Here is a 72,089-nt window from a genome sequence, read left to right as displayed (position 1 = left end):
GATCCTATATATCCAGATATATGTGAGACCAGTATATAGATCCTATATACAGTATATATATATGTGAGAACAGTCTATAGATCCTATATACAGTATATATATATATATGTGAGAACAGTATATAGATCCTATATATATATATATGTGAGAACAGTCTATAGATCCTATATATACAGATATATGTGAGACCAGTATATAGATCCTATATACAGTATATATATATATATATATATATGTGAGACCAGTATATAGATCCTATATACAGTATATATATATATATATATATATATATATATATATATATATATATAGATAGATAGATATATGTGAGAACAGTATATAGATCCTATATATCCAGATATATGTGAGACCAGTATATAGATCCTATATACAGTATATATATATGTGAGAACAGTCTATAGATCCTATATACAGTATATATATAGATATATGTGAGAACAGTATATAGATCCTATATATATATATATATATATATGTGAGAACAGTATATAGATCCTATATATATATATAGATATATGTGAGAACAGTATATAGATCCTATATATATATATATATATGTGAGAACAGTCTATAGATCCTATATACAGTATATATATATATATATGTGAGAACAGTATATAGATCCTATATACAGTATATATATATGTGAGAACAGTCTATAGATCCTATATACAGTATATATATAGATATATGTGAGAACAGTATATAGATCCTATATATATATATATATGTGAGAACAGTATATAGATCCTATATATATAGATATATGTGAGAACAGTATATAGATCCTATATACAGTATATATATATATATATATATATAGATATATGTGAGAACAGTATATAGATCCTATATATCCAGATATATGTGAGACCAGTATATAGATCCTATATACAGTATATATATATATATATGTGAGAACAGTCTATAGATCCTATATATATATATATATATATATATATATATATGTGAGAACAGTATATAGATCCTATATACAGTATATATATATATATGTGAGAACAGTCTATAGATCCTATATATATATATATATATATATATATATATGTGAGAACAGTATATAGATCCTATATACAGTATATATATATATGTGAGAACAGTATATAGATCCTATATACAGTATATATATATATGTGAGACCAGTATATAGATCCTATAACATTCACCAGAATACACTGGACAGAAGCTTTTTATTAACCAATGATTCCTTTATTAAGTAAATATTTATAGACATCACAATCCTTAAAGTGACCCTGTCGCCCCTATTTGCAGTCGGACGGCTCTGCACAGGTGTAAAGGGTTAATGTTGCAGCTTTCATTACTTATTTTATATCACACCTCATGGTGCTTGTTCTGGGAAAAGGGCGTTTTTATCACCTGTGGTTCGGCAGGCTCGGACTGGGCCACCGGGGGGCTGGGGAAACCCCCGGTGGGCCCCGAGCTGGAGTGGGCCCCCTGCTCCTAGGGGGGCCGGGGGCCGCGCCTCCCTTTTTAACTGGAAGCGATCGCAACAATCGCTTCCAGTTAAATGTAAGGAAGTGTTCTGATTGACAAAGCGGGAAGCCGTAGGCTTCCGGTTCATGGAGCGAATAACGGAAGTCCCAGCCACCGCGGCGCACACTGAGGTCAGTGATGGCGCTGGCGGCACTTCGCAACGGAGCTGCTCACCTGTCAGGAGAAGAGAGAAGAGGAGTCCGGCGACCGACGGGGGATCGTGTGGTTAGGTGAGTAGTCTTGTGTTTTTTGTTTTTTTTCATCAGAGGGGGTAAGATAAGGGGGGGGGCTGTATACAGGGGAGGACAACATAGGGGGGGGGGTATATACAGGGGGAGGACAACATAGGGGGGGGGGGTATATACAGGGGGAGGACAACATAGGGGGGGGGTATATACAGGGGGAGGACAACATAGGGGGGGGGTATATACAGGGGGAGGACAACATAGGGGGGGGGGTATATACAGGGGGAGGACAACATAGGGGGGGGGGGTATATACAGGGGGAGGACAACATAAGGGGGGCTATATACAGGGGGAGGACAACATAAGGGGGTATATACAGGGAAGGACAACATAAGGGGGGCTGTATACAGGGGAAGGACAACAGAAGGGGGGCTATATACAGGAAAGGACAACATAAGGGGGGCTATATACAGGGGAAGGACAACATAAGGGGGGCTATATACAGGGAAGGACAACATAAGGGGGGCTATATACAGGGGGAGGACAACATAAGGGGGGCTATATACAGGGGAAGGACAACATAAGGGGGGCTGTATACAGGGGGAGGACAACATAAGGGGGGCTGTATACAGGGGGAGGACAACATAAGGGGGGCTATATACAGGGGAAGGACAACATAAGGGGGGCTATATACAGGGGAAGGACAACATAAGGGGGGCTGTATACAGGGGGAGGACAACATAAGGGGGTATATACAGGGGGAGGACAACATAAGGGGGGCTGTATACAGGGGGAGGACAACATAAGGGGCTATATACAGGGGGAGGACAACATAAGGGGGGCTGTATACAGGGGGAGGACAACATAAGGGGCTATATACAGGGGGAGGACAACATAAGGGGGGCTGTATACAGGGGGAGGACAACATAAGGGGCTATATGGAGCAAGGACAATCTAAGGGGGGCTGTATACAGGGGGAGGACAACATAAGGGGGGCTATATACAGGGGAAGGACAACATAAGGGGGGCTATATACAGGGGGAGGACAACATAAGGGGGTCTGTATACAGGGGGAGGACAACATAGGGGGGCTATATACAGGGGGAGGACAACATAAGGGGCTGTATACAGGGGGAGGACAACATAAGGGGGTCTGTATACAGGGGGAGGACAACATAAGGGGCTATATGGGGCAAGGACAAGCTAAGGGGGCTATATGGGGGAATAGACAACATAAGGAGCTATATGGGGGGTAGGGATGGCCAACATAAGGGGGGCTATATACAGGGGAAGGACAACATAAGGGGCTATATTCAGGAAAGGACAATATAAGGGGGGCTGTATACAGGAAAGGACAACATAAGGGGGGCTGTATACAGGGGAAGGACAACATAAGGGGCTATACGGGGGAATAGACAACATAAGGAGCTATATGGGGGGTAGGGATGGCCAACATAAGGGGGCTATCTATATGGGGGGATGGATAACACAAGCGGGCCAGTTATAAGGGGGATAACACAGGGAGACATCTATAAGGGACACTGGTTGGGGGCAATTTATAAGGAGGACAACACTGAGGAGGCATCTATAAAGGGCACTACACAGAGGGGGACAACAATGTATAAGGGTAACTATACTGGGTGCGGTGTGTATACAGAGAGGGGCATCTACTTTAGTGGACTACACAGAGGGGTCATCTATAAGGGGCACTACACAGAGGGGGCTATATACTATAGGGCAGGAATAGGGAACCTTGGCTCTCCAGCTGTTGCAAAACTACAGCTTTAGCTGTGGCTGTCCAGGCATGATGGGAGTTGTAGTTTTGCAACAGCTGGAGAAGTTCCCTACCCCTGATATAGGGAATGCACAGAGGTTGTCATCTACTGTAAGGGGATTACACAGAGGGGGATCTCTACTATAGTAGAGGCACACAGGGCCATCTATATGGAGAACTGAACAAGGGGCCATCTACAAGGTGTGTACACTATATATATATATATATATATATATATATATATATATATATATATATATACACACACACACATACACACGCTACAAATAGTCAGGGCTAATCACTGAGAGAAGGTGTAAAGGGGCCAGTACAGATGTGCAGTGTGTAGAGAGATGAGGATGGTGACAGAGTGAGGAGCCTAATATATTTCTCTGGCAGATTCTGTGGATTCGTGGCTCGGAGAAGTTCTCATAAGGGCCCAGGGCAGATGGAGAAGAAGAAGAAGAGGGAAGAACTCCGATCAGAGAAGACTTCCCCTGTGAGTCACTAAATCTATGTGCACTGTAATGTATATAGTGTAGAGCTGGGGCTACCTCTATATGACTGTATGAGGGGATATTGATCTTTTGTTCAGAGGATTTTATTCAGTAGCAGCGGTGGTGTTAGTCAGTATTTGGTGGTGTTAGTCAGTATGTGGTGGTGTTAGTCAGTATGTGGTGCTGTTAGTCAGTATTTGGTGGTGTTAGTCAGTATGTGGTGGTGTTAGTCAGTATGTGGTGGTGTTAGTCAGTATGTGGGGGTATTATTTGTTACTTGTAATCTGGTGTGGTGTTCATTGGTCTTAGTATACCAGATTTGGTCAGTAACAATATGGTAGCAATGGTTGTGGTGTTGCGGTAATATTTCCCCCTTGTGTACTGGTAATATTGGTCTCAGTATACAGGATTTGGTCAGTAACAGTATAGCGGTAATATGTATGGTGATACTATTTCCCTCCTGTATACTGGTTTATTGGTAATATCGGTCTTGATAGACAGGATTTGGTCAGTTACTATATAGCGGTAATATGTGTGGGGATATTTGCTCTTTGTATACTGGTGTTATTGGTAGCTGTATGACTTGTATCTAAGTATACAGCGTTATCATACAAAGGAAATTGTCTTATAGCCCAATTACACCGGCCAATAATCGGTAACAAGTGCTCCTAGGAAGTCTATTCAGCCGATGATCGGCCCATGTAAAAGTGCCAGAGATTGGCTGACATGCCAGCAAATGTCCCATAGTCGGCTGATTTGATCTTTTGTGCGGCTAAGATCATTGCTGTCGGCTGCACATTTCTATATATTCCTGCCCTGCTGATTAGCAATCATTTGCAGCCCTACACTGCCCCATATCACGCCGTGTTAATGTACCTTTATTAATGTTACCATAGATAAGTGCGGTGGCAGAAGGGTGGGCCCCAAGAATGATTTCCCCTGGTGGGCCAAGGCACTCCAGTCCGACACTGTGGTTCGGTATATGTAGGCGGGGCCTCACGGCCTTTCTGCCACATCGCTCCGCCCCTAGGGCCACTTAGCCCCTGCCCCATCTGTGACATCATTGCCACATAGGCCCCGCCCCCTTAGCAGCCATTGGAAAGGCCAGCCTAAAGCTCTAGGCCCCCCCCTAGATTGTCCCACACCAATGGTCGCTGAGGTACCTGGGCCTATGCGGTGATGACGCCACGGATGGGGCGGGGCTAAGTAGCGCTAGGGGCGTAGCGATGTGGCACATAGGCTGTGAGGCCCCGCCCACATATACCGATCCACAGGTGATAAAAACGCCCTTTTCCCAGAACAAGCACCATGAGGTGTGATATAAAATAAGTAATGAAAGCTGCAACATTAACCCTTTACACCTGTGCAGAGCCGTCCGACTGCAAATAGGGGCGACAGGGGCACTTTAAAGAAATGTGAATAAAGCCCAGACTACACCTGGGCGTATAGAATGTAAGGGAGCCTATAGGCGGCATGGGGGCAATCTATACAGTAATACCATGACATAAACTGCTAGGCCTCCAACACTGTCCGGGGGTCTATGGAGGGAGCTCCCAATGCGAGAACAGGCAGGAGACCCCACTGCTCCCCCCCATCACAGGAGATCCCACTGCTCCCCCCCATCACAGGAGATCCCACTGCTCCCCCCCATCACAGGAGATCCCACTGCTCCCCCCCATCACAGGAGATCCCACTGCTCCCCCCCATCACAGGAGATCCCACTGCTCCCCCCCATCACAGGAGACCCCACTGCTCCCCCCCATCACAGGAGATCCCACTGCTCCCCCCCATCACAGGAGATCCCACTGCTCCCCCCCATCACAGGAGACCCCACTGCTCCCCCCCATCACAGGAGATCCCACTGACCCCCCATCACAGGAGACCCAACTGCTCCCCCCCATCCCAGGAGACCCCACTGCACCCCCCATCACAGGAGATCCCACTGACCCCCCATCACAGGAGACCCCACTGCTCCCCCCCATCCCAGGAGACCCCACTGACCCCCCCATCACAGGAGACCCCACTGCACCCCCCATCACAGGAGACCCCACTGCACCCCCCATCACAGGAGACCCCACTGCTCCCCCCATCACAGGAGACCCCACTGCACCCCCCCCATCCCAGGAGACCCCACTGCTCCCCCCCATCACAGGAGACCCCACTGCTCAGGAGACCCCACTGTTCCCCCCCATCACAGGAGACCCCCCTGTCCCCCCATCACAGGAGACCCCACTGTCCCCCCATCACAGGAGACCCCACTGCTCCCCCCATCACAGGAGACCCCACTGCTCCCCCCCATCACAGGAGACCCCACTGCTCCCCCCCATCACAGGAGATCCCACTGCTCCCCCCCATCACAGGAGATCCCACTGCTCCCCCCCATTACAGGAGACCCCACTGTCCCCCCCATCACAGGAGACCCCACTGCTCCCCCCCCATCACAGGAGACCCCACTGTCCCCCCCATCACAGGAGATCCCACTGTCCCCCCCATCACAGGAGACCCCACTGCTCCCCCCCATCACAGGAGATCCCACTGCTCCCCCCCATCACAGGAGACCCCACTGTCCCCCCCATCACAGGAGACCCCACTGCTCCCCCCCCATCACAGGAGATCCCACTGCTCCCCCCCATCACAGGAGATCCCACTGCTCCCCCCCCATCACAGGAGACCCCACTGTCCCCCCCATCACAGGAGACCCCACTGCTCCCCCCCCATCACAGGAGACCCCACTGCTCCCCCCCCATCACAGGAGATCCCACTGCTCCCCCCCATCACAGGAGATCCCACTGTCCCCCCATCACAGGAGACCCCACTGCTCCCCCCCATCACAGGAGATCCCACTGTCCCCCCATCACAGGAGACCCCACTGCTCCCCCCCCCCATCACAGGAGACCCCACTGCTCCCCCCCATCACAGGAGATCCCACTGCTCCCCCCCATCACAGGAGATCCCACTGCACCCCCCCATCACAGAAGACCCCACTACCCCCCCCCCCCCCATCACAGGAGACCCCACTGCTCAGGAGACCCCACTGTTCCCCCCCATCACAGGAGACCCCACTGTCCCCCCATCACAGAAGACCCCACTGTCCCCCCATCACAGGAGACCCCACTGCTCCCCCCCATCACAGGAGACCCCACTGCACCCCCCCATCACAGGAGACCCCACTGCACCCCCATCACAGGAGACCCCACTTCACCTCCCATCACAGAAGACCCCACTACCCCCCCCCCATCACAGGAGACCCCACTGCACCCCCCCATCACAGGAGACCCCACTGCACCCCCCATCACAGGAGGCCCCACTGCACCCCCCCATCACAGGAGACCCCACTGCTCCCCCCCCATCACAGGAGACCCCACTTCACCCCCCATCACAGGAGACCCCACTGCTCCCCCCATCACAGGAGACCCCACTGCTCCCCCCCATCACAGGAGACCCCACTGCTCCCCCCCCATCACAGGAGACCCCACTGCTCCCCCCATCACAGGAGACCCCACTTCCCCCCCCATCACAGGAGACCCCACTGCCCCCCCCCATCCCCTGTATTACACCCCTCCCCCCCTCACTCTACCTGTAGGGTCACCAGCCCCTGGTGGTTGTTGGCTTTGTTCAGCTCCAGGTGTTGGCCGGAGAACTTGTGCTTCTTGTCGGGATAACTGAGCAGGGAGATCCGGATGGCGAGAGGCTCCTCCTGTCCGAAGGCCTGAACCAGCACCGTCTCCTGCGCCCCGATCCGCCACAGCCGGGGGGCCAGCACCACATACCTGCCAAACACCGACAGGGCCGTCACTACCTTCTGCCAAACACCGACACTGCCGTCACACCCCCAGCCAGACACCGACACTGCCGTCACCACCCCCAGCCAGACACCGACACTGCCGTCACCACCCCCTGCCAGACACCGACACTGCCGTCACTACCTCCTGCCAGACACCGACACTGCCGTCACCACCCCCTGCCAGACACCGACACTGCCGTCACCACCCCCTGCCAGACACCGACACTGCCGTCACCACCCCCTGCCAGACACCGACACTGCCGTCACCACCCCCTGCCAGACACCGACACTGCCGTCACCACCCCCTGCCAGACACCGACACTGCCGTCACACCCCCTGCCAGACACCGACACTGCCGTCACACCCCCAGCCAGACACCGACACTGCCGTCACACCCCCTGCCAGACACCGACACTGCCGTCACACCCCCTGCCAGACACCGACACTGCCGTCACCACCCCCTGCCAGACACCGACACTGCCGTCACACCCCCTGCCAGACACCGACACTGCCGTCACACCCCCTGCCAGACACCGACACTGCCGTCACACCCCCTGCCAGACACCGACACTGCCGTCACACCCCCAGCCAGACACCGACACTGCCGTCACACCCCCTGCCAGACACCGACACTGCCGTCACACCCCCTGCCAGACACCGACACTGCCGTCACCACCCCCTGCCAGACACCGACACTGCCGTCACCACCCCCTGCCAGACACCGACACTGCCGTCACCACCCCCTGCCAGACACCGACACTGCCGTCACCACCCCCAGCCAAACACCGACACTGCCGTCACTACCCCCTGCCAGACACCGACACTGCCGTCACCACCCCCAGCCAGACACCGACACTGCCGTCACCACCCCCTGCCAGACACCGACACTGCCGTCACCACCCCCAGCCAAACACCGACACTGCCGTCACTACCCCCAGCCAAACACCGACACTGCCGTCACTACCCCTCCGCTCCCGACTCTCCTTCCCCCCACTCGCCTCCGCTCCCGGCTCTCTCCACCTCACTCGCCTCCGCTCCCGGCTCTCTCCCCCTCACTCCCTTCCTCTCCCGGCTCTCTCCCCCTCACTCGCCTCCGCTCCCGACTCTCTCCCCCTCACTCGCCTCCGCTCCCGGCTCTCTCCCCCTCACTCGCCTCCTCTCCCGGCTCTCTCCCCCTCACTCGCCTCCTCTCCCGGCTCTCTCCCCCTCACTCGCCTCCGCTCCCGGCTCTCTCCCCCTCACTCGCCTCCGCTCCCGGCTCTCTCCCCCTCACTCGCCTCCGCTCCCGGCTCTCTCCCCCTCACTCGCCTCCGCTCCCGTCTCTCTCCCCCTCACTCGCCTCCGCTCCCGGCTCTCTCCCCCTCACTCGCCTCCGCTCCCGGCTCTCTCCCCCTCACTCGCCTCCGCTCCCGGCTCTCTCCCCCTCACTCGCCTCCGCTCCCGGCTCTCTCCCCCTTACTCGCCTCCGCTCCCGGCTCTCTCCCCCCTCACTCGCCTCCGCTCCCGGCTCTCTCCCCCTCACTCGCCTCCGCTCCCGGCTCTCTCCCCCTCACTCGCCTCCGCTCCCGGCTCTCTCCCCCTCACTCGCCTCCGCTCCCGGCTCTCTCCCCCTCACTCGCCTCCGCTCCCGGCTCTCTCCCCCTCACTCGCCTCCGCTCCCGGCTCTCTCCCCCTCACTCGCCTCCGCTCCCGGCTCTCTCCCCCTCACTCGCCTCCGCTCCCGGCTCTCTCCCCCTCACTCGCCTCCGCTCCCGGCTCTCTCCCCCTCACTCGCCTCCGCTCCCGTCTCTCTCCCCCTCACTCGCCTCCGCTCCCGGCTCTCTCCCCCTCACTCGCCTCCGCTCCCGGCTCTCTCCCCCTCACTCGCCTCCGCTCCCGGCTCTCTCCCCCTCACTCGCCTCCGCTCCCGGCTCTCTCCCCCTCACTCGCCTCCGCTCCCGGCTCTCTCCCCCTCACTCGCCTCCGCTCCCGGCTCTCTCCCCCTCACTCGCCTCCGCTCCCGGCTCTCTCCCCCTCACTCACCTCCGCTCCCGGCTCTCTCCCCCTCACTCGCCTCCGCTCCCGGCTCTCTCCCCCTCACTCGCCTCCGCTCCCGGCTCTCTCCCCCTCACTCGCCTCCTCTCCCGGCTCTCTCCCCCTCACTCGCCTCCGCTCCCGGCTCTCTCCCCCTCACTCGCCTCCGCTCCCGGCTCTCTCCCCCTCACTCGCCTCCGCTCCCGGCTCTCTCCCCCTCACTCGCCTCCGCTCCCGGCTCTCTCCCCCTCACTCGCCTCCGCTCCCGGCTCTCTCCCCCTCACTCACTTCCTCTCCTGGCCTTCGCTCTGTCCGGGCAGTAGTAGCAGGACGGTCACACATAGGAGGTGCAGCAGCATCTTGCTTCTCCTTAGATGTCGCAGCCTCTGGCCGGGTCAGGACTTTGACACTTTGTCCCTCAGCTCAGGGGGTTTGTCTCCTGGGGTCACATGACCTACTTAGGGTTGTCACTGGGAGGTGACCAATCTGCTGTGGCCATGCTATATAGCAATCTACAGCGCCCCACATGGGTGACAGAATAGTGACATCCCCACCCCTATTAGTGCCAGCCCTGGTGCCCCCATAACAGTGACATCCCCACCCCTAGCAGTGCCAGCCCTGGTGCCCCCATAACAGTGACATCCCCACCCCTAGCAGTGCCAGCCCTGGTGCCCCCATAACAGTGACATCCCCACCCCTAGCAGTGCCAGCCCTGGTTTCCCCATAACAGTGACATCCCCACGCCTAGCAGTGCCAGCCCTGGTGCCCCCATAACAGTGACATCCCCACCCCTAGCAGTGCTCGTCCTGGTGCCCCAATAACAGTGACATCCCCACCCCTAGCAGTGCTTGTCCTGGTGCCCCCATAACAGTGACATCCCCACCCCTAGCAGTGCCAGCCCTGGTGCCCCAATAACAGTGACATCTCCACCCCTAGCAGTGCCAGCCCTGGTGCCCCCATAACAGTGACATCCCCACCCCTAGCAGTGCCAGCCCTGGTGTCCCCATAACAGTGACATCCCCACCCCTAGCAGTGCCAGCCCTGGTGCCCCCATAACAGTGACATCCCCACCCCTAGCAGTGCCAGCCCTGGTGCCCCCATTACAGTGACATCCCCACCCCTAGCAGTGCCAGCCCTGGTGCCCCCATAACAGTGACATCCCCACCCCTAGCAGTGCCAGCCCTGGTGCCCCCATAACAGTGACATCCCCACCGCTAGCAGTGCCAGCCCTGGTGTCCCCATAACAGTGACATCCCCACCCCTAGCAGTGCCAGCCCTGGTGCCCCCATAACAGTGACATCCCCACCCCTAGCAGTGCCAGCCCTGGTGCCCCAATAACAGTGACATCTCCACCCCTAGCAGTGCCAGCCCTGGTGTCCCCATAACAGTGACATCCCCACCCCTAGCAGTGCCAGCCCTGGTGCCCCAATAACAGTGACATCCCCACCCCTAGCAGTGCCAGCCCTGGTGCCCCCATAACAGTGACATCCCCACCCCTAGCAGTGCCAGCCCTGGTGCCCCCATAACAGTGACATCCCCACCCCTAGCAGTGCCAGCCCTGGTGCCCCCATAACAGTGACATCCCCACCGCTAGCAGTGCCAGCCCTGGTGTCCCCATAACAGTGACATCCCCACCCCTAGCAGTGCCAGCCCTGGTTTCCCCATAACAGTGACATCCCCACCCCTAGCAGTGCTTGTCCTGGTGCCCCCATAACAGTGACATCCCCACCCCTAGCAGTTCCAGCTCTGGTGTCCCCATAACAGTGACATCCCCACCCCTAGCAGTGCCAGCCCTGGTGCCCCCATAACAGTGACATCCCCACCCCTAGCAGTGCCAGCCCTGGTGCCCCCATAACAGTGACATCCCCACCCCTAGCAGTGCCAGCCCTGGTGCCCCCATAACAGTGACATCCCCACCCCTAGCAGTGCTTGTCCTGGTGCCCCCATAACAGTGACATCCCCACCCCTAGCAGTTCCAGCTCTGGTGTCCCCATAACAGTGACATCCCCACCCCTAGCAGTGCCAGCCCTGGTGCCCCCATAACAGTGACATCCCCACCCCTAGAAGTGCCAGCCCTGGTGAGTGCTATCATGGCGGCTTTGCCAGGTGTGCACAGATGATTAGCAGATACGGGGGGATATATGAGGGTATCAGGGGGTCAGCCGCTAATCTGCCTTCATACAGCCTGGCTCCTGGGGGCTGGAAAACATCCAGATTGTGCAACTGTGGCCAGAGTCCAAATCCTAAACCAAACAGCATCGCCTCCTTACTGGAAACCATCAGTGGGGAGTAACCCCTTCATTACTGACAGGAGCGGGGGCATCTATATACAGGGGAGGGGTCTGTATTACATGTGTGATATTACATGGAGGGGTCTGTATTACATGTGTGATATTACATGGATAGTGTCTGTATTACATGTGTGATATTACATGGATAGTGTCTGTATTACATGTGTGATATTACATGAGGGGTCTGTATTACATGTGTGATATTACATGAGGGGTCTGTATTACATGTGTGATATTACATGGATAGTGTCTGTATTACATGTGTGATATTACATGGAGGGGTCTGTATTACATGTGTGATATTACATGGATAGTGTCTGTATTACATGTGTGATATTACATGGAGGGGTCTGTATTACATGTGTGATATTACATGGAGGGGTCTGTATTACATGTGTGATATTACATGAGGGGTCTGTATTACATGTGTGATATTACATGGAGGGGTCTGTATTACATGTGTGATATTACATGGAGGGGTCTGTATTACATGTGTGATATTACATGGATAGTGTCTGTATTACATGTGTGATATTACATGGATAGTGTCTGTATTACATGTGTGATATTACATGGATAGTGTCTGTATTACATGTGTGATATTACATGGAGGGGTCTGTATTACATGTGTGATATTACATGGATAGTGTCTGTATTACATGTGTGATATTACATGAGGGGTCTGTATTACATGTGTGATATTACATAGAGGGGGTCTGTATTACATGTGTGATATTACATGGAGGAATCTGTATTACATGTGTGATATTACATGGAGGAATCTGTATTACATGTGTGATATTACATGGATAGTGACTGTATTACATGTGTGATATTACATGCAGAAATCTGTATTACATGTGTGATATTACATGGAGGAATCTGTATTACATGTGTGATATTACATGGATAGTGACTGTATTACATGTGTGATATTACATGGAGGAATCTGTATTACATGTGTGATATTACATGGATAGTGTCTGTATTACATGTGTGATATTACATGAGGGGTCTGGATTACATGTGTGATATAACATGAGGGGTCTGTATTACATGTGTGATATTACATGGAGGGGTCTGTATTACATGTGTGATATTACATGGAGGAATCTGTATTACATGTGTGATATTACATGGAGGAATCTGTATTACATGTGTGATATTACATGGATAGTGACTGTATTACATGTGTGATATTACATGCAGGAATCTGTATTACATGTGTGATATTACATGGAGGAATCTGTATTACATGTGTGATATTACATGGATAGTGTCTGTATTACATGTGTGATATTACATGGATAGTGTCTGTATTACATGTGTGATATTACATGGATAGTGTCTGTATTACATGTGTGATATTACATGGAAGAATCTGTATTACATGTGTGATATTACATGGATAGTGTCTGTATTACATGTGTGATATTACATGGATAGTGTCTGTATTACATGTGTGATATTACATGGAGGGGTCTGTATTACATGTGTGATATTACATGGATAGTGACTGTATTACATGTGTGATATTACATGGAGGTATCTGTATTACATGTGTGATAATACATGGATAGTGTCTGTATTACATGTGTGATATTACATTGAGGAATCTGTATTACATGCGTGATATTACATGGAGGAATCTGTATTACATGTGTGATATTACATGGAGGAATCTGTATTACATGTGTGATATTACATGGATAGTGTCTGTATTACATGTGTGATATTACATTGAGGGGTCTGTATTACATGTGTGATATTACATGGAGGTATCTGTATTACATGTGTGATATTACATGGATAGTGTCTGTATTATATGTGTAATATTACATGGAGGAATCTGTATTACATGTGTGATATTACATGGAGAAATCTGTATTACATGTGTGATATTACATGGATAGTGTCTGTATTACATGTGTGATATTACATGGAGGGGGTCTGTATTACATGTGTGATATTACATGGAGGAATCTGTATTACATGTGTGATATTACATGAAGGGGCCTGTATTACATGTGTGATATTACATGGATAGTGTCTGTATTACATGTGTGATATTACATGGAGGGGTCTGTATTACATGTGTGATATTACATGGAGGGGTCTGTATTACATGTGTAATATTACATGGATAGTGTCTGTATTACATGTGTGATATTACATGGATAGTGTCTGTATTACATGTGTGATATTACATGGAGGGGTCTGTATTACATGTGTGATATTACATGGAAGAATCTGTATTACATGAGTGATATTACATGGATAGTGTCTGTATTACATGTGTGATTTTACATGGATAGTGTCTGTATTACATTTGTGATATTACGTGGATAGTGTCTGTATTACATGTGTGATATTACATGGATAGTGTCTGTATTACATGTGTGATATTACATGGATAGTGTCTGTATTACATGTGTGATATTACATGGATAGTGTCTGTATTACATGTGTGATATTACATGGATAGTGTCTGTATTACATGTGTGATATTACATGAGGGGTCTGTATTACATGAGTGATATTACATGGAGGGGTCTGTATTACATGTGTGATATTACATGGATAGTGTCTGTATTACATGTGTGATATTACATGGAGGGGTCTGTATTACATGAGTGATATTACATGGAGGGGTCTGTATTACATGTGTGATATTACATGGATAGTGTCTGTATTACATGTGTGATATTACATGGATAGTGTCTGTATTACATGTGTGATATTACATGGATAGTGTCTGTATTACATGTGTGATATTACATGGATAGTGTCTGTATTACATGTGTGATATTACATGGATAGTGTCTGTATTACATGTGTGATATTACATGGATAGTGTCTGTATTACATGCGTGATATTACATGGAGGAATCTGTATTACATGTGTGATATTACATGGAGGAATCTGTATTACATGTGTGATATTACATGGATAGTGTCTGTATTACATGTGTGATATTACATTGAGGGGTCTGTATTACAAGTGTGATATTACATGGAGGTATCTGTATTACATGTGTGATATTACATGGATAGTGTCTGTATTATATGTGTGATATTACATGGAGGAATCTGTATTACATGTGTGATATTACATGGAGAAATCTGTATTACATGTGTGATATTACATGGATAGTGTCTGTATTACATGTGTGATATTACATGGAGGGGGTCTGTATTACATGTGTGATATTACATGGAGGAATCTGTATTACATGTGTGATATTACATGAAGGGGCCTGTATTACATGTGTGATATTACATGGATAGTGTCTGTATTACATGTGTGATATTACATGGAGGGGTCTGTATTACATGTGTGATATTACATGGAGGGGTCTGTATTACATGTGTAATATTACATGGATAGTGTCTGTATTACATGTGTGATATTACATGGATAGTGTCTGTATTACATGTGTGATATTACATGGAGGGGTCTGTATTACATGTGTGATATTACATGGAGGGGTCTGTATTACATGTGTGATATTACATGGAAGAATCTGTATTACATGAGTGATATTACATGGATAGTGTCTGTATTACATGTGTGATTTTACATGGATAGTGTCTGTATTACATTTGTGATATTACGTGGATAGTGTCTGTATTACATGTGTGATATTACATGGATAGTGTCTGTATTACATGTGTGATATTACATGGATAGTGTCTGTATTACATGTGTGATATTACATGGATAGTGTCTGTATTACATGTGTGATATTACATGAGGGGTCTGTATTACATGTGTGATATTACATGGATAGTGTCTGTATTACATGTGTGATATTACATGGAGGGGTCTGTATTACATGTGTAATATTACATGGATAGTGTCTGTATTACATGTGTGATATTACATGGATAGTGTCTGTATTACATGTGTGATATTACATGGAGGGGTCTGTATTACATGTGTGATATTACATGGAGGGGTCTGTATTACATGTGTGATATTACATGGAAGAATCTGTATTACATGAGTGATACTACATGGATAGTGTCTGTATTACATGTGTGATTTTACATGGATAGTGTCTGTATTACATTTGTGATATTACGTGGATAGTGTCTGTATTACATGTGTGATATTACATGGATAGTGTCTGTATTACATGTGTGATATTACATGGATAGTGTCTGTATTACATGTGTGATATTACATGGATAGTGTCTGTATTACATGCGTGATATTACATGGAGGAATCTGTATTACATGTGTGATATTACATGGAGGAATCTGTATTACATGTGTGATATTACATGGAGGAATCTGTATTACATGTGTGATATTACATGGATAGTGTCTGTATTACATGTGTGATATTACATTGAGGGGTCTGTATTACATGTGTGATATTACATGGAGGTATCTGTATTACATGTGTGATATTACATGGATAGTGTCTGTATTATATGTGTAATATTACATGGAGGAATCTGTATTACATGTGTGATATTACATGGAGAAATCTGTATTACATGTGTGATATTACATGGATAGTGTCTGTATTACATGTGTGATATTACATGGAGGGGGTCTGTATTACATGTGTGATATTACATGGAGGAATCTGTATTACATGTGTGATATTACATGAAGGGGCCTGTATTACATGTGTGATATTACATGGATAGTGTCTGTATTACATGTGTGATATTACATGGAGGGGTCTGTATTACATGTGTGATATTACATGGAGGGGTCTGTATTACATGTGTAATATTACATGGATAGTGTCTGTATTACATGTGTGATATTACATGGATAGTGTCTGTATTACATGTGTGATATTACATGGAGGGGTCTGTATTACATGTGTGATATTACATGGAGGGGTCTGTATTACATGTGTGATATTACATGGAAGAATCTGTATTACATGAGTGATATTACATGGATAGTGTCTGTATTACATGTGTGATTTTACATGGATAGTGTCTGTATTACATTTGTGATATTACATGGATAGTGTCTGTATTACATGTGTGATATTACATGGATAGTGTCTGTATTACATGTGTGATATTACATGGATAGTGTCTGTATTACATGTGTGATATTACATGGATAGTGTCTGTATTACATGCGTGATATTACATGGAGGAATCTGTATTACATGTGTGATATTACATGGAGGAATCTGTATTACATGTGTGATATTACATGGATAGTGTCTGTATTACATGTGTGATATTACATTGAGGGGTCTGTATTACAAGTGTGATATTACATGGAGGTATCTGTATTACATGTGTGATATTACATGGATAGTGTCTGTATTATATGTGTGATATTACATGGAGGAATCTGTATTACATGTGTGATATTACATGGAGAAATCTGTATTACATGTGTGATATTACATGGATAGTGTCTGTATTACATGTGTGATATTACATGGAGGGGGTCTGTATTACATGTGTGATATTACATGGAGGAATCTGTATTACATGTGTGATATTACATGAAGGGGCCTGTATTACATGTGTGATATAACATGGATAGTGTCTGTATTACATGTGTGATATTACATGGAGGGGTCTGTATTACATGTGTAATATTACATGGATAGTGTCTGTATTACATGTGTGATATTACATGGATAGTGTCTGTATTACATGTGTGATATTACATGGAGGGGTCTGTATTACATGTGTGATATTACATGGAGGGATCTGTATTACATGTGTGATATTACATGGAAGAATCTGTATTACATGAGTGATATTACATGGATAGTGTCTGTATTACATGTGTGATTTTACATGGATAGTGTCTGTATTACATTTGTGATATTACGTGGATAGTGTCTGTATTACATTTGTGATATTACATGGATAGTGTCTGTATTACATGTGTGATATTACATGGATAGTGTCTGTATTACATGTGTGATATTACATGGATAGTGTCTGTATTACATGTGTGATATTACATGAGGGGTCTGTATTACATGTGTGATATTACATGGATAGTGTCTGTATTACATGTGTGATATTACATGGAGGGGTCTGTATTACATGTGTAATATTACATGGATAGTGTCTGTATTACATGTGTGATATTACATGGATAGTGTCTGTATTACATGTGTGATATTACATGGAGGGGTCTGTATTACATGTGTGATATTACATGGAGGGGTCTGTATTACATGTGTGATATTACATGGAAGAATCTGTATTACATGAGTGATATTACATGGATAGTGTCTGTATTACATGTGTGATTTTACATGGATAGTGTCTGTATTACATTTGTGATATTACGTGGATAGTGTCTGTATTACATGTGTGATATTACATGGATAGTGTCTGTATTACATGTGTGATATTACATGGATAGTGTCTGTATTACATGTGTGATATTACATGGATAGTGTCTGTATTACATGCGTGATATTACATGGAGGAATCTGTATTACATGTGTGATATTACATGGAGGAATCTGTATTACATGTGTGATATTACATGGATAGTGTCTGTATTACATGTGTGATATTACATTGAGGGGTCTGTATTACAAGTGTGATATTACATGGAGGTATCTGTATTACATGTGTGATATTACATGGATAGTGTCTGTATTATATGTGTGATATTACATGGAGGAATCTGTATTACATGTGTGATATTACATGGAGAAATCTGTATTACATGTGTGATATTACATGGATAGTGTCTGTATTACATGTGTGATATTACATGGAGGGGGTCTGTATTACATGTGTGATATAACATGGAGGAATCTGTATTACATGTGTGATATTACATGAAGGGGCCTGTATTACATGTGTGATATTACATGGATAGTGTCTGTATTACATGTGTGATATTACATGGAGGGGTCTGTATTACATGTGTGATATTACATGGAGGGGTCTGTATTACATGTGTGATATTACATGGATAGTGTCTGTATTACATGTGTGATATTACATGTGTGATATTACATGGATAGTGTCTGTATTACATGTGTGATATTACATGGAGGGGTCTGTATTACATGTGTGATATTACATGGAGGGGTCTGTATTACATGTGTAATATTACATGGATAGTGTCTGTATTACATGTGTGATATTACATGGATAGTGTCTGTATTACATGTGTGATATTACATGGAGGGGGTCTGTATTACATGTGTGATATTACATGGATAGTGTCTGTATTACATGTGTGATATTACATGGAGGGGTCTGTATTACATGTGTGATATTACATGGAGGGGTCTGTATTACATGTGTAATATTACATGGATAGTGTCTGTATTACATGTGTAATATTACATGGATAGTGTCTGTATTACATGTGTGATATTACATGGAGGGGTCTGTATTACATGTGTGATATTACATGGAGGGGTCTGTATTACATGTGTGATATTACATGGAAGAATCTGTATTACATGAGTGATATCACATGGATAGTGTCTGTATTACATGTGTGATATTACATGGATAGTGTCTGTATTACATGTGTGATATTTCGTGGATAGTGTCTGTATTACATGTGTGATATTACATGGATAGTGTCTGTATTACATGTGTGATATTACATGGATAGTGTCTGTATTACATGTGTGATATTACATGGATAGTGTCTGTATTACATGTGTGATATTACATGAGGGGTCTGTATTACATGTGTGATATTACATGGATAGTGTCTGTATTACATGTGTGATATTACATGGAGGGGGTCTGTATTACATGTGTGATATTTCATGGAGGGGGTCTGTATTACATGTGTGATATTACATGGAGGGGTCTGTATTATATGTGTGATATTACATGGAGGAATCTATAACATGTGTGATATTACATGGAGGGGTCTGTATTACATGTGTGATATTACATGGAGGGGTCTGTATTACATGTGTGATATTACATGCAGGGGTCTGTATTACATGAGTGATATTACATGGCTAGTGTCTTTATTACATGTGTGATATTACATGGAGGAATCTGTATTACATGTGTGATATTACGTGGAGGAATCTGTATTACATAAGTGATATTACATGGATAGTGTCTGTATTACATGTGTGATATTACATGGATAGTGTCTGTATTACATGTGTGATATTACGTGGAGGAATCTGTATTACATGAGTGATATTACATGGATAGTGTCTGTATTACATGTGTGATATTACATGGAGGGGTCTGTATTACATGTGTGATATTACATGGAGGGGTTTGTATTACATGTGTGATATTACATGGAGGGGTCTGTATTACATGTGTGATATTACATGGATAGTGTCTGTATTACATGGAGGGGTCTGTATTACATGTGTGATATTACATGGATAGTGTCTGTATTACATGAGTGATATTACATGGAGGGGTTTGTATTACATGTGTGATATTACATGGATAGTGTCTGTATTACATGTGTGATATTTCATGGATAGTGTCTGTATTACATGTGTGATATTACATGGATAGTGTCTGTATTACATGTGTAATATTACATGGAGGGGTCTGTATTACATGTGTGATATTACATGGAGGGGTCTGTATTACATGTGTGATATTACATGGATAGTGACTGTATTACATGTGTGATATTACATGGATAGTGTCTGTATTACATGTGCGATATTACATGGAGGGGTCTGTATTACATGTGCGATATTACATGGAGGAATCTGTATTACATGTGTGATATTACATGGAGGGGTCTGTATTACTTGTGTGATATTACATGGATAGTGTCTGTATTACATGTGCGATATTACATGGAGGGGTCTGTATTACAGGTGTGATATTACACGGGGGGGGGGCTATATTACAGGTGTAATATTACATAGGGGGGGCTATATTACAGGTGTGATATTACAGAGGGGGGGCTATATTACAGGTGTGATATTTCACGGGGGGGCTATATTACAGGTGTAATATTACATAGGGGGGGCTATATTACAGGTGTGATATTACAGAGGGGCTATATTACAGGTGTGATATTACACGGAGGGGCTATATTACAGGTGTAATATTACAGGGGTCTATATTACAGGTGTGATTTTACAGGGGGATATATTACAGGTGTGATATTACACGGAGGGGCTATATTACAGGTGTGATATTACAGAGGGGCTATTTTACAGGTGTGATATTACACGGAGGGGCTATATTACAGGTGTAATATTACAGGGGGATATATTACAGGTTTGATATTACAGGGGGATATATTACAGGTGTGATATTACACGAAGGGTCTATATTACAGGTGTAATATTACAGGGGGATATATTACAGGTGTAATATTACAGGGGGATATATTACAGGTGTAATATTACAGGGGGATATATTACAGGTGTGATATTACAGGGGTCTATATTACAGGTGTGATATTACAGGGGGATATATTGCAGGTGTGATATTACACGGGGGGATATATTACAGGTGTGATATTACAGAGGGGCTATATTACAGGTATGATATTACACGGAGGGGCTATATTACAGGTGTAATATTACAGGGGGATATATTGCAGGTGTGATATTACACGGGGGGATATATTACAGGTGTGATATTACAGAGGGGCTATATATTACAGGTGTGATATTACACGGAGGGGCTATATTACAGGTGTAATATTACAGTGGGCTATATTACAGGTGTGATATTACACGGGGAGGCTATAGTCCAGGTGTGATATTACACGGGGGATATATTACAGGTGTGATATTACAGAGGGGGGCTATATTACAGGTGTGATATTACAGGGGGGGCTATATTACAGGTGTGATATTACAGAGGGGGGCTATATTACAGGTGTGATATTACACGGGGGGCTATATTACAGGTGTGATATTACACGGGGGGCTATATTACAGGTGTAATTTTACAGGGGGATATATTACAGGTGTGATATTACAGAGGGGCGATATATTACAAGTGTGATATTACACGGGGGCTATATTACAGGTGTGATATTACACGGGGGCTATATTACAGGTGTGATATTACAGGGGGATATATTACAGGTGTGATATTACAGGGGGATATATTACAGGTGTGATATTACAGAGGGGCGATATATTACAAGTGTGATATTACACGGGGGCTATATTACAGGTGTGATATTACACGGGGGGGGCTATATTACAGGTGTAATTTTACAGGGGGCTATATTACAGGTGTGATATTACACGGGGAGGCTATAGTCCAGGTGTGATATTACACGGGGGATATATTACAGGTGTGATAATACAGAGGGGGGCTATATTACAGGTGTGATTACACGGGGGGGCTATATTACAGGTGTGATATTACACGGGGGGCTATATTACAGGTGTGATATTACAGGGGGATATATTACAGGTGTGGTATTACACGGGGGGATATATTACAGGTGTGATATTACAGAGGGGCGATCTATTACAAGTGTGATATTACACGGGGGATATATTACAGGTGTGATATTACACGGGGGGGCTATATTACAGGTGTAATTTTACAGGGGGCTATATTACAGGTGTGATATTACACGGGGAGTCTATAGTCCAGGTGTGATATTACACGGGGGATATATTACAGGTGTGATATTACAGGGGGATATATTACAGGTGTGATATTACAGGGGGCTATATTACAGGTGTGATATTACACGGGGAGGCTATAGTCCAGGTGTGATATTACACGGGGAATATATTACAGGTGTGATATTACAGGGGGCTATATTACAGGTGTGATATTACACGGGGAGGCTATAGTCCAGGTGTGATATTACACGGGGGATATATCACAGGTGTGATATTACAGAGGGGGGCTATATTACAGGTGTGATATTACACGGGGGAATATATTACAGGTGTGATATTACACGGGGTGGCTATATTACAGGTGTGATATTACAAGGAGGGGCTATATTACAGGTGTGATTACACGGGGGGGCTATATTACAGGTGTGATATTACACGGGTGAGCTATATTACAGGTGTGATATTACACGGAGGGGCTATATTACAGGTATTATATTACAGGGGGCTATATTACAGTTGTGATATTACACGGGGGATATATTACAGGTGTGATATTACAGGGGTCTATATTACAGGTGTGATATTACAGGGGGATATATTACAGGTGTGATATTACACGGAGGGGCTATATTACAGGTGTGATATTACACGGGGGGCTATATTACAGGTGTGATATTACAGGGGTCTATATTACAGGTGTGATATTACAGGGGGATATATTACAGGTGTGATATTACACGGAGGGGCTATATTACAGGTGTGATATTACACGGGGGCTATATTACAGGTGCGATATTACACAGAGGGGCTATATTACAGGTGTGGTATTACACGGGAGGGTATATTACAGGTGTGATATTACACGGGGGATATATTACAGGTGTGATATTACAGAAGGGGGCTATATTACAGGTTTAATATTACAGGGGGCTATATTACAGGTGTGATATTACACAGGGAGGCTATAGTCCAGGTGTGATATTACACGGGGGGATATATTACAGGTGTGATATTACAGAGGGGCTATATTACAGGTGTGATTACACGGGGGGGCTATATTACAGGTGTGATTACACGGGGGGGCTATATTACAGGTGTGATATTACACGGAGGGGCTATATTACAGGTGTGATATTACACAGTCAGAGGGGCTATATTACCGGTGTGATATTACACAGAGCGGCTATATTACAGGTGTGATATTACACGGAGGGGCTATATTACAGGTGTGATATTACACAGAGCGGCTATATTACAGGTGTGATATTACACGGAGGGGCTATATTACAGGTGTGATATTACACAGAGCGGCTATATTACAGGTGTGATATTACACGGGGGGGATATATTACAGATGTGATTACACGGGGGGATATATTACAGGTGTGATTACACGGGGGGGGCGATATTACAGGTGTGATATTACACGGAGGGGCTATATTACAGGTGTGATTACACGGGGGGCTATATTACAGGTGTGATTACACGGGGGGGCTATATTACAGGTGTGATATTACACGGATGGGCTATATTACAGGTGTTATATTACACGGAGGGGCTATATTACAGGTGTGATATTACACAGGGGGCTATATTACAGGTGTGATTACACGGGGGGATATATTACAGGTGTGATATTACACGGAGGGGCTATATTACAGGTGTGATATTACACGGAGGGGCTATATTACAGGTGTGATTACACGGGGGGCTATATTACAGGTGTGATTACACGGATGGGCTATATTACAGGTGTCATATTACACGGAGGGGCTATATTACAGGTGTCATATTACACGGGGGGGCTATATTACAGGTGTGATTACACGGAGGGGCTATATTACAGGTGTGATATTACACGGAGGGGCTATATTACAGGTGTCATATTACACGGAGGGGCTATATTACAGGTGTGATTACACGGAGGGGCTATATTACAGGTGTGATTACACGGAGGGGCTATATTACAGGTGTCATATTACACGGGGGGGCTATATTACAGGTGTGATATTACACAGAGCGGCTATATTACAGGTGTGATTACACGGAGGGGCTATATTACAGGTGTGATTACACGGAGGGGCTATATTACCAGTGTGATATTACACGGAGGGGCTATATTACAGGTGTGATTACACGGAGGGGCTATATTACAGGTGTGATATTACACGGAGGGGCTATATTACAGGTGTGATATTACACGGAGGGGCTATATTACAGGTGTCATATTACACGGAGGGGCTATATTACAGGTGTCATATTACACGGAGAGGCTATATTACAGGTGTTATATTACAGGTGTGATTACACGGGGGGGCTATATTACAGGTGTGATATTACACGGAGGGGCTATATTACAGGTGTGATATTACACGGAGGGGCTATATTACAGGTGTGATATTACACGGAGAGGCTATATTACAGGTGTTATATTACAGGTGTGATTACACGGGGGGGCTATATTACAGGTGTGATATTACACGGAGGGGCTATATTACAGGTGTTATATTACAGGTGTGATATTACACGGAGAGGCTATATTACAGGTGTTATATTACAGGTGTGATATTACACGGAGGGGCTATATTACAGGTGTGATATTACACGGAGGGGCTATATTACAGGTGTGATATTACACGGAGAGGCTATATTACAGGTGTTATATTACAGGTGTGATATTACACGGGGGGCTATATTACAGGTGTGATATTACAGGGGGATATATTACAGGTGTGGTATTACACGGGGGGATATATTACAGGTGTGATATTACAGAGGGGCGATCTATTACAAGTGTGATATTACACGGGGATATATTACAGGTGGGATATTACACGGGGGGGCTATATTACAGGTTTAATTTTACAGGGGGCTATATTACAGGTGTGATATTACACGGGGAGGCTATAGTCCAGGTGTGATATTACACGGGGGATATATCACAGGTGTGATATTACAGGGGGATATATTACAGGTGTGATATTACAGGGGGCTATATTACAGGTGTGATATTACACGGGGAGGCTATAGTCCAGGTGTGATATTACACGGGGGATATATTACAGGTGTGATATTACAGGGGGCTATATTACAGGTGTGATATTACACGGGGAGGCTATAGTCCAGGTGTGATATTACACGGGGGATATATTACAGGTGTGATATTACAGAGGGGGGCTATATTACAGGTGTGATATTACACGGGGGAATATATTACAGGTGTGATATTACACGGGGGGGCTATATTACAGGTGTGATATTACAAGGAGGGGCTATATTACAGCTGTGATTACACGGGGGGGGCTATGTTACAGGTGTGATATTACACGGGTGAGCTATATTACAGGTGTGATATTACACGGAGGGGCTATATTACAGGTATTATATTACAGGGGGCTATATTACAGTTGTGATATTACACGGGGGATATATTACAGGTGTGATATTACAGGGGTCTATATTACAGGTGTGATATTACAGGGGGATATATTACAGGTGTGATATTACACGGAGGGGCTATATTACAGGTGTGATATTACACGGGGGGCTATATTACAGGTGTGATATTACAGGGGTCTATATTACAGGTGTGATATTACAGGGGGATATATTACAGGTGTGATATTACACGGAGGGGCTATATTACAGGTGTGATATTACACGGGGGCTATATTACAGGTGCGATATTACACAGAGGGGCTATATTACAGGTGTGGTATTACACGGGAGGGTATATTACAGGTGTGATATTACACGGGGGATATATTACAGGTGTGATATTACACGGGGGGCTATATTACAGGTGTGATATTACAGGGGTCTATATTACAGGGGGATATATTACAGGTGTGATATTACACGGAGGGGCTATATTACAGGTGTGATATTACACGGGGGCTATATTACAGGTGCGATATTACACAGAGGGGCTATATTACAGGTGTGGTATTACACGGGAGGGTATATTACAGGTGTGATATTACACGGGGGATATATTACAGGTGTGATATTACAGAAGGGGGCTATATTACAGGTGTGATATTACAGGGGTCTATATTACAGGTGTGATATTACAGGGGGATATATTACAGGTGTGATATTACAGAGGGGCTATATTACAGGTGTGATATTACACGGAGGGGCTATATTACAGGTGTAATATTACAGGGGGCTATATTACAGGTGTGGTATTACACGGGGAGGCTATAGTCCAGGTGTGATATTACACGGGGGATATATTACAGGTGTGATATTACAGAGGGGGGCTATATTACAGGTGTGATTACACGGGGGGGCTATATTACAGGTGTGATATTACACGGAGGGGCTATATTACAGGTGTGATATTACACAGAGGGGCTATATTACCGGTGTGATATTACACAGAGCGGCTATATTACAGGTGTGATATTACACGGAGGGGCTATATTACAGGTGTGATATTACACAGAGCGGCTATATTACAGGTGTGATATTACACGGGGGGGATATATTACAGATGTGATTACACGGGGGGATATATTGCAGGTGTGATTACACGGGGGGGGGCGATATTACAGGTGTGATATTACACGGAGGGGCTATATTACAGGTGTGATTACACGGGGGGCTATATTACAGGTGTGATTACACGGGGGGGCTATATTACAGGTGTGATATTACACGGATGGGCTATATTACAGGTGTCATATTACACGGAGGGGCTATATTACAGGTGTCATATTACACGGGGGGGCTATATTACAGGTGTGATTACACGGAGGGGCTATATTACAGGTGTGATATTACACGGAGGGGCTATATTACAGGTGTCATATTACACGGAGGGGCTATATTACAGGTGTGATTACACGGAGGGGCTATATTACAGGTGTGATTACACGGAGGGGCTATATTACAGGTGTGATATTACACGGAGGGGCTATATTACAGGTGTGATATTACACGGAGGGGCTATATTACCAGTGTGATATTACACGGAGGGGCTATATTACAGGTGTGATTACACGGAGGGGCTATATTACAGGTGTGATATTACACGGAGGGGCTATATTACAGGTGTGATATTACACGGAGGGGCTATATTACAGGTGTCATATTACACGGAGGGGCTATATTACAGGTGTCATATTACACGGAGAGGCTATATTACAGGTGTTATATAACAGGTGTGATTACACGGGGGGGCTATATTACAGGTGTGATATTACACGGAGGGGCTATATTACAGGTGTGATATTACACGGAGGGGCTATATTACAGGTGTGATATTACACGGAGAGGCTATATTACAGGTGTTATATTACAGGTGTGATTACACGGGGGGGCTATATTACAGGTGTGATATTACACGGAGGGGCTATATTACAGGTGTGATTACACGGGGGGGCTATATTACCGGTGTCATATTACACGGAGGGGCTATATTACAGGTGTGATATTACACGGAGGGGCTATATTACAGTTGTGATATTACACGGAGAGGCTATATTACAGGTGTTATATTACAGGTGTGATTACACGGGGGGGCTATATTACAGGTGTGATATTACACGGAGGGGCTATATTACAGGTGTGATATTACACGGAGGGGCTATATTACAGGTGTGATATTACACGGAGAGGCTATATTACAGGTGTGATATTACACGGAGAGGCTATATTACAGGTGTGATTACACGGGGGGGCTATATTACAGGTGTGATATTACACGGAGAGGCTATATTACAGGTGTGATTACACGGGGGGGCTATATTACAGGTGTGATATTACACGGAGGGGCTATATTACAGGTGTGATTACACGGGGGGGCTATATTACAGGTGTGATTACACGGGGGGGCTATATTACAGGTTTCATATTACACGGAGGGGCTATATTACCAGTGTGATATTACACGGAGGGGCTATATTACAGGTGTGATATTACACGGAGAGGCTATATTACAGGTGTTATATTACAGGTGTGATATTACACGGAGGGGCTATATTACAGGTGTGATATTACACGGAGGGGCTATATTACCAGTGTGATATTACACGGAGGGGCTATATTACCAGTGTGATATTACACGGAGGGGCTATATTACAGGTGTTATATTACAGGTGTGATATTACACGGGGGATATATTTTACACAATGTGATATTACACCGGGGAGGGGGGGGGGGGGGGGGGGGGGGGGGGAGTGCTATAATATGTGTGTTACACTGTTGGCAGCCGAGCCTGTGTTGTAGGTGGGGGGGGGGGGGCAGATAACAGCTGTGGCCTTGCCCCCAGGGTAATAAAGATAGGAGCGGCCTGAGATCACAATCACAGCTCGGCCATTGTCCTGAGAGGACGGGGGATTAGGGAATGAAAGGACTAATAACCCTGGGAGAAGGAGGGGGCCCAGGGCTCACCCAGAGGTCAAGGAAGATGGCTGCCACAGTCACTAAGGGCCCGATACATGGCTGATACGCAGCTGTGTACAGTAAGGCTATGTTCACACTACGTATATTTCCGGCCGTAGTTTTTACGCGGCCGGAAATGTGAGGCTGAAACTACGGCCGTGGGAAAAAATAGACAAGCGGCTGAAAACATACGGTCATTTACTTGGAAATCTGGTTCAACTAAAAATAACAAATAAAATCTTAAGAAAGTGATGGAAACACCTCTGGCTGCATCTGGGAAAGCAGGGAAACAGTTTACATGAATTGCTATTACCGGGGTTTGCGATCCTCTGCACTAATGCCGATGTCTCTCATGGTTAATATATTTAATTCATAAAACACATTTTCGTGGTAATAAAGTCCCTTTCGTTGTTCAATAATTAAATTTAAACGATTCCATCATTTTGCAATTAAATATACTGTTTAAATAAATATATATAAATAAATGTATATTTATATATATATTTATTTTTGATGGATAATGTAAAGCAGGGCATCCCTGCTTGTCGGCACGGGGGGTGATTAACGCTAGATCGCGGCGATATAAGTACCCCATGAAAGGGTTAAATACCTGCTGTGTCCAGAGCAGGTATTGACCCATACTCACCTGATCCAGCGTCCCGATCGCGTATTCCGGGTTCCGATCTCGTCCTCGTCTTCGTCGGCATCTTCGTCTTTTTCCGGCGGTCCCCATCGGCAATCATCGGCTCCAGCATCGTCAAACTTCGGCTTTTTCCAGAATTTGCGTTCTACTGCCCCCTAGCGGCTGATAAGTGTATATAATACACATATCAGTATCAGTAGCTATAAGGTTGAAGAAAGTTTTTTTTTTTTCTCAATTTTTTTTTTTTTAATTTTCCGCACCCTACCGCCGCTGAGTGCTGATCAGCATCGCACATAAGTGCGCCGCTGATCAGCAACTCCTCCTTTTTGGCGTAGGGTGTTTTTTTCCTATATCCTACAGCTACGGTCTGCTGATAAGTGCCGCACATAAGTGCGGCATTTATCGGCATTTATCGGCAACTCCTTTCTTGGCGTAGGGTTTTTTTTTTATACTTGTTAAAAAAACATGTAAAAAACACCATTACACTACACCACTACACATTTACATACCCCATATACCAATCCCCATATAAAGATGACCCCCCAGGGTGTTTTCGGTATCGGACGCATACGTTATTATTGCCTCCGACACCGAAACAGCCAGTGAGGATGAATGGGGGGGGATCCTTCTTTCCTCCATTCATCCTCATCCTCATCATCCAGTGACGTGTCTGGGGGTAGCATAGCGTACGCTGCCCCCCAGACACGTCTTTTCCGCCAGTACCATCCCAATAAGAGATCACGGTATGGCGTTAAATTCTCCAAACTCTGTGAGTACCTCAGGGTACACTTACAGATTTAGGGTACGTGCACACTGCGGAATGGCGAAGGATAACCCTTTGTGCATTCCGCAGCTGGCACCCGCCGGCGGACTGATGCAGGCGCGCGTCTCCCCCCGTGTCATAGACTCCAATCTATGCATGGGCGGATTCCGTCGTCCGTCCAAAGAATGAACACATTGGACGGAGAGCGGAATCCGCCTGTACATAGAATGGAGTCTATGACACGGACGGAGATGCGCACCCACATCAGTCCGCCGGCGGGTGCCAGCTGCGGAATGCACAAAGGGTTATCCTTCGCCATTCCGCAGTGTGCACATACCCTTAGAGTGTATGAAGGAAGGGACACCCGAATCCAGCCCGCCCCCCCCCCCCCCCCCCCATCCTCCGAGTTAGTGGGGAGATCATTCGGGAACTGATCTTCCCACTGCTGGATAAAGGTCACCACCTGTACGGGGATAACTTTTATACCAGCACCCCCCTCTTCTGGTCCCTCACTGCCCGAGCTACTGTAGCTTGCGGCACGATCCGAACATATCAGAAGTAGTAATAGAGCCCTAATATTTAGCAGCCATGGAGCGGACCCAGCGCTTCTGGATATGAAGGACCCCGTATCGCACCAGGACAACATTTTCCAGGTGACGTCCCCCACACTGGAGAACAGGAGACCCCAGAAGAAGTGCAGAGTGTGGCGTAACAGGGGGATCAGGAAGGACACCATTTTCCAGTGTGACACCTGTCCTGATCCCCCCGGCCTCTGCATACTGGATCGCTCCAAGGTGCACCACACGTCACTGGGGTTCTACATTATCTAAATTCTGTCCCTTATTCCTATTTCAGGGGTCACGTTGATCCAGGGATTATTCTGATCGCCAATATGGAGTCGGGAAGGAATTTTTCCCCTGTGATGAGGCTACTGTCGTCTGCCTCACGAGGGTTTTTTTTTGCCTTCCTCTGGATCAACACAGGTTGAATTTGATGGACACCTGTCATTTCCAACCTTATAAACTAATAATTGGCCTAATACCCCCAAATAAATTAGAATTGTCCCTTTTCCCCAGCTAAGTAGGTATGGCCGCCATTCCCATTAGAGGATGCCATGATGCAATTACAAAGCCTCTGTGCGGCCAGGACAGTAGAAACCCCCCACAAGTGACCCCATTCTGGAAACTACACCCGATAAGGAATCTAACGGGGGGGGCAGCGAGGATATGGCCCCCTGGTGACGGCCACATTTGGGACGTGAAAATAAAAAAAAATGGTATTTTTTATTTTCACGGCACATGTTCTACACATGTGCCCGTCACCAGTGGGGTCCATATGCTCACTGCACCCCTTGTTAGATTCCTTATGGGGTGTAGTTTCCAGAATTGGGTCACTTGTGGGGGGTTTCTACTGTTCTGGCAGCACAGGAGCTTTGTAATTGCGACATAGCCTCTATCCTCCATTCCAGCCTCTAAATGGCGCTCTGTCCCTTTGGTGGCTTGCCCTGTGCCCATATGGCACATTATGTCCACATGTGGGGTATTTTCGTACTCAGGGGAAACTACCCTACACGTTTTGTGTTTATTTTCTTTTTTAACCCCTTGTGGAAATGGAAAAAAATCAAGGCTAGACCAACATTTAGTGTAATTTGTTTTAAATTTTTACTCTAAATCATTGATCTTGTCATGATTTTTTCATTTTCACAAGGGGCTAAAAATTTTTTAAAAAAACACAAAATGTGTAGAGCAATTTCCCCTGAGTACGGAAGTACCCCACATGTGGACATAAAGCGCCATGCGGGTGCAGGGTAAGCCTCCGAAGGGAAGGAGCGCCATTTGGTTTTTGAAGGCTGGATTTGGATGGAATGGATTTCGAGGGGCCTCGTTGCATTTGAAAGGCCTCTGTGTTGCCAAGACAGTTAAACCCCCCACAAGTGACCCCATTATGGAAACTACACCCCTCAGGGAATGTAACAAGGGGTGTAGTGAGCATATGGACCCCACTGGTGACGGGCACAAATGTGGAACAATGTGGCATGAAAATTAAATATTACATTTTTTACACTATAATGTTGGTCTAGCCTTGAATTTATCATTTTCACAAGGGGTTAAAAGAGAAAAAAAAACACAAAATGTGTACAGCAATTTCCCCCGAGTCCGTAAATACCCCACATGTGGACATAAAGCGCCATGTGGGCGCAGGGCAAGCCTCCGAAGGGAAGGAGCGCCATTTGGATTTTGGAGGTTGGATTTGGCCAGAATGGATGATGAACGCCATGTCGCATTTACAGAGCCCTCATGCTGCCAAAACGCTGGAAACCCCCACAAGTGACCCCATTCTGGAAACTACACCCCACAAGGAACCTAACAAGGGGTGCAGTGAGGATATGGACCCCTTGATGATGGGCACATTTGTGCGGTGAAAGTGAAAAAATGAAAGTTTTCCCTTTCACGTCACATTGTTCCACATTTGTGCCCGTCACCAGTGGGGTCCATATCCTCATTGCACCCCTTGTTAGATTCCTTGAGGGGTGTAGTTTCCAGAATGGGGTCCCTTGTGGGGGGTTTCCAGTGTCTTGGCAGCACGAGGGCTCTGTAAATGCGACGTGGCCCTTGAAATCCATTCCAGTGAAATCCAGCTTCCAAAAGCCAATTGGCGCTCCTTCCCTTTGGAGGCTCGTCCTGCGCCCGCTTGGCACTTTATCGCCACATGTGGGGTATTTCCGTACTCGGGAGAAACTGCGCTACATGTTTTGTGTTTTTTTTTTCCTTTTATCCCTTTGTGAAAATGAAAAATTTAAGGCTAGAACAACGTTTTAGTGTAAAAAATACTTTTGTCTTTTTTTCACGCCACATTGTTGGGAAAATCTGTGAAGCACCTGTGGGGTCCAAATGCTCACCGCACCCCTTGTTACATTCCTTGAGGGGTGTAGTTTTCTAAATGGTGTCCCTTTAGGGGTGTTTTTTAGGTTTTGGCACCCCAGAGCGTCTGCCAACCTGAAGTGGTACGGTCAAAAATGACCAAATATAACGGAGCCATTGAAATTCACTAGACACTCCCTTATATCTGAGGCTTGTGGTTGCGTCAAATAGCGCAATAGGGCCACATATGGGGTACTTCTATAAACTGCAGAAAATGATTTTGAAATTTTACAGAAAATTTGGAAATTTGCTGCTAATGTTTTACGCTTTCTATTGTCTAAAAAAAATGAAAGATCGTTTAATAAATGCCGCCACCATAAAGTAGACATGTTGCTAATGGTATTTAATATATAATTTATGTGGTATAACCATTTTCTGTATAAGCAGAAAAGTTTTAAAGTTGGAAAAATGCATTTTTTTTTTACAATTTTTCACGTTATTTTGTTTTTTTTTCATAAAGATTCGTTATAAGTATCGACTCCAATTTACAAGAAATGTGAAGTACAATATGTCACGAGAAAACAGTCTCAGAATCGTCCGGATAGGTAAAAGCATCCCGAAGTTATTAATGAATAAAGTGACACAGGTCATATTCATAACATTTGCTCCGGTCCTTAAGGCCATTTCAGGCCCCGTCCTTAAGGGGTTAATTAAATATTAATTAGTACAGGAAGCTCCATAAGCCGATAATTCATATTGCCGGTAATAGAGCTTTCTGTACTAATCATCACTTTACTTTAATGAAAACATCAAATGTTTCTTCTAATTATGTTATCACAATAGCATTATTAGAAGAAACATTTAGAATTATATGTGCGCTCAGCTGATTGGCTGATCGGCTCAGCGCACATATAATGAGCCGGTCCGCAGTACAGTGACTTCATTGTGCTGCGGACCAGCGAAGAGGACACATCGGGGTGAGTATAGAGCTCTCCCCACCCCCTCCCCGGCACTGCACCCCTCCCAGCAAGGAAGGGGGGGGTCAGTTAACCCCTTCCTTGCTGGGATGGGTGCAGTCTGACATCAGTCTGGCCCCCAAGGGGTTAAGGGGGATGCAATACATCCTCCCTTAACCCCTTGGGGGCCAGACTGTAAGCAGCGATCTGTAAAGATGCTGCATACTGTAAGGTGCACAACACCGCTCACAATGATGGGTGTTGTGCTCCTGTTTGTGTGTTTTTTGTGTGTTTCTCCCTTTTTGTTTTTCAGATATCGGTATCCTGTGGATTACGTCGGATTCCGTGGACTACGTCGATGACCAGCGGTTGTTTGTTGTTTTTTTTTTTATAAAATGGTCAATGAGGGGTGTGGGGGTGTTTTTATTGGAATAAAAAATTTTTTTAACTTGTGTCTTGTCTTTATTTCTTTACTTTCTAGACTTAGTAGTGGAAGCCGTCTAATAGACAGAATCCATTACTAAGTCGGGGCCTAGTGTTAGCCGGTATAAAATGGCTAACACTAACCGCCCATTATTACCCCAGTACCCAATGCCACCAGGGGTACTGGGAAGAGCCGGGTGCCAGTGGTCCCGGAGCATCAAAATTGGCGCTCCTGGACCGGGCGGCAGCAGGCTGGTAAGATTTAGGCTGGGGAGGGCCTAAACCAATGGCTCTTCCCACCCTGGTGTTACCAGGCTGCTGTCGTTTGTTTTTTAACCCGGCTGGTTATAAAAAAAGGGGGGACCCTATGCGGGTTTTTAAAAATAAATAAATAATTACAATTAATAATATTAATAAATAATATTGGGACAGTATGGGGGGTATCGGCAGTGTATTGGGGCAGTATGCGGGGGGGTATCGTCAGTGTATTGGGGCAGTATGCGGGGGGGGTATCGTCAGTGTATTGGGGCAGTATGCGGGGGGGTATCGTCAGTGTATTGGGGCAGTATGCGGGGGGGTATCGTCAGTGTATTGGGGCAGTATGCGGGGGGGTATCGGCAGTGTATTGGGGCAGTCTGCGGGGGGTATCGGCAGTGTATTGCGGCTGTCTGCGGGGGGTATCGGCAGTGTATTGGGGCAGTCTACGGGGGGTATTGGCAGTGTATTGGGGCAGTCTGCGGGGGGTATCGGCAGTGTATTGGGGCAGTATGCGGGGGGTATCGGCAGTGTATTGGGGCGTCTTCGGGGGTATTGGGGCAGTCTGCGGGGGGTATCGGCAGTGTATTGGGGCAGTATGCGGGGGGTATCGTCAGTGTATTGGGACAGTATGCGGGGGGTATCGGCAGTGTATTGAGGCAGTATGGGGGGGGAATCGGCAGTGTATTGGGACAGTATGGGGGGTATCGGCAGTGTATTGGGGCAGTCTACGGGGGGTATAGGCAGTGTATTGAGGCAGTATGCGGGGGGTATCGGCAGTGTATTGGGGCAGTCTGCGGGGGGTATCGGCAGTGTATTGCGGCTGTCTGCGGGGGGTATCGGCAGTGTATTGGGGCAGTCTACGGGGGGTATTGGCAGTGTATTGGGGCAGTCTGCGGGGGGTATCGGCAGTGTATTGGGGCAGTATGCGGGGGGTATCGGCACTGTATTGGGGCGTCTTCGGGGGGTATTGGGGCAGTCTGCGGGGGGTATCGGCAGTGTATTGGGGCAGTATGCGGGGGGTATCGTCAGTGTATTGGGACAGTATGCGGGGGGTATCGGCAGTGTATTGAGGCAGTATGCGGGGGGTATCGGCAGTGTATTGGGACAGTATGGGGGGTATCGGCAGTGTATTGGGGCAGTCTACGGGGGGTATAGGCAGTGTATTGAGGCAGTATGCGGGGGGTATCGGCAGTGTATTGGGGCAGTCTGCGGGGGGTATAGGCAGTGTATTGGGACAGTATGGGGGGTATCGGCAGTGTATTGGGGCAGTATGGGGGGTATCGGCAGTGTATTGCGGCAGTATGGGGGGTATCGGCAGTGTATTGGGGCAGTCTGCGGGGGTATAGGCAGTGTATTGGGGCAGTCTGCGGGGGGTATAGGCAGTGTATTGGGGCAGTCTACGGGGGGTATCGGCAGTGTATTGGGGCAGTCTGCGGGGGGTATAGGCAGTGTATTGGGGCAGTCTGCGGGGGGTATCGGCAGTGTATTGGGGCAGTATGCGCGGGGTATCGGCAGTGTAATGGGGCAGTATGCGGGGGGTATCTGCAGTGTATCGGGGCAGTCTGTGCGGGGTATAGACAGTGTATTGGGGCAGTCTGCGGGGGTATCGGCAGTGTATTGGGGCAGTATGCGGGGGGTATCGGCAGTGTATTGGGGCAGTCTGCGGGGGGTATCGGCAGTGTATTGGGGCATTATGCGGGGGGTATCGGCAGTGTATTGGGGCAGTCTGCGGGGGGTATCGGCAGTGTATTAGGGCAGTCTGCGGGGGGTATCGGCAGTGTATTGGGGCAGTCTGCGGGGGGTATCGGCAGTGTATTGGGGCAGTCTACGGGGGGGTATCGGCAGTGTATTGGGGCAGTCTGCGGGGGGTATCGGCAGTGTATTGGGGCAGTCTGCGGGGGGTATCGGCAGTGTATTGGGGCAGTCTGCGGGGGGTATCGGCAGTGTATTGGGGCAGTATGCGGGGGTATCGGCAGTGTATTGGGGCAGTCTGCGGGGGGTATCGGCAGTGTATTGGGGCTGTCTGCGGGGGGTATCGGCAGTGTATTGGGGCAGTCTGCGGGGGGTATCGGCAGTGTATTGGGGCAGTCTGCGGGGGGTATCGGCAGTGTATTGGGGCAGTATGCGGGGGGTATCGGCAGTGTATTGGGGCAGTCTGCGGGGGGTATCGGCAGTGTATTGGGGCAGTATGCGGGGGTATCGGCAGTGTATTGGGGCAGTCTGCGGGGGGTATCGGCAGTGTATTGGGGCAGTCTGCGGGGGGTATCGGCAGTGTATTGGGGCAGTCTGCGGGGGGTATCGGCAGTGTATTCAGCGTTTTTCATCACCTCTGACAATCCGGCATCAGAGACAGAAACAGAATCTACAGGTTATAATCATTTATTATTGTACAATAGAAAACGTTCTCGAATGTGGTGATTATCGGGGGGGGGGGGGGGGTGTTAGTCCATATAGAGCGGTCTCTGTATTACACAGCTGAGGGTGGTGGTGGTCTGTATAGAGCGGTCTCTCTGTATTACACAGCTGAGGGTGGTGGTCTGTATAGAGCGGTCTCTGTATTACATAGCTGAGGGTGGTGGTCTGTATAGAGCGGTCTCTCTGTATTACACAGCTGAGGGTGGTGGTCTGTATAGAGCGGTCTCTCTGTATTACACAGCTGAGGGTGGTGGTCTGTATAGAGCGGTCTCTCTGTATTACACAGCTGAGGGTGGTGGTGGTCTGTATAGAGCGGTCTCTCTGTATTACACAGCTGAGGGTGGTGGTGGTCTGTATAGAGCGGTCTCTCTGTATTACACAGCTGAGGGTGGTGGTCTGTATAGAGCGGTCTCTCTGTATTACATAGCTGAGGGTGGTGGTCTGTATAGAGCGGTCTCTCTGTATTACACAGCTGAGGGTGGTGGTGGTCTGTATAGAGCGGTCTCTCTGAATTACACAGCTGAGGGTGGTGGTCTGTATAGAGCGGTCTCTCTGTATTACACAGCTGAGGGTGGTGGTCTGTATAGAGCGGTCTCTCTGTATTACCCAGCTGAGGGTGGTGGTGGTCTGTATAGAGCGGTCTCTCTGTATTACACAGCTGAGGGTGGTGGTCTGTATAGAGCGGTCTCTCTGTATTACACAGCTGAGGGTGGTGGTGGTCCATATAGAGCGGTCTCTCTGTATTACACAGCTGAGGGTGGTGGTCTGTATAGAGTGGTCTCTCTGTATTACACAGCTGAGGGTGGTGGTGGTCTGTATAGAGCGGTCTCTGTATTACACAGCTGAGGGTGGTGGTCTGTATAGAGCGGTCTCTCTGTATTACACAGCTGAGGGTGGTGGTCTGTATAGAGCGGTCTCTCTGTATTACACAGCTGAGGGTGGTGGTCTGTATAGAGCGGTCTCTCTGTATTACACAGCTGAGGGTGGTGGTGGTCTGTATATAGCGGTCTCTCTGTATTACACAGCTGAGGGTGGTGGTGGTCCATATAGAACGGTCTCTCTGTATTACACAGCTGAGGGTGGTGGTCTGTATAGAGCGGTCTCTCTGTATTACACAGCTGAGGGTGGTGGTCTGTATAGAGCGGTCTCTCTGTATTACACAGCTGAGGGTGGTGGTCTGTATAGAGCGGTCTCTCTGTATTACACAGCTGAGGGTGGTGGTCTGTATAGAGCGGTCTCTCTGTATTACACAGCTGAGGGTGGTGGTCTGTATAGAGCGGTCTCTCTGTATTACACAGCTGAGGGTGGTGGTCTGTATAGAGCGGTCTCTCTGTATTACACAGCTGAGGGTGGTGGTGGTCTGTATAGAGCGGTCTCTCTGTATTACACAGCTGAGGGTGGTGGTGGTCTGTATAGAGCGGTCTCTCTGTATTACCCCCCCGCATTCTCTGTATAAAGGATTATATACCAGTCACCGATCCTCCTCCTCACCAGGGTCTTCAGCTGCAGGAATCGGCCTTCCGAACCACATATGGACTTTAGTGTCGGCCATCTTGCTGCTCATGTGGATGGAGATGTCTTGGGTGGGGTCTGTCCTTACGGTAAACGTCCTGCTGCCACTGCTGGTGACCTGCGTCACGGTGATGGTGATGCTGCCATCTTGTGATGGTTCCGGCTCTATAATGGCGGTCTGCGGCTGTTGCTGGACGGCCATGGGCAGGTTCTTATACATGTGCTCCTCAGTGTAGAGGCAGCAGCGCTCGGCAGCCTTCCGGCACCGCTCACCGGCCCGGCGCAGCACCTCTCCCAGGTTACACTCCATCTGCCGGCCGTAATGGTCCGAACCATTGAGACAACATTGCTGAACGTGTGGCCGCTTGTATGTACTCACTGCAAGACACAGAGGGTCACAGGGTCAGCTATGCACAACTACACAAGATTGACAACTACACACAACAGCTACACAAGATCTACAACTACACACAACAGCTACACAAGATCTACAACTACACACAACAGCTACACAAGATCTACAACTACACACAGCAACTACACAGGATCCACAGTTACACACAACAGCTACACAAGATCTACAACTACACACAGCAACTACACGGGATCCACAGCTACACACCACACCTACACAAGATCCACAACTACACAAAGCAACTACACAGGATCCACAGCTACACACAATCTACAACTACACCCGATCAACAAGTACACATGTTTCACAACTACACACAACAGCTACACACGATTCACAACTACACACAACAGCTACAGAAGATACACAACTACACACAACAGCTACAGAAGATACACAACTACACAAGATCCAGCCGCACAGCAACCAACACCACAAGAGCCAACAAATGAAAAGCAATACAGCTGCAACGGCCACAGTCATTCGGCCTAGGGTTATCACCACATGCACACACACACGTGAACACAGACATGCACACACACACGTGACACACACACAGCTCAGCTGAGTGTTCATGTGTTTCCAATGAACCATAGAGAAAACTGGTGCCGCACTCCTCAGGTGGAGTCACAGGGTCCCCATACACATGGGACCAGCCAGATATTCCTTCAGGAAAGGGAAGGCTCCTAGTAATGGGGGGCTCCAGAGAGGAGACCACCAACACCACATTAGACAGTCAGCCTCTTGCCGAAATCAGCAGCTTGTGTCTTTGCATGAGACTCTACAGAGACATGAGGCACATGTGACGTATCCGGCCCGAGGCGGAAGCCTGTCCTGAGCTGGAGCCACCAGAGGGCAGCACATCTTACCGTCTCTAGATGTCTCATATCTGACCCAAGCTTCACAACCGTCTCTAGATGTCTCATATCTGACCCAAGCTTCACAGCCGTCTCTCGATGTCTCATATCTGACCCAAGCTTCACAGCCGTCTCTAGATGTCTCATATCTGACCCGAGCTTCACAGCCGTCTCTAGATGTCTCATATCTGACCTCAGCTTCACAGCCGTCTCTAGATGTCTCATATCTGACCCGAGCTTCACAGCCGTCTCTAGATGTCTCATATCTGACCCGAGCTTCACAGCCGTCTCTAGATGTCTCATATCTGACCCGAGCTTCACAGCCGTCTCTAGATGTCTCATATCTGACCTAAGCTTCACAGCCGTCCCTAGATGTCTCATATCTGACCTAAGCTTCACAGCCGTCCCTAGATGTCTCATATCTGACCTAAGCTTCACAGCCGTCCCTAGATGTCTCATATCTGACCTAAGCTTCACAGCCGTCTCTAGAGGTCTCATATCTGACCCGAGCTTCACAGCCGTCTCTAGATGTCTCATATCTGACCCAAGCTTCACAGCCGTCCCTAGATGTCTCATATCTGACCTAAGCTTCACAGCCGTCCCTAGATGTCTCATATCTGACCCGAGCTTCACAGCCGTCTCTAGATGTCTCATATCTGACCTAAGCTTCACAGCCGTCTCTAGATGTCTCATATCTGACCCAAGCTTCACAGCCGTCTTTCGATGTCTCGTATGTGACCTCAGCCTCACAGCCGTCTCTCGATGTCTCGTATGTGACCTTGTTACTCACTCATGGTGTTGACCTCGTGCCGGCTGAGTAGAGATCTCTCTCGTCTTCTCTTGTGATCTGTGTAGGACAGAAGTATCAGGTGTAAGGACTGATGGGATATAGATCAGTATATGATGAGAGATACGGACATGGTCCTATGGATCTGGCGGTGTCTTGTTTTCTCCCCTCCCCCTCCCGTTCTTCTGTCCTGTCTTCCTTTTCCTCCTCCGTAGGGGGTTTTGTCACACCAGAGCACGCTCCGTATGGGACCTCTTTTAGTCCTTATGGGACTCTGGTAAAGTATTATTTGTTGGGCGGCTCCTGAAGCCGTAAAGTGAGACACCCCCCGACATTGTCAGGTGTTGTGAAAAAAGATGAATAATAAATGAATAAAAAAAAGTGCAATAACTTGTTACTAAACAAAAGAAAGGTACAGACATTCTGGGAGCGGAGCTGTGCCCACCGGGAGCCCCCAAAGAATACAAGTGGCAGCCATTACCACGCCAACTCCTTGGGGGCCGGGCCCCGCCGCTCGCCCGCATTTTCATCTCTTTGCTGAACACTTTAGATTCCAACAGAAGATACACAAACTCTGCAGCGGAATCCTCCAGAACCATCTGCAAAAGAGAGGAATTAGAGAGAGTACGAAGGACCAACTCCACAGACTCCGCATATAACCCCACACTCACAGCCATCTGCAAAAGAGAGGAATTAGAGAGAGGACGAAGGACCAACTCCACAGACTCCGCATATAACCCCACACTCACAGCCATCTGCAAAAGAGAGGAATTAGAGAGAGGAATTAGAGAGAGTACGAAGGACCAACTCCACAGACTCCACATATAACCCCACACTCACAGCCATCTGCAAAAGAGAGGAATTAGAGAGAGGAATTAGAGAGAGTACGAAGGACCAACTCCACAGACTCCGCATATAACCCCACACTCACAGCCATCTGCAAAAGAGAGGAATTAGAGAGAGTACGAAGGACCAACTCCACAGACTCCGCATATAACCCCACACTCACAGCCATCTGCAAAAGAGAGGAAATAGAGAGAGGAATTAGAGAGAGTACGAAGGGCCAACTCCACAGACTCCGCATATAACCCCACACTCACAGCCATCTGCAAAAGAGAGGAAATAGAGAGAGTACGAAGGACCAACTCCACAGACTCCGCATATAACCCCACACTCACAGCCATCTGCAAAAGAGAGGAATTAGAGAGAGGACGAAGGACCAACTCCACAGACTCCGCATATAACCCCACACTCACAGCCATCTGCAAAAGAGAGGAAATAGAGAGAGGAATTAGAGAGAGTACGAAGGACCAACTCCACAGACTCCGCATATAACCCCACACTCACAGCCATCTGCAAAAGAGAGGAAATAGAGAGAGGACGAAGGACCAACTCCACAGACTCCACATATAACCCCACACTCACAGCCATCTGCAAAAGAGAGGAATTAGAGAGAGTACGAAGGACCAACCCCACAGACTCCGCATATAACCCAAACTGAAAAGGCCAGGTATTAGGATTTTACCTACCTGCACCGTACCTATATGACTACACCTATATACACTGCCCTCTGAAGAGACTGGAGATGATCAGAGCAAGATCAGAGAGTGATCAGAGGGTGACAGAGCGTGATCAGAGAGTGATCAGAGGGTGACAGAGCGTGATCAGAGGGTGACAGAGCGTGATCAGAGAGTGACAGAGCGTGATCAGAGGGTGACAGAGCGTGATCAGAGAGTGACAGAGCGTGATCAGAGGGTGACAGAGCGTGATCAGAGGGTGACAGAGCGTGATCAGAGAGTGACAGAGCGTGATCAGAGGGTGACAGAGCGTGATCAGAGAGTGACAGAGCGTGATCAGAGGGTGACAGAGCGTGATCAGAGGGTGACAGAGCGTGATCAGAGCGTGATCAGAGGGTGATCAGAGGGTGACAGAGCGTGATCAGAGGGTGATCAGAGGGTGACAGAGCGTGATCAGAGGGTGACAGAGCGTGATCAGAGGGTGACAGAGCGTGATCAGAGGGTGACAGAGCGTGATCAGAGGGTGACAGAGCGTGATCAGAGAGTGACAGAGCGTGATCAGAGGGTGACAGAGCGTGATCAGAGGGTGACAGAGCGTGATCAGAGGGTGACAGAGCGTGATCAGAGGGTGACAGAGCGTGATCAGAGGGTGACAGAGCGTGATCAGAGGGTGACAGAGCGTGATCAGAGGGTGACAGAGCGTGATCAGAGGGTGACAGAGCGTGATCAGAGGGTGACAGAGCGTGATCAGAGGGTGACAGAGCGTGATCAGAGGGTGACAGAGCGTGATCAGAGGGTGACAGAGCGTGATCAGAGGGTGACAGAGCGTGATCAGAGGGTGACAGAGCGTGATCAGAGGGTGACAGAGCGTGATCAGAGGGTGACAGAGCGTGATCAGAGGGTGACAGAGAGATGTTCTGGATGAAGAAGAGGAATGTTGGCAGCACGTCAATGAGAAGAGCTCCTGGAAAGTTATCATTTATAGTCACAATACCCAAGGAACGGAGGAACAAAGGAGAGACTCTTATGTATAAACAATTTTTGAATAATAAAACATTGTGTTACCCTGACTGCGCAGTACAGGAAGCTACTGACCATATATGGACTGGCCTATCAGAGTGTGACATGTATGTGTCTTGTGACTTGTGAACCCCGCCTGTATTGGATGTTACATATTTCATATGAATGAGTAGTACCGCCCCTTATTCTGTCTATAAAATGTGATTACCACAATAAAACTTGGGCCATTATTATCCAGGCTTATAATCCTGATACATTGTCTTATCCGTGTCCGTGATTTATAAGTGACGAGTTGGTAATACTGCAGGTTACAGCTCTAGATATATTCAAAAACCGTCCTTTATCCTGGGTATTTGACTTTTCTCCCTAGAGACGGGTCAACACCTAAATTTAACCTTAACAAAACTCACAGTCACCTGCGATAGAGAGGAACCGGAGTGAGATGACGCACCAGCCCCGCAGACTCCGCACTCACCTCACAGTCATCTGCGATAGAGAAGGACCGGAGTGAGATGACGCACCAGCCCCGCAGACTCCGCACTCACCTCACAGTCATCTGCGATAGAGCGGAACCGGAGTGAGATGACGCACCAGCCCCGCAGACTCCGCACCTCACACTCACTGTCATCTGCGATAGAGAGGAACCGGAGTGAGATGACGCACCAGCCCCGCAGACTCCGCACCTCACACTTACAGTCATCTGCGATAGAGAGGAACCGGAGTGAGATGAGGCACCAGCCCCGCAGACTCCGCACCTCACACTTACAGTCATCTGCGATAGAGAAGGACCGGAGTGAGATGACGCACCAGCCCCGCAGACTCCGCACCTCACACTCACAGTCATCTGCGATAGAGAGGAACCGGAGTGAGATGACGCACCAGCCCCGCAGACTCCGCACCTCACACTCACAGTCATCTGCGATAGAGAGGGACCGGAGTGAGATGACGCACCAGCCCCGCAGACTCCGCACCTCACACTCACACTCACAGTCATCTGCGATAGAGAGGAACCGGAGTGAGATGACGCACCAGCCCCGCAGACTCCGCACCTCACAGTCACAGTCATCTGCGATAGAGAGGAACCGGAGTGAGATGACGCACCAGCACCGCAGACTCCGCACCTCACACTCACTGTCATCTGCGATAGAGAGGAACCGGAGTGAGATGACGGACCAGCCCCGCAGACTCCGCACCTCACACTCACTGTCATCTGCGATAGAGAGGAACCGGAGTGAGATGACGCACCAGCCCCGCAGACTCCGCACACACCTCACACTCACAGTCATCTGCGATAGAGAGGAACCGGAGTGAGATGACGCACCAGCCCCGCAGACTCCGCACCTCACACTCACAGTCATCTGCGATAGAGAGGAACCGGAGTGAGATGACGCACCAGCCCCGCAGACTCCGCACCTCACACTCACACTCACAGTCATCTGCGATAGAGAGGAACCGGAGTGAGATGACGCACCAGCGCCGCAGACTCCGCACCTCACACTCACACTCACACTCACAGTCATCTGCGATAGAGAGGAACCGGAGTGAGATGACGCACCAGCGCCGCAGACTCCGCACCTCACACTCACACTCACAGTCATCTGCGATAGAGAGGAACCGGAGTGAGATGACGCACCAGCCCCGCAGACTCCGCACCTCACACTCACTGTCATCTGCGATAGAGAGGAACCGGAGTGAGATGACGGACCAGCACCGCAGACTCCGCACCTCACACTCACAGTCATCTGCGATAGAGAGGAACCGGAGTGAGATGACGCACCAGCCCCGCAGACTCCGCACCTCACACTCACTGTCATCTGCGATAGAGAAGGACCGGAGTGAGATGACGCACCAGCCCCGCAGACTCCGCACCTCACACTCACTGTCATCTGCGATAGAGAAGGACCGGAGTGAGATGACGCACCAGCCCCGCAGACTCCCCACACACCTCACACTCACAGTCATCTGCGATAGAGAGACGCACCAGCCCCGCACACTCCGCACACACCTCATAGAGAGGAACCGGAGTGAGATGACGCACCAGCCCCGCAGACTCCGCACCTCACACTCACAGTCATCTGCGATAGAGAGGAACCGGAGTGAGATGACGCACCAGCCCCGCAGACTCCGCACCTCACACTCACAGTCATCTGCGATAGAGAGGAACCGGAGTGAGATGACGCACCAGCCCCGCAGACTCCGCACCTCACACTCACAGTCATCTGCGATAGAGAGGAACCGGAGTGAGATGACGCACCAGCCCCGCAGACTCCGCACCTCACACTCTCAGTCATCTGCGATAGAGAGGAACCGGAGTGAGATGACGCACCAGCCCCGCAGACTCCGCACCTCACACTCACTGTCATCTGCGATAGAGAGGAACCGGAGTGAGATGACGCACCAGCCCCGCAGACTCCGCACCTCACACTCACTGTCATCTGCGATAGAGAAGGACCGGAGTGAGATGACGGACCAGCACCGCAGACTTCGCACCTCACACTCACAGTCATCTGCGATAGAGAGACGCACCAGCCCCGCACACTCCGCACACACCTCATAGAGAGGAACCGGAGTGAGATGACGCACCAGCCCCGCAGACTCCGCACCTCACACTCACAGTCATCTGCGATAGAGAGGAACCGGAGTGAGATGATGCACCAGCCCCACAGACTCCGCACCTCACACTCACAGTCATCTGCGATAGAGAAAAACCGGAGTGAGATGACGCACCAGCCCCGCAGACTCCGCACCTCACACTCTCAGTCATCTGCGATAGAGAGGAACAGGAGTGAGATGACGCACCAGCCCCGCAGACTCCGCACCTCACACTCACTGTCATCTGCGATAGAGAGGAACCGGAGTGAGATGAGGCACCAGCCCCGCACACTCCGCACCTCACACTCACAGTCATCTGCGATAGAGAGGAACCGGAGTGAGATGACGCACCAGCACCGCAGACTCCGCACCTCACACTCACAGTCATCTGCGATAGAGAGGAACCGGAGTGAGATGACGCACCAGCCCCACAGACTCCGCACCTCACAGTCATCTGCGATAGAGAGGAACTGGAGTGAGATGACGGACCAGCCCCGCAGACTCCGCACCTCACACTCACAGTCATCTGCGATAGAGAGGAACCGGAGTGAGATGACGCACCAGCACCGCAGACTCCGCACCTCACACTCACAGTCACCTGCGATAGAGAGGAACCGGAGTGAGATGACGCACCAGCACCGCAGACTCCGCACCTCACACTCACAGTCATCTGCGATAGAGAGGAACCGGAGTGAGATGAGGCACCAGCCCCGCAGACTCCGCACCTCACACTCACTGTCATCTGCGATAGAGAGGAACCGGAGTGAGATGACGCACCAGCCCCGCAGACTCCGCACTCACCTCACACTCACAGTCATCTGCGATAGAGAGGAACCAGAGTGAGATGAGGCACCAGCCCCGCAGACTCCGCACTCACCTCACACTCACAGTCATCTGCGATAGAGAGGAACCGGAGTGAGATGACGCACCAGCCCCGCAGACTCCGCACTCACCTCACACTCACAGTCATCTGCGATAGAGAGGAACCGGAGTGAGATGACGCACCAGCCCCGCAGACTCCGCACCTCACACTCACTGTCATCTGCGATAGAGAGGAACCGGAGTGAGATGACGCACCAGCCCCGCAGACTCCGCACCTCACACTTACAGTCATCTGCGATAGAGAGGAACCGGAGTGAGATGATGCACCAGCCCCGCAGACTTCGCACCTCACACTCACAGTCATCTGCGATAGAGAGGAACCGGAGTGAGATGACGCACCAGCCCCGCAGACTCCGCACCTCACACTCACTGTCATCTGCGATAGAGAGGAACCGGAGTGAGATGACGCACCAGCCCCGCACACTCCGCACCTCACACTCACAGTCATCTGCGATAGAGAGGAACCGGAGTGAGATGACGCACCAGCCCCGCAGACTCCGCACCTCACACTCACTGTCATCTGCGATAGAGAGGAACCGGAGTGAGATGACGGACCAGCCCCGCAGACTCCGCACCTCACACTCACAGTCACCTGCGATAGAGAGGAACCGGAGTGAGATGACGCACCAGCCCCGCAGACTCCGCACCTCACACTCACAGTCATCTGCGATAGAGAGGAACCGGAGTGAGATGACGCACCAGCCCCGCAGACTCCGCACCTCACACTCACTGTCATCTGCGATAGAGAAGGACCGGAGTAAGATGACGCACCAGCCCCGCAGACTCCACACCTCACACTCACACTCACACTCACAGTCATCTGCGATAGAGAGGAACCGGAGTGAGATGACGCACCAGCCCCGCAGACTCCGCACCTCACACTCACAGTCATCTGCGATACAGAAGGACCGGAGTAAGATGACGCACCAGCCCCGCAGACTCCGCACCTCACACTCACAGTCATCTGCGATAGAGAGGAACCAGAGTGAGATGACGCACCAGCCCCGCAGACTCCGCACCTCACACTTACAGTCATCTGCGATAGAGAGGAACCGGAGTGAGATGAGGCACCAGCCCCGCAGACTCCGCACCTCACACTCACAGTCATCTGCGATAGAGAGGAACCGGAGTGAGATGACGCACCAGCCCCGCAGACTCCGCACCTCACACTCACAGTCATCTGTGATAGAGAGGAACCGGAGTGAGATGACGCACCAGCCCCGCAGACTCCGCACCTCACACTCACAGTCACCTGCGATAGAGAGGAACCGGAGTGAGATGACGGACCAGCCCCGCAGACTCCGCACCTCACACTCACACTCTCAGTCATCTGCGATAGAGAGGAACCGGAGTGAGATGACGCACCAGCCCCGCAGACTCCGCACCTCACACTCACAGTCATCTGTGATAGAGAGGAACCGGAGTGAGATGACGCACCAGCCCCGCAGACTCCGCACCTCACACTCACACTCACTTTCATCTGCGATAGAGAGGAACTGGAGTGAGATGACACACCAGCCCCGCAGACTCCGCACCTCACACTCACTGTCATCTGCGATAGAGAGGAACCGGAGTGAGATGACGCACCAGCCCCGCAGACTCCGCACCTCACACTCACAGTCATCTGCGATAGAGAGGAACCGGAGTGAGATGAGGCACCAGCCCCGCAGACCTCCGCACCATCACACTCACAGTCATCTGCGATAGAGAGGAACCGGAGTGAGATGACGCACCAGCCCCGCAGACTCCGCACCTCACACTCACAGTCATCTGCGATAGAGAGGAACCGGAGTGAGATGACGCACCAGCCCCGCAGACTCCGCACCTCACACTCACTGTCATCTGCGATAGAGAGGAACCGGAGTGAGATGACGGACCAGCCCCGCAGACTCCGCACCTCACACTCACAGGTCACCTGCGATAGAGAGGAACCGGAGTGAGATGACGCACCAGCCCCGCAGACTCCGCACCTCACACTCAGCAGTCATCTGCGATAGAGAGGAACCGGAGGTGAGATGACGCACCAGCCCCGCAGACTCCGCACCTCACACTCACTGTCATCTGCGATAGAGAAGGACCGGAGTAAGATGACGCACCAGCCCGCAGACTCCACACCTCACACTCACACTCACACTCACAGTCATCTGCGATAGAGAGGAACCGGAGTGAGATGACGCACCAGCCCCGCAGACTCCGCACCTCACACTCACAGTCATCTGCGATACAGAAGGACCGGAGTGAGATGACGCACGCAGCCCCGCAGACTCCGCACACACCTCACACTCACAGTCATCTGCGATAGAGAGGAACCAGAGTGAGATGACGCACCAGCCCCGCAGACTCCGCACCTCACACTCACAGTCATCTGCGATAGAGAGGAACCGGAGTGAGATGACGCACCAGCCCCGCAGACTCTGCACCTCACTCACAATCATCTGCGATAGAGAGGAACCGGAGTGAGATGACGGACCAGCCCCGCAGACTCCGCACCTCACACTCACTGTCATCTGCGATAGAGAGGAACCGGAGTGAGATGACGCACCAGCCCCGCAGACTCCGCACCTCACACTCACTGTCATCTGCGATAGAGAGGAACCGGAGTGAGATGACGCACCAGCCCCGCAGACTCCGCACCTCACACTCACAGTCACCTGCGATAGAGAGGAACCGGAGTGAGATGACGCACCAGCCCCGCAGACTCCGCACCTCACACTCACAGTCATCTGCGATAGAGAGGAACCGGAGTGAGATGACGCACCAGCCCCGCAGACTCCGCACCTCACACTCACAGTCATCTGTGATAGAGAGGGACCGGAGTGAGATGACGCACCAGCCCCGCAGACTCAGCACCTCACACTCACAAGTCATCTGCGATAGAGAGGAACCGGGAGTGAGATGACGCACCAGCCCCGACAGACTTCCGCACCTCACACTCACAGTCACCTGCGATAGAGAGGAACCGGAGTGAGATGACGCACCAGCCCCACAGACTCCGCACCTCACACTCACAGTCATCTGCGATAGAGAGGAACCGGAGTGAGATGACGCACCAGCCCCGCAGACTCCGCACCTCACACTCACACTCACTTTAATCTGCGATAGAGAGGAACCGGAGTGAGATGACGCACCAGCCCCGCAGACTCCGCACCTCACACTCACAGTCATCTGCGATAGAGAGGTAACCTGGAGTGAGATGACACACCAGCCCCGCAGACTCCGCACCTCACACTCACTGTCATCTGCGATAGAGAGGAACCGGGAGTGAGATGACGCACCAGCCCCGCAGACTCCGCACCTCACACTCACAGTCATCTGCGATAGAGAGGAAGCGGAGTGAGATGACGCACCAGCCCCGCAGACTCCGCACCTCACACTCACAGTCATCTGCGATAGAGAGGAACCGGAGTGAGATTACGCACCAGCCCCACAGACTCCGCACCTCACACTCACTGTCATCTGCGATAGAGAAGGACCGGAGTGAGATGACGGACCAGCACCGCAGACTTCGCACCTCACACTCACAGTCATCTGCGATAGAGAGGAACCGGAGTGAGATGACGCACCAGCCCCGCACACTCCGCACACACCTCACACTCTCAGACAGCTGCGATAGAGAGGAACCGGAGTGAGATGACGGACCAGCACCGCAGACTCCGCACCTCACACTCACTGTCATCTGCGATAGAGAGGAACCGGGGTGAGATGACGGACCAGCACCGCAGACTCCGCACCTCACACTCACTGTCATCTGCGATAGAGAGGAACCAGAGTGAGATGACGCACCAGCCCCGCAGACTCCGCACCTCACACTCACAGTCATCTGCGATAGAGAGGAACCGGAGTGAGATGACGCACCAGCCCCGCAGACTCCGCACCTCACACTCACAGTCATCTGCGATAGAGAGGAACCGGAGTGAGATGACGCACCAGCCCCGCAGACTCCGCACCTCACACTCACACTCACAGTCATCTGCGATAGAGAGGAACCAGAGTGAGATGAGGCACCAGCCCCGCAGACTCCGCACCTCACACTCACAGTCATCTGCGATAGAGAGGAACCAGAGTGAGATGACGCACCAGCCCCGCAGACTCCGCACCTCACACTCACAGTCATCTGCGATAGAGAGGAACCGGAGTGAGATGAGGCACCAGCCCCGCAGACTCCGCACCTCACACTCACTGTCATCTGCGATAGAGAGGAACCGGAGTGAGATGACGGACCAGCCCCGCAGACTCCGCACCTCACACTCACAGTCACCTGCGATAGAGAGGAACCGGAGTGAGATGACGCACCAGCCCCGCAGACTCCGCACCTCACACTCACAGTCATCTGCGATAGAGAGGAACCGGAGTGAGATGACGCACCAGCCCCCGCAGACTCCGCACCTCACACTCACTGTCATCTGCGATAGAGAAGGACCGGAGTAAGATGACGCACCAGCCCCGCAGGACTCCACACCTCACACTCACACTCACACTCACAGTCATCTGCGATAGAGAGGAACCGGAGTGAGATGACGCACCAGCCCCGCAGACTCCGCACCTCACACTCACAGTCATCTGCGATACAGAAGGACCGGAGTGAGATGACGCACCAGCCCCGCAGACTCCGCACACACCTCACACTCACAGTCATCTGCGATAGAGAGGAACCAGAGTGAGATGACGCACCAGCCCCGCAGAACTCCGCACCTCACACTCACAGTCATCTGCGATAGAGAGGAACCGGAGTGAGATGACGCACCAGCCCCGCAGACTCTGCACCTCACTCACAATCATCTGCGATAGAGAGGAACCGGAGTGAGATGACGGACCAGCCCCGCAGACTCCGCACCTCACACTCACTGTCATCTGCGATAGAGAGGAACCGGAGTGAGATGACGCACCAGCCCCGCAGACTCCGCACCTCACACTCACTGTCATCTGCGATAGAGAGGAACCGAGTGAGATGACGCACCAGCCCCGCAGACTCCGCACCTCACACTCACAGTCATCTGCGATAGAGAGGAACCGGAGTGAGATGACGCACCAGCCCCGCAGACTCCGCACCTCACACTCACAGTCATCTGTGTTAGAGAGGAACCGGAGTAAGATGACGCACCAGCCCCGCAGACTCCGCACCTCACACTCACAGTCATCTGCGATAGAGAGGAACCGGAAGTGAGATGACGCACCAGCCCCGCAGACTCCGCACCTCACACTCACAGTCATCTGCGATAGAGAGGAACCGGAGTGAGATGACGCACCAGCCCCGCAGACTCCGCACCTCACACTCACACTCACTTTCATCTGCGATAGAGAGGAACCGGAGTGAGATGACGCACCAGCCCCGCAGACTCCGCACCTCACACTCACAGTCATCTGCGATAGAGAGGAACAGGAGTGAGATGACACACCAGCCCCGCAGACTCCCCACCTCACACTCACTGTCATCTGCGATAGAGAGGAACCGGAGTGAGATGACGCACCAGCCCCGCAGACTCCGCACCTCACACTCACAGTCATCTGCGATAGAGAGGAAGCGGAGTGAGATGACGCACCAGCCCCGCAGACTCCGCACCTCACACTCACAGTCATCTGCGATAGAGAGGAACCGGAGTGAGATTACGCACCAGCCCCACAGACTCCGCACCTCACACTCACTGTCATCTGCGATAGAGAAGGACCGGAGTGAGATGACGGACCAGCACCGCAGACTTCGCACCTCACACTCACAGTCATCTGCGATAGAGAGGAACCGGAGTGAGATGACGCACCAGCCCCGCACACTCCGCACACACCTCACACTCTCAGTCATCTGCGATAGAGAGGAACCGGAGTGAGATGACGGACCAGCACCGCAGACTCCGCACCTCACACTCACTGTCATCTGCGATAGAGAGGAACCGGAGTGAGATGACGGACCAGCCCCGCAGACTCCGCACCTCACACTCACAGTCACCTGCGATAGAGAGGAACCGGAGTGAGATGACGCACCAGCCCCGCAGACTCCGCACCTCACACTCACAGTCATCTGCGATAGAGAGGAACCGGAGTGAGATGACGCACCAGCCCCGCAGACTCCGCACCTCACACTCACTGTCATCTGCGATAGAGAAGGACCGGAGTAAGATGACGCACCAGCCCCGCAGACTCCACACCTCACACTCACACTCACAGTCATCTGCGATAGAGAGGAACCGGAGTGAGATGACGCACCAGCCCCGCAGACTCCGCACCTCACACTCACAGTCATCTGCGATACAGAAGGACCGGAGTGAGATGACGCACCAGCCCCGCAGACTCCGCACCTCACACTCACAGTCATCTGCGATAGAGAGGAACCGGAGTGAGATGACGCACCAGCCCCGCAGACTCCGCACCTCACACTCACTGTCATCTGCGATAGAGAAGGACCGGAGTAAGATGACGCACCAGCCCCGCAGACTCCACACCCTCACACTCACACTCACACTCACAGTCATCTGCGATAGAGAGGAACCGAGTGAGATGACGCACCAGCCCCGCAGACTCCGCACCTCACACTCACAGTCATCTGCGATACAGAGAGACCGGAGTGAGATGACGCACCAGCCCCGCAGACTCCGCACACACCTCACAACTCACAGTCATCTGCGATAGAGAGGAACCAGAGTGAGATGACGCACCAGCCCCGCAGACTCCGCACCTCACACTCACAGTCATCTGCGATAGAGAGGAACCGGAGTGAGATGACGCACCAGCCCCGCAGACTCCTGCACCTCACTCACAATCATCTGCGATAGAGAGGAACCGGAGTGAGATGACGGACCAGCCCCGCAGACTCCGCACCTCACACTCACTGTCATCTGCGATAGAGAGGAACCGGAGAGAGATGACGCACCAGCCCCGCAGACTCCGCACCTCACACTCACTGTCATCTGCGATAGAGAGGAACCGGAGTGAGATGACGCACCAGCCCCGCAGACTCCGCACCTCACACTCACAGTCACCTGCGATAGAGAGGAACCGGAGTGAGATGACGCACCAGCCCCACAGACTCCGCACCTCACACTCACAGTCATCTGTGATAGAGAGGAACCGGAGTAAGATGACGCACCAGCCCCGCAGACTCCGCACCTCACACTCACAGTCATCTGCGATAGAGAGGAACCGGAGTGAGATGACGCACCAGCCCCCGCAGACTCCGCACCTCACACTCACACTCACTTTCATCTGCGATAGATAGGAACCGGAGTGAGATGACGCACCAGCCCCGCAGACTCCGCACCTCACACTCACAGTCATCTGCGATAGAGAGGAACTGGAGTGAGATGACACACCAGCCCCGCAGACTCCGCACCTCACACTCACTGTCATCTGCGATAGAGAGGAACCGGAGTGAGATGACGCACCAGCCCCGCAGACTCCGCACCTCACACTCACAGTCATCTGCGATAGAGAGGAAGCGGAGTGAGATGACGCACCAGCCCCGCAGACTCCGCACCTCACACTCACAGTCATCTGCGATAGAGAGGAACCGGAGTGAGATTACGCACCAGCCCCACAGACTCCGCACCTCACACTCACAGTCATCTGCGATAGAGAAGGACCGGAGTGAGATGACGGACCAGCACCGCAGACTCCGCACCTCACACTCACAGTCATCTGCGATAGAGAGGAACCGGAGTGAGATGACGCACCAGCCCCGCACACTCCGCACACACCTCACACTCTCAGTCATCTGCGATAGAGAGGAACCGGTAGTGAGATGACGGACCAGCACCGCAGACTCCGCACCTCACACTCACTGTCATCTGCGATAGAGAGGAACCGGAGTGAGATGACGGACCAGCCCCGCAGACTCCGCACCTCACACTCACAGTCACCTGCGATAGAGAGGAACCGGAGTGAGATGACGCACCAGCCCCGCAGACTCCGCACCTCACACTCACAGTCATCTGCGATAGAGAGGAACCGGAGTGAGATGACGCACCAGCCCCGCAGACTCCGCACCTCACACTCACTGTCATCTGCGATAGAGAAGGACCGGAGTAAGATGACGCACCAGCCCCGCAGACTCCACACCTCACACTCACACTCACACTCACAGTCATCTGCGATAGAGAGGAACCGGAGTGAGATGACGCACCAGCCCCGCAGACTCCGCACCTCACACTCACAGTCATCTGCGATACAGAAGGACCGGAGTGAGATGACGCACCAGCCCCGCAGACTCCGCACACACCTCACACTCACAGTCATCTGCGATAGAGAGGAACCAGAGTGAGATGACGCACCAGCCCCGCAGACTCCGCACCTCACACTCACAGTCATCTGCGATAGAGAGGAACCGGAGTGAGATGACGCACCAGCCCCGCAGACTCTGCACCTCACTCACAATCATCTGCGATAGAGAGGAACCGGAGTGAGATGACGGACCAGCCCCGCAGACTCCGCACCTCACACTCACTGTCATCTGCGATAGAGAGGAACCGGAGTGAGATGACGCACCAGCCCCGCAGACTCCGCACCTCACACTCACTGTCATCTGCGATAGAGAGGAACCGGAGTGAGATGACGCACCAGCCCCGCAGACTCCGCACCTCACACTCACAGTCACCTGCGATAGAGAGGAACCGGAGTGAGATGACGCACCAGCCCCACAGACTCCGCACCTCACACTCACAGTCATCTGTGATAGAGAGGAACCGGAGTAAGATGACGCACCAGCCCCGCAGACTCCGCACCTCACACTCACAGTCATCTGCGATAGAGAGGAACCGGAGTGAGATGACGCACCAGCCCCGCAGACTCCGCACCTCACACTCACACTCACTTTCATCTGCGATAGAGAGGAACCGGAGTGAGATGACGCACCAGCCCCGCAGACTCCGCACCTCACACTCACAGTCATCTGCGATAGAGAGGAACTGGAGTGAGATGACACACCAGCCCCGCAGACTCCGCACCTCACACTCACTGTCATCTGCGATAGAGAGGAACCGGAGTGAGATGACGCACCAGCCCCGCAGACTCCGCACCTCACACTCACAGTCATCTGCGATAGAGAGGAAGCGGAGTGGAGATGACGCACCAGCCCCGCAGACTCCGCACCTCACACTCACAGTCATCTGCGATAGAGAGGAACCGGAGTGAGATTACGCACCAGCCCCACAGACTCCGCACCTCACACTCACTGTCATCTGCGATAGAGAAGGACCGGAGTGAGATGACGGACCAGCACCGCAGACTTCGCACCTCACACTCACAGTCATCTGCGATAGAGAGGAACCGGAGTGAGATGACGCACCAGCCCCGCACACTCCGCACACACCTCACACTCTCAGTCATCTGCGATAGAGAGGAACCGGAGTGAGATGACGGACCAGCACCGCAGACTCCGCACCTCACACTCACTGTCATCTGCGATAGAGAGGAACCGGGGTGAGATGACTGACCAGCACCGCAGACTCCGCACCTCACACTCACTGTCATCTGCGATAGAGAGGAACCAGAGTGAGATGACGCACCAGCCCCGCAGACTCCGCACCTCACACTCACAGTCATCTGCGATAGAGAGGAACCGGAGTGAGATGACGCACCAGCCCCGCAGACTCCGCACCTCACACTCACAGTCATCTGCGATAGAGAGGAACCGGAGTGAGATGACGCAGCAGCCCCGCAGACTCCGCACCTCACACTCACTGTCATCTGCGATAGAGAGGAACCAGAGTGAGATGAGGCACCAGCCCCGCAGACTCCGCACCTCACACTCACTGTCATCTGCGATAGAGAGGAACCGGAGTGAGATGAGGCACCAGCCCCGCAGACTCCGCACCTCACACTCACTGTCATCTGCGATAGAGAGGAACCGGAGTGAGATGACGCACCAGCCCCGCAGACTCCGCACCTCACACTCACTGTCATCTGCGATAGAGAGGAACCGGAGTGAGATGACGCACCAACCCCGCAGACTCCGCACCTCACACTCACAGTCATCTGCGATAGAGAGGAACCGGAGTGAGATGACGCACCAGCCCCACAGACTCCGCACCTCACACTCACAGTCATCTGCGATAGAGAGGAACCGGAGTGAGATGACGCACCAGCCCCGCAGACTCCGCACCTCACACTCACACTCACAGTCATCTGCGATAGAGAAGGACCGGAGTGAGATGACACACCAGCCCCACAGACTCCGCACCTCACACTCACAGTCATCTGCGATAGAGAGGAACCGGAGTGAGATGACGCACCAGCACCGCAGACTCCGCACCTCACACTCACAGTCATCTGCGATAGAGAGGAACCGGAGTGAGATGACGGACCAGCCCCGCAGACTCCGCACCTCACACTCACAGTCATCTGCGATAGAGAGGAACCGGAGTGAGATGACGCACCAACTCCCCTGTTTCCGCATAATGCCATCACCCATCATCATCTATGATAGAGAGGAGCTAAAGAGAGAATAAAGCACCAGACTCTGCATATCTCCCCCCCCCCCCCCACTCACCAATATCTACAACACACAGGAACGGGAGTGAGACGAAGCACCAGCTCCACTGGCTGCCCAAATCCCCCCACTTACTGTCGTCTACAATAGAGAGGAGCTGAGGAGAGAATAAAGCACCGGACTCTGCATCCCCCCCACTCACCATTATCTACAATACAGGGGAACCAGTGAGATGAAGCACCAGCCCAGCAGACCCCGCACATCCCCCCCCCCCCCCCCCCCCCCCACTACCATCGTCCACAATAGAGAAGAATCAGAGCGAGATGGAGCACCTGTTTTACAGACTTAGCACATCCCACCCATTCTCATCTAGAACAGAGAGGAACGGCAGTGAGATAAAGCACCCGCTCTGCAGACCCCACACATCCCCTAAGTCAATGACATCTAGAACACTGAGGCAGTGGAGAGAGATACAGTCCCCCAGACTCTGCCCCTCCTTATGGTCATCTACAATAGAGAGAAAGCAGAGCGACTATGGAGCACCAGCAATCTCTGCCCCCCCCCCCCATTCCCAATACACTCACCGTCAGATTCACTGCTCCCTGGAAATGGTTCTCAGGAGTCAGCGGCAGCAGCGCAGAAGAGAAGGTTGTCTTCTTATCCGGGAAACTCACTAAAGAAATCTTCACAGGGAAGCGCTCTGACTGCTGGATTGTGTGCGGGGACTCCAGGACACCATGTCTGCTTCTATCCAGGGCAGTCACATGGGGACTAGACAACCAACAAGAGATTAAAGTGACTCTGTACCCACAATCTCACCCCCCAAACCCTTGTACCTTCGGACAGCTGCTTTTACTCCAAGATCTGTCCTGGGGTCCGTTAGGGAGGTGATGCACTTATTGTCCTAAAAAAATACTTTTAAACTTGAAGCCCCGTGCCCAACGAGAATATCTGTGCCCTAACTTTGCACCACCCCTCCGTCCCTCCTCCCCACCCTCTTCATCATTACTTACATCCCCCTGTACCCCCCTCCTCCCCTGTACAGCAGGAGCAGCGTTACACTTACATCCCCCTGTACCCCCCCTCCTCCCCTGTACAGCAGGAGCAGCGTCACACTTACATCCCCCTGTACCCCCTCCTCCCCTGTACAGCAGGAGCAGCGTTACACTTACATCCCCCTGTACCCCCTCCTCCCCTGTACAGCAGGAGCAGTGTTACACTTACATCCCCCTGTACCCCCTCCTCCCCTGTACAGCAGTGTTACACTTACATCCCCCTGTACCCCCCCTCCTCCCCTGTACAGCAGGAGCAGCGTTACACTTACATCCCCCTGTACCCCCTCCTCCCCTGTACAGCAGGAGCAGCGTTACACTTACATCCCCCTGTACCCCCTCCTCCCCTGTACAGCAGGAGCAGTATTACACTTACATCCCCCTGTACCCCCTCCTCCCCTGTACAGCAGGAGCAGCATTACACTTACATCCCCCTGTACCCTCTCCTCCCCTGTACAGCAGGAGCAGCGTTACACTTACATCCCCCTGTACCCCCCTCCTCCCCTGTACAGCAGGAGCAGCGTTACACTTACATCCCCCTGTACCCCCCTCCTCCCCTGTACAGCAGGAGCAGCGTTACACTTACATCCCCCTGTACCCCCCTCCTCCCTGTACAGCAGCATTACACTTACATCCCCCTGTACCCCCTCCTCCCCTGTACAATAGGAGCAGCGTTACACTTACATCCCCCTGTACCCCCTCCTCCCCTGTACAGCAGGAGCAGTGTTACACTTACATCCCCCTGTACCCCCTCCTCCCCTGTACAGCAGGAGCAGCATTACACTTACATCCCCCTGTACCCCCCTCCTCCCCTGTACAGCAGGAGCAGCATTACACTTACATCCCCCTGTACCCCCCTCCTCTCTGGTACAGCAGGAGCAGCATTACACTTACATCCCCCTGTACCCCCTCCTCCCCTGTACAGCAGGAGCAGCGTTACACTTACATCCCCCTGTACCCCCCTCCTCCCCTGTACAGCAGGAGCAGTGTTACACTTACATCCCCCTGTACCCCCCCTCCTCCCCTGTACAGCAGCGTTACACTTACATCCCCCTGTACCCCCTCCTCCCCTGTACAGCAGGAGCAGCATTACACTTACATCCCCCTGTACCCCCCTCCTCCCCTGTACAGCAGGAGCAGCATTACACTTACATCCCCCTGTACCCCCCTCCTCCCCTGTACAGCAGTGTTACACTTACATCCCCCTGTACCCCCCTCCTCCCCTGTACAGCAGGAGCAGCATTACACTTACATCCCCCTGTACCCCCTCCTCCCCTATACAGCAGGAGCAGCGTTACACTTACATCCCCCTGTACCCCCTCCTCCCCTGTACAGCAGGAGCAGCGTTACACTTACATCCCCCTGTACCCCCCCTCCTCCCCATGTACAGCAGGAGCAGCGTTACACTTACATCCCCCTGTACCCCCCTCCTCCCCTATACAGCAGGAGCAGCGTTACACTTACATCCCCCTGTACCCCCTCCTCTCCTGTACAGCAGGAGCAGCGTTACACTTACATCCCCCTGTACCCCCTCCTCCTCTGTACAGCAGGAGCAGCATTACACTTACATCCCCCTGTACCCCCCTCCTCCCCTGTACAGCAGGAGCAGCGTTACACTTACATCCCCCTATACCCCCCTCCTCCCCTGTACAGCAGGAGCAGCGTTACACTTACATCCCCCTGTACCCCCCTCCTCCCCTGTACAGCAGGAGCAGCATTACACTTACATCCCCCTGTACCCCCTTCTCCCCTGTACAGCAGGAGCAGCATTACACTTACATCCCCCTGTACCCCCTCCTCCCCTGTACAGCAGGAGCAGCATTACACTTACATCCCCCTGTACCCCCCTTCTCCCCTGTACAGCAGGAGCAGCATTACACTTACATCCCCCTGTACCCCCCTCCTCCCCTGTACAGCAGGAGCAGCATTACACTTACATCCCCCTGTACCCCCCTCCTCCCCTGTACAGCAGGAGCAGCATTACACTTACATCCCCCTGTACCCCCTCCTCCCCTGTACAGCAGGAGCAGTGTTACACTTACATCCCCCTGTACCCCCCTCCTCCCCTGTACAGCAGGAGCAGCGTTACACTTACATCCCCCTGTACCCCCTCCTCCCCTGTACAGCAGGAGCAGCATTACACTTACATCCCCCTGTACCCCCCTCCTCCCCTGTACAGCAGGAGCAGCATTACACTTACATCCCCCTGTACCCCCCTCCTCCCCTGTACAGCAGGAGCAGCATTACACTTACATCCCCCTGTACCCCCCTCCTCCCCTGTACAGCAGGAGCAGTGTTACACTTACATCCCCCTGTACCCCATCCTCCCCTATACAGCAGGAGCAGTGTTACACTTACATCCCCCTGTACCCCCTCCTCCCCTATACAGCAGGAGCAGCGTTACACTTACATCCCCCTGTACCCCCCTCCTCCCCTATACAGCAGGAGCAGCATTACACTTACATCCCCCTGTACCCCCTCCTCCCCTATACAGCAGGAGCAGTGTTACACTTACATCCCCCTGTACCCCCTCCTCCCCTATACAGCAGGAGCAGCGTTACACTTACATCCCCCTGTACCCCCCTCCTCCCCTATACAGCAGGAGCAGCATTACACTTACATCCCCCTGTACCCCCCTCCTCCCCTATACAGCAGGAGCAGCGTTACACTTACATCCCCCTGTACCCCCTCCTCCCCTGTACAGCAGGAGCAGCGTTACACTTACATCCCCCTGTGACCCCCCTCCTCCCCCCCTGTACAGCAGGAGCAGCGTTACACTTACATCCCCCTGTACCCCCTCCTCCCCTGTACAGCAGTGTTACACTTACATCCCCCTGTACCCCCCTCCTCCCCTGTACAGCAAGATCCGTATTACACTTACATCCCCCTGTACCCCCCTCCTCCCCTGTACAGCAGGAGCAGCGTTACACTTACATCCCCCTGTACCCCCCTCCTCCCCTGTACAGCAAGATCCGTATTACACTTACATCCCCCTGTACCCCCCTCCTCCCCTGTACAGCAGGAGCAGCGTTACACTTACATCCCCCTGTACCCCCCCTCCTCCCCTGTACAGCAGGAGCAGCGTTACACTTACATCCCCCTGTACCCCCCTCCTCCCCTGTACAGCAGGAGCAGCGTTACACTTACATCCCCCTGTACCCCCTCCTCCCCTGTACAGCAGGAGCAGCATTACACTTACATCCCCCTGTACCCCCCTCCTCCCCTGTACAGCAGTGTTACACTTACATCCCCCTGTACCCCCCTCCTCCCCTGTACAGCAGGAGCAGCATTACACTTACATCCCCCTGTACCCCCTCCTCCCCTGTACAGCAGGAGCAGCGTTACACTTACATCCCCCTGTACCCCCTCCTCCCCTGTACAGCAGGAGCAGTGTTACACTTACATCCCCCTGTACCCCCGTCCTCTCTGGTACAGCAGGAGCAGCATTACACTTACATCCCCCTGTACCCCCCTCCTCCCCTGTACAGCAGGAGCAGTGTTACACTTACATCCCCCTGTACCCCCCTCCTCCCCTGTACAGCAGGAGCAGCGTTACACTTACATCCCCCTGTACCCCCCTCCTCCCCTGTACAGCAGGAGCAGCGTTACACTTACATCCCCCTGTACCCCCTCCTCTCCTGTACAGCAGGAGCAGCATTACACTTACATCCCCCTGTACCCCCTCCTCCCCTGTACAGCAGCATTACACTTACATCCCCCTGTACCCCCCGCCTCCCCTGTACAGCAGGAGCAGTGTTACACTTACATCCCCCTGTACCCCCCTCCTCCCCTGTACAGCAGGAGCAGCGTTACACTTACATCCCCCTGTACCCCCCTCCTCCCCTGTACAGCAGGAGCAGCATTACACTTACATCCCCCTGTACCCCCTCCTCCCCTGTACAGCAGGAGCAGCGTTACACTTACATCCCCCTGTACCCCCCTCCTCTCTGGTACAGCAGGAGCAGTGTTACACTTACATCCCCCTGTACCCCCGTCCTCCCCTGTACAGCAGGAGCAGTGTTACACTTACATCCCCTGTACCCCCCCTCCTCCCCTATACAGCAGGAGCAGTGTTACACTTACATCCCCCTGTACCCCCTCCTCCCCTGTACAGCAGGAGCAGCATTACACTTACATCCCCCTGTACCCCCTCCTCCCCTGTACAGCAGGAGCAGCGTTACACTTACATCCCCCTGTACCCCCTCCTCCCCTATACAGCAGGAGCAGCATTACACTTACATCCCCCTGTACCCCTCCTCCCCTGTACAGCAGGAGCAGCGTTACACTTACATCCCCCTGTACCCCCCTCCTCCCCTGTAAAGCAGGAGCAGCATTACACTTACATCCCCCTGTACCCCCTCCTCCCCTATACAGCAGGAGCAGCATTACACTTACATCCCCCTGTACCCCCTCCTCCCCTATACAGCAGGAGCAGCATTACACTTACATCCCCCTGTACCCCCTCCTCCCCTGTACAGCAGGAGCAGCGTTACACTTACATCCCCCTGTACCCCCCTCCTCCCCTGTACAGCAGGAGCAGCATTACACTTACATCCCCCTGTACCCCCTCCTCCCCTGTACAGCAGGAGCAGCGTTACACTTACATCCCCCTGTACCCCCTCCTCTCTGGTACAGCAGGAGCAGTGTTACACTTACATCCCCCTGTACCCCCGTCCTCCCCTGTACAGCAGGAGCAGTGTTACACTTACATCCCCCTGTACCCCCCTCCTCCCCTGTACAGCAGGAGCAGCGTTACACTTACATCCCCCTGTACCCCCCTCCTCCCCTATACAGCAGGAGCAGTGTTACACTTACATCCCCCTGTACCCCCTCCTCCCCTGTACAGCAGGAGCAGCATTACACTTACATCCCCTGTACCCCCTCTCCTCCCCTGTACAGCAGGAGCAGCGTTACACTTACATCCCCCTGTACCCCCTCCTCCCCTATACAGCAGGAGCAGCATTACACTTACATCCCCCTGTACCCCCTCCTCCCCTGTACAGCAGGAGCAGCGTTACACTTACATCCCCCTGTACCCCCCTCCTCCCCTGTACAGCAGGAGCAGCATTACACTTACATCCCCCTGTACCCCCTCCTCCCCTATACAGCAGGAGCAGCATTACACTTACATCCCCCTGTACCCCCTCCTCCCCTGTACAGCAGCGTTACACTTACATCCCCCTGTACCCCCCTCCTCCCCTGTACAGCAGGAGCAGCATTACACTTACATCCCCCTGTACCCCCTCCTTCCCCTGTACAGCAGGAGCAGCGTTACACTTACATCCCCCTGTACCCCCCTCCTCCCCTGTACAGCAGGAGCAGCATTACACTTACATCCCCCTGTACCCCCTCCTCCCCTGTACAGCAGGAGCAGTGTTACACTTACATCCCCCTGTACCCCCTCCTCCCCTGTACAGCAGGAGCAGTGTTACACTTACATCCCCCTGTACCCCCCTCCTCCCCTGTACAGCAGGAGCAGTGTTACACTTACATCCCCCTGTACCCCCCTCCTCCCCTGTACAGCAGGAGCAGCGTTACACTTACATCCCCCTGTACCCCCTCCTCCCCTATACAGCAGGAGCAGCGTTACACTTACATCCCCCTGTACCCCCTCCTCCCCTGTACAGCAGGAGCAGCATTACACTTACATCCCCCTGTACCCCCTCCTCCCCTGTACAGCAGTGTTACACTTACATCCCCCTGTACCCCCCTCCTCCCCTGTACAGCAGGAGCAGCATTACACTTACATCCCCCTGTACCCCCTCCTCCCCTGTACAGCAGCATTACACTTACATCCCCCTGTACCCCCTCCTCCCCTGTACAGCAGGAGCAGCATTACACTTACATCCCCCTGTACCCCCTCCTCCCCTGTACAGCAGGAGCAGCGTTACACTTACATCCCCCTGTACCCCCTCCTCCCCTGTACAGCAGTGTTACACTTACATCCCCCTGTACCCCCCTCCTCCCCTATACAGCAGGAGCAGCGTTACACTTACATCCCCCTGTACCCCCCTTCTCCCCTGTACAGCAGGAGCAGCATTACACTTACATCCCCCTGTACCCCCTCCTCCCCTGTACAGCAGCATTACACTTACATCCCCCTGTACCCCCTCCTCCCCTGTACAGCAGTGTTACACTTACATCCCCCTGTACCCCCTCCTCCCCTATACAGCAGGAGCAGCGTTACACTTACATCCCCCTGTACCCCCTCCTCCCCTGTACAGCAGGAGCAGCATTACACTTACATCCCCCTGTACCCCCTCCTCCCCTGTACAGCAGTGTTACACTTACATCCCCCTGTACCCCCCTCCTCCCCTGTACAGCAGGAGCAGCATTACACTTACATCCCCCTGTACCCCCTCCTCCCCTGTACAGCAGGAGCAGCATTACACTTACATCCCCCTGTACCCCCTCCTCCCCTGTACAGCAGGAGCAGCGTTACACTTACATCCCCCTGTACCCCCTCCTCCCCTGTACAGCAGCGTTACACTTACATCCCCCTGTACCCCCTCCTCCCCTGTACAGCAGGAGCAGCGTTACACTTACATCCCCCTGTACCCCCCTCCTCCCCTGTACAGCAGGAGCAGCATTACACTTACATCCCCCTGTACCCCCTCCTCCCCTGTACAGCAGCGTTACACTTACATCCCCCTGTACCCCCTCCTCCCCTGTACAGCAGGAGCAGCATTACACTTACATCCCCCTGTACCCCCTCCTCCCCTGTACAGCAGGAGCAGCATTACACCTTACATCCCCCTGTACCCCCTCCTCCCCCTGTACAGCAGGAGCAGCATTACACTTACATCCCCCTGTACCCCCCTCCTCCCCTGTACAGCAGGAGCAGCGTTACACTTACATCCCCCTGTACCCCCTCCTCCCCTGTACAGCAGGAGCAGCGTTACACTTACATCCCCCTGTACCCCCCTCCTCCCCTGTACAGCAGTGTTACACTTACATCCCCCTGTACCCCCTCCTCCCCTGTACAGCAGTGTTACACTTACATCCCCCTGTACCCCCTCCTCCCCTGTACAGCAGGAGCAGCATTACACTTACATCCCCCTGTACCCCCTCCTCCCCTGTACAGCAGGAGCAGCGTTACACTTACATCCCCCTGTACCCCCTCCTCCCCTGTACAGCAGGAGCAGCATTACACTTACATCCCCCTGTACCCCCCTCCTCCCCTGTACAGCAGGAGCAGTGTTACACTTACATCCCCCTGTACCCCCTCCTCCCCTGTACAGCAGGAGCAGCATTACACTTACATCCCCTTGTACCCCCTCCTCCCCTGTACAGCAGGAGCAGCATTACACTTACATCCCCCTGTACCCCCCTCCTCCCCTGTACAGCAGGAGCAGCGTTACACTTACATCCCCCTGTACCCCCCTCCTCCCCTGTACAGCAGTGTTACACTTACATCCCCCTGTACCCCCTCCTCCCCTGTACAGCAGGAGCAGCGTTACACTTACATCCCCCTGTACCCCCCTCCTCCCCTGTACAGCAGGAGCAGCATTACACTTACATCCCCCTGTACCCCCTCCTCCCCTGTACAGCAGGAGCAGCGTTACACTTACATCCCCCTGTACCCCCGTCCTCTCTGGTACAGCAGGAGCAGCGTTACACTTACATCCCCCTGTACCCCCCTCCTCCCCTGTACAGCAGGAGCAGCGTTACACTTACATCCCCCTGTACCCCCCTCCTCCCCTGTACAGCAGCATTACACTTACATCCCCCTGTACCCCCCTCCTCCCCTGTACAGCAGTGTTACACTTACATCCCCCTGTACCCCCCTCCTCCCCTATACAGCAGTGTTACACTTACATCCCCCTGTACCCCCCTCCTCCCCTGTACAGCAGCATTACACTTACATCCCCCTGTACCCCCCTCCTCCCCTGTACAGCAGTGTTACACTTACATCCCCCTGTACCCCCCTCCTCCCCTGTACAGCAGGAGCAGCGTTACACTTACATCCCCCTGTACCCCCTCCTCCCCTGTACAGCAGGAGCAGCATTACACTTACATCCCCCTGTACCCCCTCCTCCCCTGTACAGCAGTGTTACACTTACATCCCCCTGTACCCCCCTCCTCCCCTATACAGCAGTGTTACACTTACATCCCCCTGTACCCCCCTCCTCCCCTGTACAGCAGCATTACACTTACATCCCCCTGTACCCCCTCCTCCCCTGTACAGCAGTGTTACACTTACATCCCCCTGTACCCCCTCCTCCCCTGTACAGCAGTGTTACACTTACATCCCCCTGTACCCCCTCCTCCCCTGTACAGCAGCGTTACACTTACATCCCCCTGTACCCCCGTCCTCTCTGGTACAGCAGGAGCAGCAGGGTGGTCTGGAGAAGGATCATCTCTGGAGCAGCTGAGATCGCTGGAGACGAGGAGAGGAGGATGAGGAGACTTCCAGGCTGGGATGATATTTATACTGGAACCTCCCAGTCTTGGTGAGAAGTCGTCTTGCGTAACATATGGAGAAAACATGACGGTGGTTATAACCCAGAACCTGACCTGATGGATATAGGAAGCTAAGACAGTAAGGAGTGCTGTCCGGATCTCTCTATGCTGGACACCACCTATGTGCACAGCCATCAATGGGAGATCTACAGAGGTCTCTGTGCCCCATGGATAAAACAGCTGTAACAATCCAGCAATGGTGGTCAGGCATTGTTTGACTCCGCGGACGCTGAAGGATACGGGGCTCTTCACATTGCAGAGGATCCACTCACACTGCACCATCACAGAGGGGCGGCACTCACACTGCACCATCACTGAAGAGCGGCACTCACACTGCACCATCACAGAGGGGCGGCACTCACACTGCACCATCACTAAGGGGCGGCACTCACACTGCACCATCACTGGGGGCGGCACTCACACTGCACCATCACAGAGGGGCGGCACTCACACTACACCATCACAGAGGGGCGGCACTCACACTGCACCATCACTGAGGGGCGGCACTCACACTGCACCATCACTGAGGGGCGGCACTCACACTGCACCATCACTGGGGGCGGCACTCACACTGCACCATCACAGAGGGGCGGCACTCACACTGCACCATCACAGAGGGGCGGCACTCACACTGCACCATCACTGGGGGCGGCACTCACACTGCACCATCACAGAGGGGCGGCACTCACACTACACCATCACAGAGGGGCGGCACTCACACTGCACCATCACTGAGGGGCGGCACTCACACTGCACCATCACTGAGGGGCGGCACTCACACTGCACCATCACAGTGGGGCGGCACTCACACTACCCCATCAATAAGGGGCGGCACTCACACTGCACCATCACAGAGGGGCGGCACTCACACTGCACCATCACTGAGGGGCGGCACTCACACTGCACCATTACTGGGAGCCAGCACTCACACTGCACCATCACAGAGGGGCGGCACTCACACTGCACCATCACAGAGGGGCGGCACTCACACTGCACCATCACTGAAGGGCGGCACTCACACTGCACCATCACAGAGGGGCGGCACTCACACTGCACCATCACTGAGGGGCGGCACTCACACTGCACCATTACTGGGGGCCAGCACTCACACTGCACCATTACTGGGGGCGGCACTCACACTGCACCATCACAGAGGGGCCACACTCACACTGCACCATCACTGAAGGGCGGCACTCACACTGCACCATCACAGAGGGGCGGCACTCACACTACCCCATCAATAAGGGGCGGCACTCACACTGCACCATCACTGAGGGGCGGCACTCACACTGCACCATCACAGAGGGGCCATACTCACACTGCACCATCACAGAGGGGCGGCACTCACACTACCCCATCAATAAGGGGCGGCACTCACACTGCACCATGACTGAGGGCCGGCACTCACACTGCAGCATCACTAAGGGGCGGCACTCACACTGCACCATTACTGGGGGCGGCACTCACACTGCACCATTACTGGGGGCCAGCACTCACACTGCACTATTACTGGGGGCGGCACTCACACGCCACCATTACTGCGGGCCAGCACTCACACTGCATCATCACTGAGGCCCAGCACTCACATTGCACCATTACTGGGGTCCAGCACTCACACTGCACCATCACAGAGGGGCAGCACTCACACTGCACCATTACTGGGGGCCAGCACTCACACTGCACCATCACAAAGGGGTGGCACTCACACTGCACCATCACTGAGGGGCTGCACTCACACTGCACCATCACTGAAGAGCGGCACTCACACTGCACCATCACAGTGGGGCGGCACTCACACTGCACCATTACTGGGGACCAGCACTCACACTGCACCATTACTGGGGCCCAGCACTCACACTGCACCATTACTGGGGCCCAGCACTCACACTGCAACATCACAGAGGGGCGACACTCACACTGGACCATCAGTGAGAGGCCACACTCACACTGCACCATTACTGGAGGACAGCACTCACACTGCATCAACGTTGAGGCCCAGTACTCACACTGCACCATAACTGGGGGCCAGCACTCACACTGCAACATCACAGAGGGGCGGCACTCACACTACCCCATCAATAAGGGGCGGCACTCACACTGCACCATGACTGAGGGCCGGCACTCACACTGCACCATGACTGAGGGCCGGCACTCACACTGCACCATCACTAAGGGGTCAGCACTCACACTGCACCATTACTGGGGGCCAGCACTCACACTGCACCATTACTGGGGGCGGCACTCACAATGCACCATCACAGAGGGGCGGCACTCACACTACACCATCACAGAGGGGCGGCACTCACACTGCACCATCACAGAGGGGCGGCACTCACACTGCACCATCACAGAGGGGCGGCACTCACACTGCACCATCACAGAGGGGCAGCACTCACACTACCCCATCAATAAGGGGCGGCACTCAAACTACACCATCACAGAGGGGCCACACTCACACTGCACCATCACTGAGGGGCGGCACTCACACTGCACCATCACAGAGGGGTGACACTCACACTGCACCATTACTGGGGGCCAGCACTCACACTGCACCATCACAAGGGGTGGCACTCACACTGCACCATCACAGAGGGGCCACACTCACACTGCACCATCACTGAGGGGCGGCACTCATACTGCACCATCACAGAGGGGCGGCACTCACACTGCAACATCACAGAGGGGCGGCACTCACACTGCAACATCACAGAGGGGCGGCACTCACACTGCAACATCACAGAGGGGCGGCACTCACACTGCAACATCACAGAGGGGCGGCACTCACACTGCAACATCACAGAGGGGCGGCACTCACACTGCAACATCACAGAGGGGCGGCACTCACACTACACCATCACAGAGGGGCCACACTCACACTGCACCATCACAGAGGGGCGGCACTCACACTACCCCATCAATAAGGGGCGGCACTCACACTGCACCATCGCAGAGGGGCGGCACTCACACTGCACCATCACTGAGGGGCGGCACTCACACTGCACCATCACAGAGGGGCGGCACTCACACTGCAACATCACAGAGGGGCGGCACTCACACTACACCATCACAGAGGGGCCACACTCACACTGCACCATCACTGAAGGGCGGCACTCACACTACACCATCACAGAGGGGCCACACTCACACTGCACCATCACAGAGGGGCGGCACTCACACTGCACCATCACTAAGGGGTGACACTCCTACTGCACCATCACTGAGCGGCCACACTCACACTGCACCATCACAGAGGGGCGGCACCCACACTACCCCATCAATAAGGGGCGGCACTCACACTGCACCATGACTGAGGGCCGGCACTCACACTGCAGCATCACTAAGGGGTGACACTCACACTGCACCATTACTGGGGGCGGCACTCACACTGCACCATTACTGGGGGCCAGCACTCACACTGCACCATTACTGGGGGCGGCACTCACACTGCACCATCACAGAGGGGCGGCACTCACACTACACCATCACAGAGGGGCGGCACTCACACTGCACCATCACTGAGGGGCGGCACTCACACTGCACCATCACAGAGGGGCAGCACTCACACTACCCCATCAATAAGGGGCGGCACTCACACTACACCATCACAGAGGGGCCACACTCACACTGCACCATCACTGAGGGGCGGCACTCACACTGCACCATCACAGAGGGGCGGCACTCACACTGCAACATCACAGAGGGGCGGCACTCACACTACACCATCACAGAGGGGCCACACTCACACTGCACCATCACTAAAGGGCGGCACTCACACTGCGCCATCACAGAGGGGCGGCACTCCCACTACCCCATCAATAAGGGGCGACACTCCCACTGCACCATCACTGAGGGGCCACACTCACACTGCACCATCACAGAGGGGCGGCACTCATGCTACGCCCTGGCCCCTGGGGTCACTCCGCTATACAGATGTTGTGAGGGTGCAGGAACCGGGGCAGCTGTAGGATAATGTGGTCACGGTGAGGGCACGAGGGTGATACAGCTGGAAGCCGGGCTCCTGACCATGCGGGAACACTGGGCATGAGATTCCTCGTTGTCCTTAGTCAGGGCACCAATTATCACACCAATGCCAAGGTTCAGAAACAACGGTAGTTGTGTATTTATTGTAACGGTGGTAACTAGTAGTAACAGTCTCTCCGGATGCAACCGGGAATAAGGCAGAGTAATGGGTGATGCTGCAATAGGCTGTGAGAATAGCGTGCTGAATGATGGGAGTAGTAGTGATACTGAAGCGGAGATGCTGGGTGGAATGAGACTTGAATGAGATACTTGCTGTTGATGATTTGAGGAGATGATGATGAGAGGAACTGAAGAATGACTGAAGAATCGACACCCAGATGAGAATCTTGAGACTTGAGACAGGAACACAGCCAGCGGACTGGAGCAGCAGAGCACACGCAGGCCTCTCTCTTAGCAGGGAGAGAGAGGACAAACACACAACTTGTCTCCTGATGGTGGAGGACAAGACTCGACTCACAACCTACCCCCTCTGTGGCAGGGAATAGACTGAGGTAGCACAGGAAGTCACATGGTAACCCCAGCCAAAAGCTCGATGACCATTGGTGTTACCATGGAAGCAGGGCACAGTCACGTGACATCCAGCCATTGCATCATCACACCATTAGGCATATACAGAGGAATATACATGAGAAGTACCATCCTTGAACACTAGGAGGCGACATAATACCTTTAGACACTGATACCTGAATACACATGCAATAAATGACAGGAATGGCAGACCTGAATACTGAGAAGGGGGACACAATACACGCAGTTTGCAGTGGACCATAGCTTTCCAGAACAGAACTAGTTATAATGAAAGTGTGAGCATAAGAAGGGCTGTTCTGGGACACTGCACTCACACTACCCCATCAATAAGGGGCGGCACTCACACTGCACCATCGCTAAGGGGTGACACTCACACTGCACCATTACTGGGGGCGGCACTCACACTGCACCATTACTGGGGGCCAGCACTCACACTGCACCATTACTGGGGGCGGCACTCACACTGCACCATCACAGTGGGGCGGCACTCACACTGCACCATCACAAAGGGCCAGCACTCACACTGCACCATCACAAAGGGGTGGCACTCACACTGCACCATCACTGAGGGGCTGCACTCACACTGCACCATCACTGAAGAGCGGCACTCACACTGCACCATCACAGTGGGGCGGCACTCACACTGCACCATCACAGTGGGGCGGCACTCACACTGCACCATTACTGGGGACCAGCACTC

At 51.4% G+C, this 72,089-nt stretch overlaps 2 protein-coding genes across 3 annotated transcripts in view; both read right to left on the bottom strand.

The window, feature by feature from the left end:
• The window catches only part of LOC138803016 (complement C5-like), a 184,538-nt gene extending 174,351 nt beyond the window's left edge, over positions 1-10,187 (bottom strand). For both annotated transcript variants that reach the window (XM_069986831.1, XM_069986832.1), the window contains exons 1-2: positions 10,075-10,187; positions 7,567-7,759 (exon numbers count right to left, since the gene is read on the bottom strand). In XM_069986831.1, coding sequence (XP_069842932.1) covers positions 7,567-7,759; positions 10,075-10,145 — 264 coding nt within the window. In that variant the 5' untranslated portion in view covers positions 10,146-10,187. The remainder of the gene's footprint in view (positions 1-7,566; positions 7,760-10,074) is intronic.
• Positions 10,188-38,541: 28,354 nt separating this feature from the next.
• LOC138802888 (uncharacterized) lies at positions 38,542-66,759 on the bottom strand. The gene is made up of 5 exons (XM_069986608.1): positions 66,653-66,759; positions 57,890-58,076; positions 41,362-41,479; positions 40,884-40,940; positions 38,542-39,199 (listed from the first exon to the last, which is right to left on the bottom strand). The coding sequence occupies exons 1-5, from the start codon at positions 66,715-66,717 to the stop codon at positions 38,781-38,783; spliced, it is 846 nt and encodes a 281-aa protein (XP_069842709.1). The 5' UTR covers positions 66,718-66,759; the 3' UTR covers positions 38,542-38,780.
• Between the last annotated feature and the right edge of the window lie 5,330 nt (positions 66,760-72,089).

The sequence above is a fragment of the Dendropsophus ebraccatus genome, chromosome 10, assembly GCF_027789765.1.
Source record: "Dendropsophus ebraccatus isolate aDenEbr1 chromosome 10, aDenEbr1.pat, whole genome shotgun sequence".
Classification (NCBI taxonomy): Eukaryota; Metazoa; Chordata; class Amphibia; order Anura; family Hylidae; genus Dendropsophus; species Dendropsophus ebraccatus.
The sequence above is the reverse complement of the archived record's forward strand: the minus strand, read 5'-3'. Positions and strand labels throughout refer to the sequence as shown.

Coding starts and splice junctions, on each gene's coding strand:
- LOC138802888 (XM_069986608.1), bottom strand. CDS start 66,717: ATGATCCTTCTCCAGACCACCCTGCTGCTCCTGCTGTACCAGAGAGGA. Junction 58,077..66,652: donor GGACGGGGGTACAGGGGGAT/GTAAGTGTAACG, acceptor TTGGTTGTCTAG/TCCCCATGTGACTGCCCTGG. Junction 39,200..40,883: donor GCACGAGGTCAACACCATGA/GTGAGTAACAAG, acceptor TGTGTCTTGCAG/TGAGTACATACAAGCGGCCA.